Below are 72,089 nucleotides of genomic sequence, written 5' to 3' on the forward strand. Positions count from 1 at the left end.
TAAAAACAAATAAGAATTCAGCATAGAACCTTCAGTCATGCCAGTTACAGCGAATCCACTGGGAACAGAGTCCCCTGGAGCGGCAGTAGCCCTGCTTCCCGCCCCCACTCTATCAAATGGCGATTTTGAATAGGGATGAATTTGCAATTTGTTCCCCTGACCTGAGACAGATGGTTACGACGCCAAAATCTTACATTATTTATGAGGCTGTGCCATGTTGGGGAAAGGACCGGCTGGGTGGTTCCAGGTCTGTGTCACAAGGAGTGGGTCACACTGCCCCTCCCAGCCTGTGTCCTGGTTTGTATAGTGAAGGGTGGGGGTGGGGGAGGGATGGGATGTGCTTGGAACAGGCAATTTTTGGAGGTGTCTTCCAGGACAGATAACTGAGACTTCAGCATCTGCATGCCCAAAGGAAGGAGGATAGATGCATTTTGAAAATGAAACGCAAACAGCAAGGTGAGCCCGAGGACTGTGCGCCAGAGATTGAAATCTCCAGGCTGTCTTTCTCCCCCCCACCCTGAGGCTGAGAAGCCGGCAACCAGACGCAGCAGCAAGATATCCATGAAGCCTGCCTTTCAGGCTCCTGGGGGACAGCGTGACAGAAGGGCAGGGTTGCTATAGGAGAAAGAAGGCTGGAGCCAAACATCGGGCTGCCGTGTCTGTGACCCAGACTGGCCATCGCTGTGGAAGGCCAAACCGGGGAGGCCTGGCACAGGGCCAGAGCTGTCACCGTCTGGGCATCTGAGCCCAGGGAGCCCCCGAGGTCAGCTGTCTCCCCAGAGTGGAGAGTGGCCAATTTGCACTATCTCAGCTGCCAGTTGCCGCCAAGTCACAGCAAAGCATACAGGGTACCAAAGACAGCCCGCGTTGCCCACATCCGCTCCTGTGACTGAAGCTGAGGCCGGGAGGGGCCCTGGCACATGGGACTTGCCAGCAGCAGAACTTGGCAGGGTTTTTTTTTTTTTTTAACCTATCGTGGACCATGCACCCCTTTGGAGCCGGTGAGCTCCTTTTCAGAACCATGTCTTTAAATGCATAATGTAGCATTACCGAGGAAACCAATTCTATTGAAATGCAGTTCTCCAAATATTTAAAAAACAACTCTGTGAGGGAGTCATAGATGTGCTTCTTTCTCAATGCATTCAACAACAAGATTTAGGGGCCGATCTAATAACTACTCTCATTTCACCCTAGTGAGGAGGGTAAGCGATCTTTAGAGATAGTCTGCGACAGTTCTGATGTGCTGTAAAGATAGTTGTGGTTTCTGCTAGTGACAGTCACAGGGACTGCTGATGCTTCTACGGTTTGTTGCCTGTGTTCATGATGGAAGGAAGTACTCGATTTCAGTTAAAGGTTAGTACAACTGAAGATGTAATTTCTTTTCCCCCCATCCGAGTTCACAGATCCTTGAATGTCATGCACAGAACCCCTTTGGCTGGTAGGGAATGGCTGCTAGGGACAGGAGTCGGCTGGGGACACAAGGACTGTGGAGCAGTTCTTTTCTCCTCTGTCAGCAGGACAAGTAGGACTTGATCGGGGTTGGCTAATCGGTACAAAGTGCTCCCTCCCAGGCCCTATCCCCCCCACCCTGCCCCCGTGGTAAGCGTCGCTAATTGATCCTGGCTTGGCTCCCCACAGAGCCCAGAGATGGGCAGCCTGCTTCTCGGCCCAGCGCTTCAGGCAGCCATTGCTAAACGATCGGAGCTGGCATCAAAATGAAACCGATTTGCCATTCCAGGGCTGGAAGCTCTCTAAGGCCCGTTTCTGCCCTGACATGATATGATTACCCGTGATTAAAATATGGTCCCTGCCCTCAAGGAACTTCTGAACCCGTGAGCATCTTAAAGATTGGTGCGGAGTGAGGTGGGGGTGGGGGCAGCTCTACACAGTTCCTCACCAGGCATTCAGTCATTTCACAGTCAGGGCATCGATTTTACTTTTCGACTTGTAATTTCCACCTCCTGGATTCCATTATCACTCGCTCAATATCCGACGACTCGCCATTTCTCTGGCCACCGCTCTGAGATGCGTGCATTGCTGAGCATAAACAGAAGACTTTGCCTGAAATGCATTACTACCTGGAAGTAATGATTGGGTTTTACACAGCCAAGACCTTGCTGCTTCTGTACATAAGCAATCATTCCACCTTCCTCATTCCCAGTCACTTGGACTAGGCAGAAGGAACCCAGAATTAACCCCCTGTGCTCAAGCCCCAGACCCGGGACACCCCTGTCTCATCTAAGCTCCTTCCCTTCATGTGTGAAATACCCTGCAGCTGGAGGCTGAAGCTCCTGCCTTATGTTTTAGATATGATGCCATTAACAGGTTTTTTTTTTTTTTTTTTTTTTAAAAACACCCAAATCTGTCCATCCCCAGCTGCTGGAAGCATTTCTTTATTAGCCAAAATGGGCAGGTATAATGTCATGGCAAAAGTTCTAAGTTCTCCAAGTATGGACCCTCAGCATGATCTGGAAACTTGTTAGTAAAGTGAACTCTCTTTGGGATCCTGATTTCATTTCCCTTGGATGATTGTGGCGATTATTTCACAATGTATACGTTTAATAGGGCTTCCCTGGTGGCTGAGCCATAAAGAATCTGCCTGCAATGCAGGAGCTGCAGGAGCCACAGGTTCGATCCCTGGGTCAGGAAGATCCCCTGGAGAAGGAAATGGCAACCCACTCCAGTACTCTTGCCTGGAGAATCCCATGGACAGAGGAGCCTGGCGGGCTACAGTTCATGGGGTCCCAAAGACTTAGACATGACTGAGCGACTGCACACACAACACACAATACATTTAATAATGCCATTTGTAGCAATGTGGATGGACCTAGAGATTATCATCCTGAGTGAAGTAAGCCAGACAGAGAAAGCCAAATATCAAATGATAACATATGTGCAATCTAAAAATTGATATAAATGAACTTATTTACAAAACAGAAACAGACTCACAGACTTAGAGAATGAACTTATGGTTACCAGGGGGGAAGAGTAGGGGGAGGGGATAATTAAGGGCTTTGAGATGGACATGTACACACTGCCATATTTAAAATGGATAACCAACGAAGATCTACTGTATAGCACAGGGAATTCCAGTCAATATTAGGTAACAACCTAAAACAGGAAAAGAATTTGAAAAAGATGCATATGTATAATTGAATCACTTTGCTGTACGCCTGAAACTATCACAACATTGTTCATCAACTATGCTCCAATGTAAAATAAAAAGTTAAAAAAGTAAAAAGAAAAGAAAATGCTTTGCTAAAGTCGTTCAGGGAGTTTAGGGTTTTGGGGGATAAGAGCCACCCATTCTCCTTGCATGGCCCTTTGATAAACCTTTTTCTGTTCCAAAAAAGAAAAAAAAATCAAGTGTGACCCCTGAAATATGTACACTTTTTTATTTGTTAATTATACTTGGATAGAGATGAGGAGAGGAGAAAAAAGAAAGAAAGAAACAAAGCTAATTCTTTGTAAGAGGATTCCAATTTCTCAGCCCCAGGATGGACGCAGTACATCAGTAACTGTGTGTGTGGGGCCAGCTCCTGAGGCCCTCTAGGAAGTTCTGATGCACTAAAGATGGAGAACCCTTGGATTGAGACTCAATGCTGCCACACCCAGACCTATATGTTCACCTTTTGGGGCCTCAGTTGATTCCTTTGTAAAATGGGAGCAACAACATTCACCTCCCTTGCCTCGGGAGAGGAATGACTCAAACAGTGATGTAAGAACCATTTGCAAGGCCAGCTATTATTTTTGTTAGGCACTTTGTTGCAGGATTTTGAGGGGTGGTGGGGAGAGTTAGGGGAAAGTTCATTTTAAGCTGAGGAACTTGAGCTCCACTCCGGCTGGAGGAACATGGAGATCATTATTTTCCACAGCTGGGATACTTGGAGGCTCAGCCCCAGGGTTTGCCTGGCTGAGGCCGTGTCACCACTCTCCACTGACTGTCTGTCTGGGGACTTGACTTTCCCCACCTAAAAGTCATAGACATTTGAATCCCCCTCAGATCTTCCTCCAGTGACTCTGGTTCACAGAGTTTCTAATTCAGGTCAATTAAAATTCCCGGGTCTGAACTGCCTTGTGGGGAAGGAGATGACAGTGCAGCAGCTTTGGCAATGGAGACCAAGTGACCAAACAAGCTGGGCTGTTTACATCCCCAGCCACCTCCTCAGGGTGTAAAAACACAGCCAAATGACAGGCTCAGGGCAGGTAAGCTGGCAGATGGGATGAGCTTACAGCCTCAGTTTAGTGGGCCAGGTGGTCTGTCAACCTCAGATCAAACCAAACAGAAGGCAGGAGAAAGAAAAGCTGGCAGAGAAGCCCCATGAGCCCAGAGGGTTGTTTTCCCTGGCTCCTTGCTGAACCAGGCTGGGACCTGTTGGTGGCTTTCTCTTTGGGCAAGACCAAAAGGAGCACCCATCTTATTCTTCTACTTTACTTGCCACGGTGATCTGAGGCTCTGGACATCCAAAACTTTACTTAGATAAGCTTAGATATACTTCAGGATGATGCCCTGGAGGAGGAAATAGCAACCTACCTCAGTATTCTTGTCTGGAGAATCCCATGGACAGAGGAGCCTGGTGGGCTACAGTATATGTGGTTGCAAAGAGTGGGACATGACTGCATGACTAACACTTTCACTTTCAGATCTACTTAGGGTACCATTTAGTTTTCTCAACAACCCTATGAAGGGGGTACCAATTAGTATTCCCATTTTATAGATGAGGAAGTTGAAGCAGGAAGAAGTAAGTAACTGGCCCCCTTGACAGAGCTGGGATTCAAACCCAGAGCAGTCTGGCTTCAGAGCTCAAGCTCTTAACTGTGAAGCTAAACAATTCCCCCCTCCCTGGAAGGACCTTGGGGATGGGAAGAAACCAATGTTATCTAAGCTGTCAGAGGGATTTTGCAATTTCTTAGGTGCTAGAACATTTTCCTCTGAAGAATCTCATCTTGAAACCATGTTCTGCCGGGGAAGGACTTTTTAAGTTTGGCTGTGATGGAAGGAGTCAGAAAATAGAAAGTAAAAGTTAACTGCACAGATAATCAAAGATGCTTAACAGAAAGACAAAAAACTCAAACCACATTCCAACCAGCTTATGAAGAGAAAGTAGACTGAAGACAACAAATATAGTTGATACAGTTATTTTAGGAAAGAGCTCATCCAATTCGATGAGAAAATATTAAAAAATGAGCAAAATACACATATAACTTAAAAAAGGAAAAGATAATATGTAATTCTTATGTCTATATTATATTAATCTAAGATAAAAATATAAAGCAATTTTATACGCCATTACCAGAAATATTTAAAATACCATAATGATAACCAATACTTGAGAGGTCAGAAGGATAAACCTGCATACATATGTAGCTTGTAGTGGCTTAAAAGGGGGCAGCAACAAGAACTTTTATCCTCGTTGTCCAGGTGATCTGAATCCTGAGAATTTATTCAAAATAAGGAAAAAAGTAGATAAATTAGCTGGTATATGCCCCTCCTCTTCTGTCTGTGGGCTGCCAATGGAAGTCACTGCTCCTAGACACCATGTTGGCCCACATTCTAGGCCCTGGAAGTCATCCAGTGACTGTGATGTCTGACCAAGGGATGGAGATTCAGGGCTTCAGAAAGTCCACAGTCCAGTGGCCTCAGCCCACTCTTAGGTATTGGTTTAATTCCAAGGCAATTATTACTGGGAATGCTTGACATCTTAAAAAAATATATGGGTCAATGAGCACATGAAAGACACTCAACATCATTAATCATTAGAGAAATGCAAATCAAAACCATGAGGAAACATCACTTCATATCCACAGAGTGGCTATAATTTTTTTTTTAATGGAAAATAACAAGTGTTGGCAAGGATGTGGAGAAATTGGAACCCTCTTACATTGCTTCTGGGAATGTAAAAGGTATAGCCACCGTAGAAAAGAGTTTGTCAGTTCCTTAAAAAGTTAAGCACAGGGTTACCCTATGACTAGCAATTTCATTCTTAGATACACACCCAAGGGAGTTCAAAATGTATGTTCACACAAAAAAAGTGTACATGAATGTTCATAGCAACACTATTCATAATAGCCCCAAAGTGGAAACAATCCAAATGCCCATCAACTGATGAATGGATAAACAATATGTGGTCTTTCCACATAGGGAAATAGCTTTCCACCATAAAAAGGAATGAAGGTCTGACACATGCTACCACATGGATGAACTTTCGGGACATTGTGCTAAGTGAAAGAAGCCAGACACAAAAAGGCACAGAGTGTATGATTTCATTATATGAAATGTCTATAATAGGCACATCTACAGAGATAGAAAGTAGATTAGTGGTTGCCAGGGGTGGGGGTGGGGAGAATGAGGAGGGACTGCTGAATGGCTACAGAATTTCTTTTGGGGTGATAACATATTCTAGAATTAAATAGTGGTGATGGTCACACACCCTTGGAAATATTCTTAAAGTCACCGAATCGCATTCTTTAAAGTGGTGAATTTTTTTTTTTTGATGTAGACCATTTTTAAAGTCTTTATTGAATTCATTACAGTATTGTTTCTGTTTTCTGTTTTAGTTTTTTGGCCATGAGGCTGGTGGGATCTTAGTTCCCCAGCCAGGGATTGAACCCAAATCCCCTGTGTTGGAAGGTGGATTCTTAACCACTGAACGGCCAGGCAAGTCCCACAATGGTGAATTTTTATAGTATGTGAATTTTAACTCAGTAAGACAAAATATGATCCACTACCCCTTTTGTGGACCAGGTACTGTGGTAGGGAGACTACTTTGTTACTTCTAACTCTTAGACCAAGCCATTGGGGATTGAGGCAGGTTTTCATAACCTCATTTTACGAGCAGCGAGGCATCCGGCAACCTGTCCCAGGTGCAAGGTCACAGGGTGGTAAATTTGGGAATTGGATCCACTTTGGGCATCTGCTCCCAAGGTGTGGGACCTTTCTGAGAGGGTCCCCACCTACTTAGAGTGTGCAGCATCAGGGATTTTCAGGGGTGCCTCCATTCTGAAGTTGGCACAGAAGCCCAAACCCCATTCTAGTGGTACACACTGATTCATGTGTGTGCATGTGGGGTGGCCGTTTCTACCCCCACCTCCCCCCATTCCCCCCATCCCCACTCCCAGCTGTTTGACTTCCTCACAGACCAGCTGAAGGGCACTGAAGAGTCTAATCTTAGGTGCCAGGATGGACAGCCAGTGTAGGGAACCTAGTAGGACCGTGGACTCACAAAGAATTGTAGTCAACTTCTGCAACAGATGGCCCCGGTGCCTGGCCCAAATTCCCTTGGTATTCATCAGTCTAGAACATTCTCGAAGGACGTAAGACCCCCACCTGAGGCTTTTGTGGCAATGCCTCTGGGAGCATCTCCCAGGCACTGATGAATGGGAACCAGAAGATGAAGACTCCAGCTTTCCCATTCCCCAAGTGAATGGGTGATGCTGAGATGTCTTATCCAGGGTCTCTCAGAGAAATCTATTGGGTTGACCCTCCCGTGTCTCACTCCAGAGACTGGCTTGACAATACTTCCCTTACCACCTACTTCCCTTCTCTGCGCCACTCCCCTACTCCCAAATCAGTCACTTGGTGCCAAATCCTTTTCTCGGGTCTGGAAGAACCCAGCCTAAGACTTGTTCCCTTGGTCACTCTTGCTCTATGTCCTTGGGTAAGTCCCTCGATCTCTTAGAGCTCCTCAGGGGTGAGGAGGCCAACCCAGGGGATGAGCTCAATTACGTCTGGATTATTCATCTGACCAAGGAAGAGACCTAGAAGGAAGATAAACTATGACTAATTCTACTCCTGTACTTCTGAGGGGTTCAGTATAAACCAGACCACAACAGCTATGTCTCCTTTCCACCCCTCACCCAGCCCCCAAGAAACTTTCTTGGTCAGCCCAGGGGGTTGGTAAGGGGTATGAGTGAGAGCAGGTATTAAGAGTATCTGGAGGGATAAAGCCCCTCTTTTGGGGCCCCAGGTGTCCCCATGGCAAAACCACCCAAACAACAATGACTTTGGGCTAGCCTTGCTTGGACTCCTCCTGGGCTGCCCAGAATGTTCCAGAACAAGGCTGACAGGTCTGGAAGCTATAGCTGGACTTCCAGTGTGGCAGATGGTCTCACTTGACTGGGCTGGGTTAAGCTGGCCTTGGAGCCAGGATGCCTCTCACCCTCCCTCTTTCTTTATCTCTAGGCCCAGGGCAGGCTTGGCTGTAAGCGTGTTCACTTTCTGTCCTATGTGCTTGTTCCTCGTCTACACAGCTGACTAACCTCCTTTTCAGAGGGTGTGTGTGTGGTGGGGGAGGGGGAAGGTGCGTGGGGGGCGGGTGGGGGCTTGTCTGTAAAGGAGAAAGAAGCAAATGAAATACCTCAGGAGGGTGGGTCCGTGTTCCGTGCACTTAGGCCGCCAGCCTGGCACCTGCCCTAAGGACAGCAGGCAAAGCCCAGGCCCCGGGAAGAGCAGGGCTGCCTGGGCAGGGCAGAGGATGTCTCTGAGTCTGTGACCTTGGCCTCTAGGCCTTTGGGTGACTCTCCTGAGTGTCTGGCTGATTTGGACCAGCTCTGTAGCTGCCGAGGCTGCCTGGGCTGCCCCGGGCGCCTCCCGCCTCTCTGCCACATTCTTTTTTGCAGACAAACAGATTCCTTTGCTCACTGGAACAGCCGAGCTAGAGGAGCAGCTGTGAAAATAAACACATGGCAGCTGATTGGAGGGCTGCGAACTGTTTTCTGGGGTCTGCCTAGGTCCAGAACTCCCCAGCCTCAGTGGGTGCCTTGGCTTGAACCCAGGAAGGATAGGGTGGGTCTGTCCCTTTGCTGCCTGGGAGTCAGCCAGCCGGCTCTCTGGGTTTTCTTCACAGTCATCAGGAGGCTCTTGGCAGGCCTGGTCTGCTCTCCAAGCCCCCTGACTGGCCATGACTGTCTCCAGCCAAACCCAGAGAGAAAATATTTAGAGAAGGGCCTTTCCTAAGTAGAGTCAGCTCTTGGGTCATTGGGAGTAGTCCTGGACCTCTGTCCTGAGACACCCTGGGGTGCCTTGAGTGGGTGAAGCAGGTCACGTAGATGCTCCCTGAGTCTGTGGGCTGGGAGGACAGCATGTTATATCTCTAATTTTCTTCCACAGCAGGTGACGAGCCATATGCATGTTGGAAATGAGAAACCTTTCTGCAGAGGTAAGGAGACAGATGCAGACGGTGGCAGTGGCCCAGAGCCACTCAGAACATTCTCTCTTCTCCCATTCTTGGTTTGGAGTCGCCAGCCACACCATCAGGGTCCCAGCCAACAGCTCTTGGCCTTGCTATCAGTGCGCACCTTCCCTTCCTGTGCAGCCTTCCCAGAGCCTGGCTGTGGGGTAAGCGGGAGGCTGGCCTGGCCTGGAGCCCACGCTCAGCAGCTACAGATGCTCGGCCAGGAGCCTCTCAGCAGCGCCTGGGCCTCCGCATATGGAACGAAGCCTTCTAGGGCTTAGGTTTGGAATTGTCTATACATTTAATCGACCAGGGTTATTAGTCTGTTCAGGCTGCCATAACAAGAACCACAGACTGGGTGGCTTCAACCACAGAAATGTACTGCCTTCCAGTTCTGGAGTCTGGAAGTCCAAGATCAAAGTACCAGCAGGGCTGAGTTCTTCTGAGGCCTCTCTCCGTGGCTTGGAGACGGCCACCTCCTCCCTGTGTCTTCACGTGTGGGTCTGTGTCAATAAGAACTCCAGTCAGATTGGATTGGGGCCCACCCTTGTGACCTCATTTTACCTGAGTCACCTCAGTAGAGGCCTTATCTCAAATTTACTCACATTCTGAAGTCCTGAGGGGGCAGGACACCAGTGTATTTTTGTGGGGGGGGGCAGGAGGCACAATTCAGTCTTTAACAACCAGACTGCCCCTGACCTATCTGGAATTCTCTAATCAAGAATACTGGAGTGGGTTGCCATTTATCCCTCCAGGAGATCTTCCCCACCCTGGGATCGAACTCCCATCTCTTAGGTCTCCTGCATTGGCAGGCAGGTTCTTTACCACTAGCGCCACCTGGACTTCATCATCATCATCCCTGAAGGGGGCGCTCTGACACCTGCACCCCCTGACCCCCTCAGCCCTCAGACAGGAAGAAAACCCAGAGAGCTGGGCTAGCTGACTCCCAGGCAGCAAAGGGACAGGCCCACCCTACCCTTCCTGAGGGCTCCCAACCCCTTCTAGACAGGGTCTGCCTCAGCTACTGAGAGCAGCTGTGCCAAGGTGGCACCCTCTGGGGGCAGTGCACCCCCCCTGACTGATGGCTGCAGGGTATCACCTGGGGACCACTCTAATGGGCCATTGAGCCCCACAGCTCCCTATGAGCTTGGCTGAAGTGCTGTTGGTCCAGATCTCAGCTTAGCTCCTCCTTCCGTCCTCTCCCGCTCCTGCTTCCTTCCTCTCCCTTCCTCACGTGTGGATCACCAGGGCCCTCCTTAGTAAACCAACTGCAGCTAAACTCCATCTCAGGCTGTTTCTCGGAGAAGCCAACGCTCATCACCCTCAAGGCCTCAGAAATGAGAAGATGGGATGGGAGAGCAAGCCATATTTCTTCCTCGGGTCCTGCTGAGAAAGAGTGGGGCCACAAGGCTGGGCCTGGGATCAACCCCACCCCTTCTGAAACTGACCAGGATCCTGTGGGGCTCCTGGACACACAAGCATTTCCATGTCCCCCATTTTTTGTTTGTAGGGAACAGACTCCAGCCTCCATGACCTTCCCTGAGTTCCAAAGGGTGGATTTGAACAATTTCTAATCAGGGAAGGGATTGAACCTGCATCTTTTATGTCTCCTGCCTTGGCAAATGGGTTCTTTACCACCAGCGCTACCTGGGAAGCCCATCGCCTGGTGGACTCCATGTTAAAGAAAACTCAGAGAGTGGCACGTGTGGGGAGCTAAGGTGCCCTTGGTTCCCAGGGGCTGGCAGTGGTGCCCGCTGGTTCTTTCAGTGGAAGGTAGTTGTGTTGAGGGCTAGTGGGCCTAGGCCAGGGTCCAGATGGGGGACATCATGGAGCCTTCTCCATGGTACCAATGAGTGCCGAGGGGAGGTAGAGATGGCTGGAGTGCTGGGGCTGTGACTTTGCCCAGAGAGTTGGACCTGGGGTTCTCCAGGCCCAGACTTCAGTCAGGGAGGCAGGGCCCTCCACACCTGAGCAATCATCATTTTGGGAGCAGCCAAGAACAGCCACTCCATTGCAGAGATCTGGAAGCTTCCGGGAAGGGGGCTGGGGGACGTGGGAGGGCATGTCCTAGGACCTGATTCCTCCCTCTGCATAAGCCCCTGATTCCTTCCCCCTTCATAAGCTATTTGAAGTGCCATCTCAGGACCAGCAACCTCAACATCATCTGGGAGATTGATAGGACTGCCTACTCTCGGGTCTCAGCCCAGATCCTCTCATTCAACATCTGCCTTTTAACAATCTCCCCAGGGCATTTGTGTGAGAGGTGAAGAGTACAAAGCTGAAAGAGCCCAGGCATCTGCCTGAAAGGACCAGTTACACAGTCACACTGCACTCTGTCTCCTGGATCCAACTGAAATTTCATCACCCCATCCTGTCCAGTGATGTTGAGAAGGAAGGGAGAAGCTATGGGCCAATTTAAAAAAACTGGCATCTTTCTTTACTCATCTGACTGTAGTGTGAGTTGATTTGTGGGTCTGCTATGTGTAAGTGAAGGTGGTGGCTCCAAAGGGGAAGCCACACAGACAGTTAATGTTGGAGATGGCAGGAGAACCCACATGCTTTGACCTTGACTTTTCGCCTCCGACCCTCAAAGTTTTGGGCCAGTGTCCATTCACAAACTGGCGCCCGTCCACTGTAGGCTAAGTACAGAAACTTGGGGTGAGTGTTTAGAAACTTTGATAGCAGCTTGATGGAGTATGTTTATGTCTGCTAAATCGAATGATAAAAGCTGGGGCTTGTATTTTATAGCTTGTAGTTCCTTTTCATTTCATTTTTTCTAGCAAATCATTTTTATTGTACTTTCCAAAAGTATCCATCCGTGACGGATTGAAATTAATTAACAAGGAAACAAACCCAAACCAGACGGTCCTACGTTTGTAGATAGTTTGAGAAACCCTGCTTCATTGCCATGCCATTTTAAGTCAAAGGGAGAGATTCTGGAAATCAGAAAGCCATCATAACTTGCCCCTGCCTGGACAAAGCTTGTGAGCGTTGCAGGTTGAGGGGCAGGCTAACTGGGAGGGGGAGGGTCGTGGCAGCTCTATATCTCTAAGACATACCATAGGGAAGCAGGGGTGGTGGGGGGAGACAGGTATTAATGGGGGCTTCAGAGGCTTCCCAGGTGGAGCTAGTGGTAAAGAGCCCTCCTGTCAAGGCAGAAGATGTAAGAGATGCGGGTTTGATCCCTGCATGGGGAAGATCCCCTGGAGGAGGGCATGGCAACCCACTCCAGTATTCTTGCCTGGAGAATCCCATGGACAGAGGAGGCTGGCGAGCTACAGTCCACAGGGTCACAGACAGTCAGATACGACTGAAGCGATTGAGCAGGCACAGGCCAAGTCATTCCGTCTCCCGTTGCCCCAGTTTCCTCACCTGCAAAAAGACCGGCAGCTCAGTCCTCCCAAGATGTTGCTGCCGCCACCTGTCCCGAAGAAGCACACATGTTCGCCGACCTCCCCTTCTGAGTGAGAGCCGACTGGTGATACTGCCTTGGGCGGGAACGTCCCGGCAACCAGCGGTGCCCTCCCTCTCCCAGCCCAACCCGATGCGTTGTCTGGCAGAGGGACAATTGCTTTCTTTTTGTGAGCCTGCAAACCTCCAGCCTCCCAGCTGGTCGGGTGCCAGGGACCAGGCGGGACATGCAGGCCAACATCACCACCCAGCCCCATGATGCTGCTCCCAATTCTGGAACATCTGAGTCAGCCTGCCTGGGCCGTGTCCATGAAAGACTGAGCAAGAATAAAGGCACGGGCTCTCCCAGGGACCTGCCGATGACGACCTCTCACCACGTGTACACTTAGGCCTTCGTTTCCTGTGGGCTGGGAATGCCTTGAATCCAGCAAAGAGCGTTGTGGGTGTCAAATTGTGAACTGCTAAACCGGGGAAGGAGGCCCAGCAAATGTGGGATGTGTGAGCCTCCCTCGTCCTTCCTGACAGCGCTGTTTGTTTCTGCGTCTGATAAAGGAGGGTGGCAGGCTCCGGCACATTTGTCCGGAGTCAGCAGACCACCCAGCATCCTGAGAGTTCAGGGCTCAGGCACACCGTCCACCCCAAGGCCTGATCCTTCATTCTTCCGGAACCTGCCCTGTCTTGGGTCAAAAGGATCTTGACCAAGGCCGACTGGCACCCAGAGAGCCTTATTTCCCAAGGGGCTAAGACTGGCCAAGGGGGTGACAGGCAGTGTGGGATGCTCAGGGTTGCAGGCAATGAGGCAGTAGTGGTTGCAGCCAGTCTCTCCTTCCCCAGATGGGCCTCCCAGAGCCAAGTACTGGCTGCATTGCTCTGACCTCCATGGGCTTCCACTTTGATTGCCTTTCAGTGTTGGTGGTGAAGGAAAATTGCAGTAACTGTTTGGCAGGCACTGGCTGGGCCCCTTGTTAGCTGACCCCTGGGGGACCGGTGGCTTTTCCTGAGGTCCTGATTTCTGAATCTGGTCTGAAAACCGTGGTCCTTGTCTCCTCCTGCTGCTCCTGCCCCCAATGTTTATTGTCTACATAGGCGCCAGAGTGAACTTTAAAACTTTTATTTTACAAACTTGATTTTGAAATAGTTTCAGTTGTGGAAAGCTGCAAAAATGGTGCCAAAATTTCCTGCATCCTCTTCGCCTAGATCCCCTGAATATTAGCATTTTACCAGTTTTTGAGCTGTCACTCTCTCTCTCTCTCCACACACGTAACACACACATACACACAGACACACTTTTTTTCCCCCTGAAACTTTTAAGATTAATTTACAGACATGAAGCTCCTTTGCCCCTGCAAATTTCGGGGTGTATTCCCTAAAAAAAGTAAAAACAGAACAAGGACATTCTCTTAAAATAACCATAGTATCGTTTATCAAAATTAGGAGATGAACACTGATATAATACTGTTTCTTGATTGACAGATCTTATTCAGATCTCATTAGTTGTCCCACTCCTGTTCTTTATAACAAAAGAGAGAAAAATTTTTTTCTTGCCCAAGAGCCAATCTAGAATCGTGCATTGTATTCAGTTGTCACATCTCTTTAATCTCCTTTAATTTGATGTGGTCCCTTAGCCTGTCTTTGTCTTTTGAGAAATGAACACTTCTGAAGAGCACAGGCTGGTGACTTTATAGACGGTCCCTTAGTTTGGTTCTGATATTTCCTGAGTAGATTCAGGTTCTTCGCGTTTGGCAGGAACCCCCACTGAGGTGATATGTGTCCTTCACATGATGTCCATTTGATCCCTGACTGGCGATGTTCACTTTGATCATTTAGTTAAGATACTGTCTGCTGGGTTTCTCCACTTTGTTACTAGTTTTCCCTTTATAATTTATATGTATCTTGTGGGCAGTGCAACTTTTTAAGAACTAGAAATCTGATTAGTTCACCTCCGTCCTCTAACCTGGGGCTTCCCTGATCGCTCAGTTCATAAAGAATTCGCCTGCAATGCGGGAGACCTGGGTTCCATCCCTGGGTTGGGAAGATCCCCTGGAGAAGGGAAAGGCTACCCACTTCAGTATTCTGGCCTGGAGAATTCCATGGACTGTATAGTCCGTGGGGTCGCCAAGAGTCGGACAAGACTGAGTGACTTTCACTTTCACTTTTCCTCTAACCTCAGTTGAAATCCAAACTCCTTACCTTGGTGTGCCCAGCCCAAGGTCTCGGCCCTTGTTGAGGCCTGTGCTGTCATCTCCCTATCACCTTTCTGAGAATTGCAGTCACACTAGGCTTCCTGTTCTTCCTAGAACATATCAAGCTTGTTTTTACCTCAGGGCCTTCGTATTAGCTGTTCCCTCTTCCTGGAATGCTCTTCCACCCAATCACTGCATGTCTTTATCTTCTTTTCTAAAGAAGATTAACAAATTTACATATGCTCTTCATGCCTGGCTTCTTTGTGTCTTTCAGACCTCAGCTTACAGGGAGGGCGGCCTTAACCTGCCCACCCAGCTAAAGGAGCTCCCAGTGGCTCCCCTGCAGCACCTGGTTTGGGCTTTTAGCATAGGACTTACTACCATCTGCCCCTTGCTCATTTGTTTGTCTCCCCCAGAAGAAAGCAGGGACCCCATGTAACTTGCTGGGGGCACCTAGCACAGGGCCTGGGCCACGGCTGTGGGGTCAATATTGATTGAGAGTTTGCTGAATGAACTCCTGATGAAGGATTGCTTAGTAACGTGTTGCAAGCTGGGGTCCTAACCCGGAAGTCTTGGAGTTCTGCCAGATGGTCTATGCTGGCTGCAGTGCAGCTCTGCTGGGCTTGTGCGCCAATAGGGCAGATGGCAGCCTGGTGGCTTAGGGGTCCCTGCATGGTGCCCTTAAAGGGGAGCTAGAGGAAACAATGAGAAGAAATGATGAGATGGGGTCGGGGGATGGAGGGCTCTTTCAGCCCTGCAGTACAGATCCAACCTCCCTCCCTCCCTCCCTCGCTCCCTCCCTCCCTTTTTTCCTTCCTTCCTTTCCTCAAAAGTCTGGAGAATGGGGGGGGGGGTGGGTAAAGGCTGGGGAATCAGTCATAAATACACTTACATTTAAAGCACAGAGGCAACGTAGAGGGAAGACTTACAGATGTTGGCAGCTGCAGAGCCGCAGAATTGCCAGGCCAGCCGGGCCATTAGAACAGAGGTGGGTGGGCTCCTTCTGAGCAGAGGAGAGGCTGCCAGGCTATCAGCTTCAGGGAAAGATGCAGGGGAAGTCAGGCAGCTGTCTTCAGATGTCATCTCCCCTGCATTCTGGCCAGAGGGTTCACCCAGCTTCCTCTAGCTCTTGCCGCCTGGCAGACAAACATTCACGTGGGGAGGGCATGCCACCCCTCTGGGAGAGTTTGCATCTGACCATAGAACTGTGAAGACAGAGGAATGCTTAACACCAGGGGCAATTTTAGGGGACAGATGTAAGGATGAGGCTTTCCCAGCGAACGTCCCTCCAGTCATGCTGGCTGCTGGGGATCCCTGTGTGGGACTGTGCTGCCTAGTGTATGCCAGGACAAAGCCCTTCCCTGGGCCACCAGCAGCCAAGCTACAAGGGCCTAGGGTGGTGTCTCTCTCATACTCCTTTCCTCTTTGTTTCTCTGAGGGAGTGTCATAGTCAGCTGGGGCTGCCATAACAAAATACCACAGACTGGGCAACTCCACCAACAGACATTTATTTTCTCACAGTTCTGGAGACTGGATATCCCAGATCAAGTAGGGTTTGTTTCTTTTGAGACCTCACTCCTTGACTTGTAAATGGCCACCGTTTTGCTGTGTCTTCATATGGCTTTTCCCCTGTGCACAGGCAGAAAGAGCAAGCTCTCTGCTGTCTCTTATAAGGACACTAATTCTATTGGATTAAGGCCTCACCCTCATGACCTCATTTAACCTTAATTACCTCCCAGAAGGCCCTATTTCCAAATATGGTCATATGGGGGTTAGAGCTTCAGTATATGAATTTGGGGGAGACACAATTCCCCCAAATTCCCCAGATTGTCCCCTAGTGGCGACAATTCAGTCCTTTGACTCTTAGCAGAGTTGTGTAGATCCTCCCACCATATAGATGTCTCAGGAGGCATCTCATCCCTCTCTTAATGCTGCTGGGGCTCGGGGATTCATTTTGAGAAATCCTCCCAGAAATGTCAGGGTCCACCTAGGTAATGCTGCTGACCTTAATGAAATGAAACCCAGTCCCTGTCAGGTGGCCTTAGAAGAAAAAGCTTCAGATGGCAAGATGGAAGGTGAGGAGTGCTGTATGTGAGCCCTGGGACTGGGATTCTGGCCTGAGGCTTATCTTCTTCCATGTCTCTCTGTGTGTGTAAGTGTACATGTGTGTGCACACAAACATGCACAAGCTCTCAGATTAGTGCTGTCAGGCAGGGAGTGGCTACTGACTCCCTCTACCCAGCTCTCCTTCACTATGGACACTAGACACCACCAAACTGTGCTCCCTTTAGCCCTCTAGCATAGGTGTGGCTCAAGACCCCTGTTTTTTTCCTCAGGAGCCCACTAAAACAAAATTGGAACTTTCTAGAAATCTTTGTGCTTGCAAGAGACTCACATATGCTGGCATATAGGCTTGTGGGGCAGAGCAGGTGGCTGTTGCAATGATCGTTGGCTATATAACAAAGGCTCCCAAAATTTAGTGGCTCAAAATAATGACAGTTTTGCTCATGAGTACACAGTATGGGCAGGGCTCAGCAGGGACAGCTCGTCTCTGCTTCATTTGGTGTCAGCTGGGGTGGCTTGAAGCTAGCAGCTGGATTATCTGAAGGCTCGCTCACTCATGTGATTACAGGCTGAGACATCAGTTAGATGGTCGATCAGAATGCCAATACGTGACCTCTCCAAGTGGCTCTTGGCTTCCTCACAGCATGGCAGCTCTGTTCCAAGGGCCAGTGTCCCAGGAGAGAGAGCCATGTAGAAGCCATTACACCTTTTACAATCCAGCTTTGGTAGTCACCTTGTGTCACATCCAGCAGATTCTATTTATTAGAAGCCATCACTAAGGCTGGCCCGCATTCAAGGAGAAGGGATTGGATTCTACCTCTTGATGAGAGGAAGGTCAATGAACTTGCAGCCATGCTGGAAAACCACCACAGTGGTTCACAGCCTCCTTCACATTCACACAGGACTTGGGATCTTGTCCTTTTCAATGTCCGGTCTCTATCTTCACAGGATCACCCTCAGATCACCTACCACCCAGCAGTGCCCTCATGGAAGCCAGTCCAAGAGAAAGCACACTCTTTCTGATCAAGGCTATACCAAGACAACAGCTCTCTGCCTGGGGGAAGAATTTTGTGCCCTTTCATACTGGGAAAAAATGGATTTCCTAGCAGAACAGCATGGGCTTCCAGTCACAGAGAGCAGTATATTGAGGCAGAGGTGTATTCTTCTCTCACTAGTGGTCCACACCTGGCATGAAGTTCTGCTTTACAAAGCCTTTGGGAACACACGCTTGTCTATTTTGCTGCTCTGCCATGCATGGCCTCCCATGGTCAGGGCACCTCGCAGTCCAAGATGACTGTTGCAGCTGCATTGGGATCTGAAAGGATCAAGAAGAAACAGCAGAGGGTTCTCAGAATAGTCACATGATATTTTTGATTGTATCTCATTGGCCAGAACTTATCTACATGGTTACTCCTCACTGTTGAGTTGGGAAATGCAGTCTATTCGGGGTGGCTGTGTGCCCAGCTGGTATTCTTAGCACAGAGAAAGGATACTGTGGGCTGAGAAGCAGACTCTGCCAAACTTATTAATTAAAACATTTTCTGCAGACAGATTTACTCACTAATTTACCTCCCCTGGCTATAGAAAAAAAAAATTAATGGTCTAAAAATACGGCAAAAATCTCTGACACTTTTTGTAGTTCTTTAACTCACATCAGTTTCCTTTGGCAATTTCTCAAGGCAGACAATTTGGTGGCAGAAGCATATTGAAGGGTGTACAAATTATATGATAAAATGAATTATTGTTTGCGGTAAGTAAGAAAGTTACGCCACGCTTTATTTGGTTTCAGGATTTCAATGATCGCAGCTATATGGGTGTATTACAAAAATACCCAAAGAGAGGGGTTAGCGCCAGCTAGGGGTGTTTTTAAAATTTCCATATAAGGCTACTGTTTACTTTGGTAGGAACTTGTGGAAACTTGCGTCAACCGGCCTAGGTATTTCTATTTATTCCAGCAGTATTTTGGACCCTCTAATAGACTGGGGTTGTGGACAGCCGCCCAGCTGGCCTGCCCAGCTAACTTGGTGTCTGAGGATGCTAGGAGGCATTTAGCAATTTAGAGAAGACCTGGGCTGTATCTGAAATGTATGGCCTTGGCCTTATGGTCCTCAAGGTGAACTCTGCCTCTGGATATGACACAAACCCTGATATTCATCTAAGAGACTGGATAAAGTTCCTCAGGCTGGAGTAACAAATCATGACACAGTGGGTGGCTTGAACTACAGAAATGTATCCTCTCACAGTATTCTGGAGGCTAGAGGTCCAAGATCAAGGTCAGCAGGGCTGTGTTCTCTCTGAAGGGGTAGGGAAGGGTCTGTTCTGGGCTGCTCAGCTTCTGATAATTCCTTGGAGTGTGGCAGCATAACTCCAGTCTTCACATGTTGTTATGTGTCCAGATTTCCCCTTTTTATAAGGACACCAGTCATATTGGATTTTTGTTGTTGTTGTTCAGTCTCTGAGTCATGTCCGACTCTTTGCGACCCCATGGACTGCAGCACGCCAGGCCTCCCTGTCCTTCACCATCTCCTGGAGTTTGCTCAAACTCTTATCTATTGAGTTGATGATGCCATCCAACCATGTCATTTGGATTAGGGTCTACCCTATTCCAGTATGATCTTACCTTAATTGATTACATTTACAATGACTATTTCCAAATATAGTCTTGTTATGAGGTACTGGAGATTAGAAACGTCAATATATTAATTTGGGGGGATGGGGACACAAGTCAGTCCATAGCAAAGACATCCACATATGAGATGATTGTGTGTGTGTGTGTTGTCTCTGTAAACTCTGACCTAATGGGTCCTGACTTTTGGGTGGGGAGGGTGGTTTCCACCAGTGATAAAAGATGTCGGTTGGGAAAGTGGTTCACAGGGAGGCCTTTGGTTCTTTTCCTATAGAGCAAAGGCGACTGGCGTCTAGGGAGAGTCTGAAGTTGGACAACCACATAGAGCAGGGCCATTCCCATCCATTGGAATGGGCATCTCTCTGGAGGGAGTTTGAGTTTGAGCTGGTTATAATACAGTGGAACAGGATGTTTGTAGCTATATCCAATGCTTTCAGTCCTAATAACAAAAAGCTCACTCAAAATGGCCTGGGCAAGAGGGAGATGATCATCTCCCATGACCCAGAAATCTAGAGGCAGGATCATTCCTGGGGTGGTTAATTAGCTGCTCATTGGTGGCATCAAAGACCCAGGTCCCTCCACTTTTCTGCTCTGTCTTCCTCAGCATGCCACTGGTGTCCTCTCTCTTGCCTTCTGGTGGTCACAAAAGAAAGAACATCACTGGTTCCAGGTGTCACCTTCTAACACAAGTCCAAAGGCTGGATGAGAGACTGTTCCTTCTTCCTAAAGAGCCCTAGCAGACTTCCAGTCACACCCACTGGTGGAAACAGTGTCACTGGGACAGGAAATGGAGTTGCCTCGACTAGCTTTAACATAACAAGCTTTACCCTCTAGAGTTGGGAGGGGGCCAGTTGCTCTTGTCACCTACTGACAGCCCTTTCCCTGAACAAAATGTGGGGTAAGTTGGCAGGGAAGAAGGGGGGTAGTTCCAAGGGGAAGGCAACTGTCAGGATCCACCACACAGGCCCTGAATTAAGCAGAGGGGTGGGAGGCTTTTTCTGACCGAGGTGGGGGTGGGATGTGATGGCAGAGATGAGGAGAGTGAGGGAACGCCACGTAGAGTGGCCAGTCGATACCTTCTTAGAATAACAGTTCTCATCAGGCACTGGGTCTGACTTTCAGCTGACAAATGATTTTCCTTCACAATAAAAGTACAAACAGAATCCTAATTAATGAATTTGCCAATAGCTGTTGCCTATTTTATGGGCCTCAGCCCAGATTCAGTCTGTGGACAGGATGAGTGAGTGTGTGTATGTGGATGTGGCCATAAATCACCCAGGGCCTGAGACAAGGGCAGTCTGGTTGGGATCTTCCTAAGCAGCCCTTCCTGAGGGAGCTGAGACCATCATGACAACCATGAAAGCCGCAACTGCCATGTCAGCCGCCAGAGCTAGGACACCCATGGGAAGCCTGTGACAGTGCAGGCTGGCCCCAGTTCACTGCTGCTGTTGCTTCTTGTGACTGAGATGACTATCGTTTTCTTTAAGAGGTCATTGGCCCCATGTCCCGCCACCCCTGAGGGCATATTTCACCTTTGACTCTTTCCACTTAAGGAGAGGCCATGGTGCCTTCAGTAATTTACCTGCTTTTAAGGAAATTTCTGGAAGCAGTCATTCCCATTGGGTTGGAGGCATGCCTGTGTCATTCACTCAACGATCTAGTGTCTGACTATGTGCTGAGCCTGTGCAGAGGCCAGCAGGGCAAAGATACATGGAGGCCATCTTGGTCTTGTTCTGGGGCCTCTGTGTTCTTGCCTGGTCAGAGGGACCATGGGAGAGGAAGAACTCTCTGGCAGCCCTTTGTTTTTCATGAGAACCAGCAGAAAGGGGAGGTGTGATGAGGCCCACTCTCAGGACGTGGAAACAGCTGTTTTGACAAGACTGTAGGACAACAGATGTCAGATAGCAAAGTGAGCATGAGCTAGACATCCTGAGAGATTTGCTACAGCTAGAGGCAGCATGGGTCACCGGTACCTTGATTCTGATAGAATCTCCTTGCCCTCCTTACCCAGCCCCACCACCCACACTACCTCAGCGATCATCACCAAATTACCAGGAAAGAACTTATCACCTCTCACACACTTAAAGATGGTTGAGCATCTCCCCCTTTCCGGAGGCTTCTCCATCCCATTCCCTTTTGTTTGCCTGCACGAGCCTTTTTTCCAACTATTGTTAATGATTAATCATTTGTTTAGTATTAACTGAGCTTTCCAGGGTTTCTGGTCCATATCTTCCCAGCCATTTGTTCCAATTCTTCTAAACCAATTCTTTGCCTTTGCATGACCTCAATAAATTCATTTCCTTTATTTTTTGTCCTTGATGTGGCCGAGAAAGTCCAGTGTTCTGTTGACAATACCTGGCCCGTCGACATTTCCCTTGTCTTCCCAGGAGTGAGATAAACTCTGCAGGTTGGCAAATTCATATATTGAAGTTTCTAATATCTGGGACAGTCCCTAGATGAACCTCCCCTCTCTAACTAAACATACTGCTGCTGCTGCTGATGCTAAGTGGCTTCAGTCGTGTCTGACTCCATGCGACCCCATAGACAGCAGCCCACCAGGCTCCGCCATCCCTGGGATTCTCCAGGCAAGAACACTGGAGTGGATTGCCATTTCCTTCTCCAATGCATGAAAGTGAAAAGTGAAAGTGAAGTCGCTCAGTCGTGTCCGACTCTTAGAGACCCCATGGACTGCAGCCTACCAGGCTCCTCTGTCCATGGGATTTTCCAGGCAAGAGTACTGGAGTGGGTTGCCATTGCCTTCTCCGAAGTAAACATACTAGGGTGGCACTTTTCTCATCCTCATGAACAGGCACTGTTGAGTAAGTTTCTCATCTCTGTCTACATCACTGCCATTTAAGTGCCTCATTTCCTTCAGAATCTTAGAATGATAATCACTCAGTCCTACGGACTTAGAAGAGTAGGGTTACCACTGTCTTTCCTAACTTTGTCTTTTGTGACATGTTATTACCCAGGAAGTTAAACATGGCTGCTATTACTATGGCTCTCGAAAGAGTTCTTTCTCTCTGTCTTCATTTCCTCTGGCTGCTGGGTGCTCTGGGGGCTGGAAGGCTCTGAGTTCCACCAGTGCCCTACAGACACCATGGTCCCATGTCTTCATGCCTGATACCTCTGGCAAAATGAGTCTCGGTGACTCACCACTTATAGCTGTTAGTTACTAGTCTGGGACTCTGTTTCCTCATCTTTAAAAAGATTCTTGTGAGGCATTGTGAACAGTGCTGCAATGAATATTGGGGATGCATGTATCCTTTTGGATGCTGTTTTTCTCCAAGACATGGAAGCAACCTAAATGTCCATTGACAGAGGAATGGATAAAGAAGATGTGGTACATTTATACAATGGAATACTGCTCAGCCATTATAAAGAATGAAATAATGCCATTTGCAGCAACATGGCTGGTCCTAGAGATTATCATACTGAGTGAAGTAAGTCAGAGGAGGAGAAATGTCATATGACAACCTTTATATATGGACTCTAAAAAGAAAAGATACACATGAACTTACAAAACAGAAAGACACTCACAGACTTAGAGAACCAACTTAAGGTTGCCTGTAAACACTACTATATTTAAAAGAGATAACCAACAAAGACTTCCTGTATAGCTCATGGAATTCTGTTCAATGTTATGTGGCAGCCTGATTGGGAGGGGAGTTTGGGGAAGAATGGATACGTGTATATGTATGGCTGAGTCCCTTAGCTGTTCACCTGAAATAATCACAACATTGTTAATTGGCTGTACCCCAATACAAAATATAAAGTTAAAAAAATGGTTCTTGTGAGGATGGAACTGATAATACTTCTAAGTATCTAGGGGGTGCATCTGGGGCTCAAGACATCCCATCTCCATTCCATTTCCATGCAAGGTTACCTACTTCCAATGATCAAAACTTGTATCTCCTCACTTGAGGGCTTTCTTCAGACACCAGAGTGCTCTCTGTCTGTGTGCACAGCACCCAGACCTGCGAAAGAATAAGTGTTCCCCAGAACAGCCCACAAGCAAGGACGGATAGGAGTCCATGTGTAAGGACCCACCTCTCTGCCCTCAGATGGGAGCACTCTGAGGTGCATGCTTGATACTGCCCCCACAGGTCCCCCGCAAGACTGAGCTTCATTTGCCTGCAGCGCTAATGTGCTGGAGAACTCACCCTTGCTTGGTTCCTTCCTTCCCCATCTTACATCCCTGCTCTCCTCTCAGTGTTCCCAGAGACTGTCTCCCCATAAAACAGCAGCACACAAATCCTTATCTCAGAGTCTGTTTCTGGGACAACTAAGGCATTTTCCTCTAGCGATTCCCCTCCACTTCTGGTGGTACTCATTCTCAAACTACCTCTGGACCACCTGTGACTGCATCAGACTTGACCTCTATAAAATGATACTTACTCTTTTCTCCATCAAACTAGCCTGTTCTCCCATTTTCCCTGTGTCTCACAAGAATCACATCATTTCCCCCAGTCATTCAAGGCAGAGATGTGGGCTTATCCCACCATATCCAGTTGTTATCATCAACAAATATTTATTGAGCTCTTTTAGTGGGAGAACTACTCTGTGCTACTCCTCCCAGCCATGATCGTCTTTGCTTAGCGATTCCCCTTCTCTCTTCCTTCATGCCCTCCTCACCTCACACCAGTCTACCAGCCTCGCTGTTGACATCATCCAGAAGAGACTTCTATTGACTCTATCATTCCTTGTCTTTGCTCAATGCCCATCCACCACTCCCAACTGGCTGCTGGACAAAGTTGAAGCTCTACTGTTGGGTAGAGAAGGGCCCTGAACCTCCTTGTCTCAGTATGAACCCCCCGACATAGCCCACTTGCCCCACCCTTCATTGCACCCTAGAGTCATTGGAGCTTCCTGTGGCCATGTCTTTTCTTGTATTAAATCCAACCTGTACCTTAGAGTTTGGATTAAATCCCACTTCCTTTGTTGCAGCCCATCCCCACTGAGAAGGCGGCCCTTCTCTGATTCCTGTGGAATCAGCAGGATTGGAAACTCTCAGCCATGTTTATTCAATAAAGCACTATGAGCCAGGCACCTTGCTTATTACCCTTGGGGATATACTGATGAACAAAATAAGCATGGGCCCTGCCCTCATGAAGTTCACAGGACAGCAGGGGAGGAAACAGAAATAAAATAATCACAGCAATGTAAAATTATAAATCAAGTTAAGGACTAAAAGGAATTGACAAGGTGTGTCAGAAAACCAAACGAGGTGGAAGCTAATTTGAATGGGAGGTACTGGATGCTCAGATGAGATCCTCTCAACATGAAGTATGACTAGGAATTAGCTAGAAGGAGAGTAGAAAATAGTCCAGGTAGAATGAGTATTTCATAAGAAGACTTGAAACCTTTGAGGCACTAAAAAAGATCAGTGGGGCTAGAATTGGGTGAACAAAAGGTCACTATAAAGGGAGATGGGGCTGGAAGGATTGTCAAGGGCCAGATCATCCAGGGTCTTATGGACTGTACTAGTCAGGTTTCTGCTGCATAAATGCTGCATAACAAACAGCCTCCCAAATTCCCATGGCTTACAGGATCAAGTATTTTATTTCCGGCTCATAGGTCTTATGATTGCCTGTAGTTCAGTGGGGCTCTGCAGGTCCCAGTTTTGGGTTCGGCTCAGAACTGGGGGCTCAGATGGTAAAGACTCTGCCTGCAATGCAGGATACCCAGGTTCGATCCCTGAATTGGGAAGATTCCCTTGAGAAGAAATGGCAACCCACTCCAGTATTCTTGCCTGGAGAATTCCATGGACAGAGGAGCCTGGTGGGCTACAGTCCATGGGGTTGCCAAGAGTTGGACATGACTGAGTGACTAAACACTTAACACTTAACAGGACAGCTCCATGTTTCTCTCTTTCTGGGACCAAGGATAAGGAAGAAACAGGTACATGGAGTCAGCTCTTCTCATGACTGAGGGTAAACTCAAGAGGGTAATTGGAAAAATGCTTTTTTAAAAAATTTGTTTAAAAATTTTTTAAATATATTTTTTAATGACGGATAATTGCTTTACAGAATTTTGTTGTTTTCTGTCAAACCTCAACATGAATTAGCCATAGGTATACATATGTCTCCTCCCTCTTGAACTCCCCTCCAACCTTCCACCCTTTCCCACCCCTCTAGGTTTTTACAGAGCCTCGGTTTGAGTTCTGTGATTCATATAGCAAATTTCCATTGGATATCTATTTTACATATGGTAGTGTATATGCTTCCATGCTACTCTCTCCATTCATCTCACCCTCCCCTTCCTTCCAGCCAGGAAACAATGCTTTTTAAGGACAAGGTTTAGAACTGATGTACTGTGACTTCTGTCCACACTCTACTGGTCAAAGCCAGTCATAAGGCCTAAGTCAGTGGACAAGGAGACCTCCTGGATCTTGTCCACCAGAAGACATGCAGTCAGATGGCAAAGGGCATGAGTAGGTAATTCTACCTCAGGTAGAGGGAAAAATTGGGCATAAGAATCAGGTTAAGAATTGTGCTTTTATTCTAACACCAACTGGAAACCTTTGCATCTTTCTTTCTTCCTTCTCTCCCACTTTCCCTCTCTTTCTCACTTTTTTCTTTCCATTTTAAATTGCCCAACTAACAGAGTCCATTTCCATTGTAAATTATTCAAGCTGTGTGGATAGAGCCAGAGTCCCCTTTGTTATTCCTGGTGGCCCCCAATCCAAGTCTGTTTCCCAGAGACGACCACTGTTATCTTGGATGCTTTTTATCATGTACTTAGAAACCTAGGATTTTTGTAAATCCGTTTTAATATGAACAATATCATATTGAATGTATTGTTTTTAGCAAATAACTTTTGAGCTCCAAACCAGCATCTAGGAAGGTTGTTTCATAACATTTTCAATGCTCAGGGTCTCCAAAGGTCTTACTTTGACCTTGGTTAGAAGGTGTGAGCATGGTCCCAAACAACAAGCCCTGGGTAGCCACATTAGCATTTCCAGTCCTACATGCTCTTCCAGAACCTTGACATACATGCCCCTATCAAGAGACACGTCTATGTCCCTTCCCCTGAGTGGGTCTTTGTGGCTGTCTTGACTAAAAGAGAAGTGGTAATATGTGACTCCTGAGTCTGGGACATAAGAGGGTGATTAGCTTTCATTTGGCTCTCTCTCAGAATGCTTATCCTTGGGACCTGGCCACCATGCTGTGAGGAAGCCCAGGCTACCTGCAGAGGCTCAAGTGCAGCAGAATCATGGCCCCCAGTCCTCAGCTTTGCCTAAGCTCCATGCTCACTACCAGTCCTAGTTTGTCAGCTGGGAGTCAGTCATGTGGAAGGTGACTCCTCCAGTCCTCAGGTGAACTGCCCCAGATGACACCATGAGGTTCAGAGATGAGTCCTCCCCACTGAGACCTGCCCAAAGTGCAGATCCAGGAAGAAAAAGAATGATTGTCATGTTTTAAACCTCTAAGTAGAGGGGTGGCTTATCATGCAGCAAGGCACTCAGACTTATTAGAACTGGGTTTCCAGGTGGATGGTGAAGCCGTGGCAAGGCTGAGTCTCCATGCTACAAATTCCAGAGTCCTTGGTTTCCCCTGAGGAGGAGGTTGATGTTTCCCATAGACTAGGGCTGGGCTGAGCCTCAGGGTGGGCTGCAGGGACCCCAGCTGTGAACACTGGGGTCCTCAGTACAGTAAGTTTGGCTTAGTAGGGCACAAGGAGTGTGAAAGGCTGTCCCTGGAAGACTGATGGGTTTGGTTGTAAATAGGAAGAGTGTGAGAAGGTTGGGGCTGGCGTGGCCACAGCCAGTGGAAGCAGCATGAAATGAGGAGTCCAGGGTCTTGGGCCCAGATCCTTGACTTTGACAAACCACCACTGTGACTTCAAGTTCCTATGCTTCCTTGGGCCCAGCGGTAGGGGTACTGGATAAAATAGAGGCCATTCAGTAAAAATTGAATTTCAAATAAACAAGTAAATAATTTGACTGTAAATATGTTTCAAATATTATATGGGGCATCCTTATTCTCCAAGGGCTTCCCTGGTGATAAAGAATCTGTCTACAATGCAGGAGATCCAAGTTTGATTCCTGGGTCAGGAAGATCCCCTGGAGAAGGGAATGGCAACCCACTCTAGTATTCTTGCCTGGAGAATCCCATGGACAGAAGAGCCTGGCAGACTACAGTCCACGGGATCACAAAGAATCGGATGTGTCCAACACTTTCATTTTTTTAACATAGCTGCAAAATACAATAAAATCAGAACTGAAACCAGGCATTCATCCACAGAAAGCCCAAGTGCCACAATGCTAACAGGCCCATCAAGTGATCTTTTGAAGAGCAAGGAAATTAGCAATGTGGTTGGTTGCCCAGAGGATAGAGATAGTATCAGTACTTCACTTTTATCCATCCACCAGTTTATTAGCATTTGGGTTGTTTCCATCTGGGGTTTCCCAGGTGGCTCAGAAGGTAAAGAATCTGCCTGCAATGCAGGAGACCCAGGTTTGATCCCTGCATCAGCAAGGTCCCCTGGAAGAGGGAATGGCAACCCACTCCAGTCTTCTTGCCTGGAAAATCCCATGCACAGAGGAGTGTGGTGGGCTATAGTCCATGGGGTTGCAAATAGTCAGACACCACTGAGCGACTAACACTTTCACTTTATTCTCCAAAAGTATATTTGGAGAATATTTATTATTTATCTGAAATTCAGCTTTACCTGGACAGCCTGTGTTTTCATTTGCTAAATCCAGAATCCATCCTCAGGGGCCATGTTTGTAAAATGGGGGCTTAGACAGCATGGCCTCCAAGGCAGTGACGTCTTGAGGCAAAACAGCCCCTGGATCCACACCCTACCTAGGTGTGACCCCTGACAAGCGCCAAACCTCATCTATAAAATGGGAATAATAATGGCCCTTCCTTCACAGGGTGGTTGTGAGGATTCAATGAGATCGTGCGTACAGAGAACTTAAATGTTCCAGGCACAAAATCAAAGTGAGATATTATTACTCTCCAATGCTTTAGTGCTGTGGGCCGCATGCAACCATTATTAAGCAAATGATGTCTTTGCACCCTTGTGGATAAGGCTGTGTGTGTGTGTGCGTGTGTGTGGATAAGGCACCTGATGCCTGGCCAGCATTCGTGCCTGCCCACAGTCTCAGAAGTCCCACACCCACTGTGTTCAACTCCCACAGTTAATAACGTTACAAAATGAGGGCTGTAGAGGCATTCTCCCTTCCTCGGCATCTTTGCAGGCAGGTTTTTAATTTTAAGCAGGAGAAAACCCATCAGGTATTTGAGGCTCCTGGGGGGCAGCTAATGCTTCCTGTCAAATGCTCACCCTGGGGTGCTTTGTTACCCTGACACCTCCCAGAACTCCGAGTCAGCGGCAAATTGCAGGACAAAATTCTTAGGCTGCAAGTTTATTGCATATTCATAGAATTTAGGCCATTAGGCAACATTAGCTTTTTTTTTTTTTTAACTTTTTATTGAAGTATAACCTACATTCAGAGAAGTGCACATATGCTAAGTGTACTCTTGGAAATTCTTACAAGCTGAAAGTTCACAGGCAGGAGCACATGGGTCGGGACAGAGAACATCAGCAGCCCCCAAGGAAGCTGCTCTCCAGTCCTCTCCAGGTCTCTGCCTCCTCCAAGGGAGGTCGCCTGACTTTACATGGAGAGCAGTTTGCTTATCTCTGTTGTTGTTGTTCCAGTCGATCAGACTATTTCGCAACCCCATACACTGTAGCCTGCCCGGCTCCTCTGTCCATGGGATTTCTCAGGCAAGAACAGGTCTATCTTTGAGCCTTACATAAACGGAATCATACAGTGTCATCTTTTGGGTTTGATGTCTTTTACTCAACATCGTGATGCTGGGATGTCTCCACTTTATTGCGTGTAGTTTGTTCGTTTCTGTTGCCGGCTAGTGTTCTGCTGTGTGACCATTTATCCATCCGGCTGTGGACATTCTATGACACGCCTCTTGATGGGAACTTCTAAATCCCACTGTGAGAAGATAACCTAGAGGGAGAACTAAGGAGGTATGTTTGTCCAGCTTCAGTTGAAGAGGCCAAACTATCTTCTAGAATATCGGCTTTTCATTCCTAGGGCTGAACATAGTAAAGAAAGGAAAAAATTCAGCTAAAAAATTTTTTTTTGATACTTTTATATTCTAATAAATTGTGAAAGAAATTAGCAAAGTAATCAGGGCAATGAGAAAGGGAAATTCTGGTTTTCACCTGTGCGGTGACAAAAGCTTCTGTGGTGCTTTTAAAAAGTAATCTGTTCCACCTGCTCCAGGGGCTTTATCTGCCAGAAGCTTCCCCTGGTTTCTTCCCCAAGGAAACAGGTGCCTAAAAAGTGCAGACTTGCCCGTGCACACAAATCCCCTGGGATCTTGTTCAGCTGGAACTTCTGATTCAGCAGGTGCCGGGGAACCTGAGATTTGGTACAAGCTCCCACGTGATGCAGCTATTGCTGGTCTGGGGACCACATTTTGAAGAGCAGGAGCCACCCAGTCTGGGGGTCACTGTCAGACTGTCCATCCCCTCGCCTGCTCTATCTGCTTCACAGGCATGGGTGGTATCTTCATTTGCTCAATCTGGAATCTCTGGCAGGCACTGGGAATCAAGAACCTGGGATACAGCTTCTGGCACTAGCCCAGTACGGAGAGAAAGGGGTAAAAATGATGGGCTTTGGAATCTAAGAGTGACGATTGTGTCTTGGCTTAGCCTTACTAGCTGTGTGACCTTGGGAAGGATTCCTAACCTTCCGGAGCCACAGTCTCCTCATTTGTGAAATGGAGTCATAGCTCCGCCCCCCCACCCTGTATTCACCGCAGGGGTGTTGTGGGAAATACCCATGGGGGGCCTGGCACACACTGGGTCACTGATACTGGTTATCATTCTTCCTGATGTCATCACAACCAATTTTTTAGGCAAGCAAGCGGAAATAAGACAATTATGCAAGTATCTGTGCATGCAAAAAGTTAGAGTCCATATCAAGAAGCTCACAGTCCAGTAACGCAGGCCAAAGACACATTCTCCCAGTAAATATAAATTGCCACAAGTGATATCTGTGTGTGTGTGTGTGTGTGTGTGTGTGTGTGTAAGATATTGTGGGGAGACAGAGGCAAGAACCTCTCTACGGAAGGAATCAGAGGCCTCATGGAGGAAGGGAAAATGGGTTTTGAAGGGTGAGCAGAGGCTTGCCAGGCAGATAAAGCTGAGTGGAGGCAGAGGCAGAGGGGTGGGGTGGAGACTTGCCTGTGCAAAGAGGGCATGAGGATGGCCTGACTGATGATCAGCTGCCAAGTGCAGGGGGAGAGAGTAGGTGGGGGCCTCACTTGGAGGACCTTGACTGCTACACCAAGAAGAGCTGATCTGTAACACAGCAAAACTATAAAAAGGGTACAGGCCCCTGGCCATCCTTTCTGGGCCCCCTTTTTCCTCCTTCAAGGAAATCCTGCCCCTCTCTAGCTTTGGTGTACTTAACAAGCCAGTGTTCTTTCTCGCCCCTGACAAAGCATGGTTGTCAGGAAACAATCTGAGATGTACCCTGTGATTCAACCGGGGGTACCTGTCTGCTGATCAAGGACCCCAAGATTGAATTCAGAATTGGGGGCTCAGAGTCTGGGTGGGGGCCTGCTGACCCACACCACTTCCTGGAGGTCCCAGGGTGGTCTCAGGCAGGCCCCACACCTTAGCCCCACTGTCTCTCCCAACTTCCCCAGCAGGCTGGATTGCCCATTGAGACACCCCAGGCCTGAGCTCAGCAAGGGGACCCGAGACACTTTTCTGGTGTGTCCAGTCCAAACAGTGCTCCTTCTGCCCATTGGTCACATCCTCTGCCAAGGAGTGTGCTGGCACAAGCCAGGAAGCCAAGGAGACTGTTGGGCTTGGCTCCTGCAAGCGGGCCTTGGGCCAAGGCATTGTGTCCAGCCAGCCCTTGCCGGAGGATAAACTGTGGCATGCAAGGCCTGGTGGCCGCTTGGGAAGGAGGATCAGCAAGGCCTTGGAACCTTGAGCCAAGCCAGCTTCCCCCGCTTGTCCTTGGTGCTTTCAAGGCCAGGGGACACTTGGTTGGGAGAGGGGTGGCGGGGGACCCTCTACTCTGGGGCTTTCTACATTCTTGAGTTTGAAATAGCAGAATCCCTTTGCTAAACAAAATCATATTTGTCTGTAACCCCAGGCCTCAGTCGGTCCCTGGTGGGACCCCTCTGGGAGAAGCAGGGTGGGGCGCCTATACCCACCCTTGGGCTCTCTGACACAACTTTCAAAACCAGACCTCAGCCCAACTCCTCAGTCTTCAGTTAGGGAAATGGAGGCCCAGAAAGAGCAGGGGAGGTCAGAGAGTGGCAGAGACGGCACGAACCCAGATCAGTGGTCTCCTGGGGTCAGCCTCAGGGATTGCCAAGCCTCTGGTCCAGGGTTCCGTGAAGAAAGTTCCTTCAGCCTGAGAAGGCCCCCTGTCCTGAAGGAGAGGGCATCAAAAGCAGATGCTGAGCAGTGGTCCCTGGGGTGGGGGTGGGGCTTTCTTCTCCCCAAACCCAAGCTGACTCTGTGCCTCTCCTGGTTGGATGCAGAAACCCCTCCACCCCCTGGGGACTCCTGACTGAAAGGCACCTTCCTTCTAGCGTCCCCTCCTTTGGCAGCCCTCCCCTTCCCCTCCCCCTTCCTTAGCCATTAGACCGGAAGCTGCTATATTAATGTCCCTTCTTCATTCTGAGAAGGCCAGTGGTATCACTGCCAGGTTTTTTTTCCCCTCCTAATGATTTGTCCTGGCAGCAGAAATATTACAGCGATGATTTCATGTAGAATTTCATTTGCTGGTTTTTTTTTTTTTTTTAAATCCCTTGAAGAAGGGGCTGAGCGATTAATGGGTCTTTGCGAGATCAAAGCTCGGTGTGGCAAAGAGCGAATAATAATCGTAGCTAGCATTGATTGGGGACTTTGCACGTGCCAGGCACTGTCTCACAGCTGCAACAACTCTTTGAGATAGGCACCGGTATCACTCCTGTTACTGCAATAGAGAGAGGCTAGGCTGGGGCCTGAGGTCACATGGCCCCAAGTGGTGGCATGTCTCTGGTGTTCTCCATCACCTGCTATGGTGCCTCGTAAAGGTATGGGGAGAGCACTGGCTTGGGAGTCCAGAAGACTGGACAAAATTAGCTCTCAGGCCCCGCCCACCCTGCCAGCTGCAGCCAGTTGGAGGTCAGGCCGAATTCTAATCAGGGCAGCCTGAAGGGCTGGTGGGTGGAGATCATGCATGGTGGAACGATGTCCCCAGTGGTGTTTTGGGTGGCTCACGGGCCATGTGGAGGCCTGGACGCCATCACTCTTTCACTGACCAAGTAGGTCATTTTGTGCCTCAGTTTCCCCACCTCCTTTCACAAGAGGTACTAACAGCTACCATTTGTTAAGCACCTACTGTGTGTTGGGAGCTTTAAAGAAAATGTCTACTGCTCATGGCAACTCTGAAAGGTATATATCATAACCCCTTTCTGTAGATGAGGTTCAAGGCTGCACCAATCAGTGGTCGAGCAGATTCTAGCCCAAACCTGTTTAGATGACAAAGCCCAGGCTATTTTCCACTACCTCTCGCTCACTCCCCTGAAAAAAAAATCTACCATATGCCAGGTACTTCTTGGGAATAATCTTTCTCATGACATCCCTCGGAAGTCATGATTACGACCCCCTATTTTACAGATGATAAAATAGGTTCAGAGAGGTTTTGTAAGTTGCCTGAGGTCACACAGCTCAGGGGTATTGGGTCTAGTTTCAAGCCTGGGTCTGTCTGCCTCCACACCCTCCTTCTTTCCCTGATGTCATACGTGTGGAATGGCAGTTAACTATGAGTGACTGTTTCTAACAGGAGATCAGCTGGCTCTGTGTTGTCTCTGAGGGAGCAGAGAAAAGGGAGTGCTTTAAAGCTGCAGTTGGCAGAGAGTAGGCGAGACATTTGCAAAAACCTCCTAATTGTAACAGGAGCGAGGCTGGGGGCAGGGGAACTCCACTCACCCAACTGTCTATCCATCCATCTATCATCCATCCATCCATTCATCCATCCATCCCTGATCTTTGAGGAGCAATCAAGAATTCTGGGGTGTTCTGCCAGCTTATCTGCTTGGTAAGCCTGTGTCACCTGTCCTGGGAGTGACCTCAGCAAAGGGAGGTGCCTCTGAGGAAATAAGGTAAATATGCAGGGGAGCCTCTGACTCCTTAAGTGGTGCCCTCCCCACTGTGGGGCAGAAGGCAGGTCTTACAGAACGCTCTAGGGCTTAGATGTCTAGTCACTTTCATCTCAGTTCTATCAGGGAGAGACCTGAGGCTGGAGAGCATGGAATGGGGAGGGAGAGGAGTTGGAAATTTTCTGGGGTGACCCTGAGGTACCCTCATCCTTCAGAGCCTAGGATTTACATGGGAGAGAGCCTCTATGTCATTTCTCCTTCCCACACAGATGTCTGTGCAGCAGAGAGGAATTCAGGGTGTGGTGGGGGCAAGGGAGAGGAGCGGAAAGACAGCTTATTCAGGAACCCTACTTGGCATTTGTGGCTGCCAGCTTCACTTCATTGAGCAGATTTTCACCAAATCTCGAGAAGATTGACCTGAAAGGCAGCTCAAGACGTTTTGGGGACTGGTCCTGCAGAATCTACCCAAGAACCTCTGTCCCCTTATGATTCTGGTCCCGACCTACATGGCACTCTAGATCCTGCACTGTGAGCGTTTACACTGGGTTCTGCCCCTTTCCTACCCTCGCTCCATGCCACAGGCCCACATTTCCCTTTGAAAATCTTCTGCAGCCCTCACAGTTTTATCTGCCACCTTCTCCAACACAAATATTTACTGGGCCTGACCGGTGCCAGACATCACACGAGGCCCAGGAGGCAAGAGTGACTTGGGCCTGAAGCCAGACTCTCCTGTTACCGGTGGAGCAACTCTGGACCGGGGAACTTCTGCTCCTCTGGGCAGGCCGACCTGTGTATCCCTTTTGGGTGTGCTAGCTCAGGGAGCCTTTACTAGACCTCATTTAGGTCCAGTTAATGCCCATTTAACTGATGACAAAACTGAGGCCTTGAGAGTTTCCCCTTTACCCTAGTTCACCCAGCTAGTGTGGCAGAGTTGAGATTTGCACTCACACGTGGTTTTGAGTTCCAAATCTCTCTTTCTTTAACATTGCTTTGATTCCCTGAGGCTAGTCGATTTCCCAGGGCCTCAGTTTTCCCAGGTGTGAAATGGGGACAATTTTATTAGCAAGCGTAAACCAACATTGTGAGAATCAGATGGGGGCTTTGGAAAATGCTACCAGTGTTGCTTTCTGATTATATTATGAAGTGGGATCTCTAGGGGTCCTGGGAAGCTGCTCTGCTCTGTGGAATGATAACTGATCATATGACCTCACTGCCACCTCAGGAAAGCCTTTGCTGAGTAGGCATTTGTATCTTTGCAATGAGCAGTGCTGGCTGGTCCCTACTCCCCCTGCTGCTGCTGCTGCTGCTGCTGTTAAGTCGCTTCAGTTGTGTCCGACTCTGTGCGACCCCATGGACGGCAGCCCACCAGGCTCCCCAGGCCCTGGGATTCTCCAGGCAAGAATACTGGAGTGGGTTGCCACTTCCTTCTCCACTACTCCCCCTACCAGCATTTTATCATGAGCCTGGGACCCCATAATTGGACATTGCCTCTGCGTTTTGATTCCTTAGAGTTCCATGCAGGTGTCCTGGGCAGGAAGAGAGTCATCTATATCACAGAATATTCTAGGAGGTCCTTCAAGATGATCTGGTGAACTTCCAAGCCCATCAGGATACACAAGCAGAAGCTGAAGCCCAGAAAAGGGCAGCGACTTGCCCAAGGTCACACAGCTGGTTAGCAGTAGAGCTGGGGTAACCAGGCAGCTGTTAAGAGTCTCCCTATGGGGCTCAGGATTTGCTGATCAAGTTCATGTTTCATGTTGCAGCATGAAAGATTGAGGATCCAGGGAAGGATCTGGGGAAGGCCCCCGAGGAAGGTGCCTGCAGTAGGGGGAGGGGAGGAGCAGAGTTGGGAGGACTTGGTGGGGGACTCAGGCCCTGCCTTCTGAAAACCAGTGAATCCTGGAGCTGATCTAACCAGGCAGATCCCCAAACTGGCCGGGCGTCCCAGGACACCCACCTGTAGCAAGCCAGGAGACTGGCATTGGAATCTGTTTATAAATGAACTCCCCGGTTTCCGGAAGCACTTGTGGTGGCCCAACCTCTCCCTTTTACAGAGGAGTACCTTCAGGAGGCAGGACCTCCAGTTCCTAGCAATAGGGCTGGTCCCAGCCCCTTCCCCCGCCTCCAAGTCCCCAGTTGACCAGAGCCCTCTTGGCCCGCCACCGCCGTGGACCCCATAACAAACACACGGGGCCCAGGCCTGGAAGATCTATTAGTGCCACTCCTGTCACCGCCCGCAGAGCGGGAGGAGAGGCAGCCAAATGCTGTGCTAATTATTCTAGCTTCCAGCAGGGTCTCGGAGGTCCCAGCCATGGTAAATCTTAACTTTCATGCTATGGTGCACCGGGATGCAATTTACTTCAAAGACAGCATAAATCCCCACTGCGGCGTGTATCAGAGGAGTGTTACATAAAAGTGGTCCATGTGCTTCCCACCCTGGCTGCCTGCGCTCTTTCCCCTCCCCTCCCTCCCTCGCTCTCTCCTTGTAAGTTAGAAAAAGCCAGCCCGCGGTTGGCTACACATCTCGCACGCAAAAACATTTACACACACGTCTGCTCCCAGCCTTATAAATCACCAGGCTTGGCGACTTGGCAGTGGGAACACAGGCGAGCTCTATTTTTACCAGCACAGTCCTCAGACAGCCCCCGGGGCCCCTCCTTTCCTTATAGTGACACCTACTGGTGTCAGCTTGGGCCAAAGGCAGTCTTTCCACTTCGGACCCATTTCTCAGGCTTTGAAAGATGGTAACTGATCCTGGCCTGGACCTTCCCTCCATTTCTCCTTTCTCCGCCCCCTCCACCCCTGGGGGATTCCTTCAGCAACAAATCCCCACGCCACCCCCCCAAAGCCCCGCCCCACTGCCATCGCCCCCAATCAGGCCAGCCAGAGGGGCAGGCGGGCATCGCTGACATAATAATTAATAATTATCTTCCGGGCCAGCTCAGCTCATTAGGATGTCAAAGGATCATGGGAACTGGGGAGGGGGCTGCCTACTAGGTCACCCCCCATCCCCTGAAGCCAGGCTCCCTCCCTCTAATGCAACCTCCTGGGGGGTTGTCCAGTTGTGTTTCAGGCAATTATTTCCCCGTGAAAGACATCTGTTATCTTCGCTGACACACACGAGACTGGCGGCCGACGTGGTTTCTGCGAAGGGCTCTTGAATCCTGGCATTGTCATCTCTGCCGGGCTGGGAGCGCAGGGGGTGGGGTGAGACAGAGGCGAGTCTGTCTCCCGGCCCCTGGCCCCCCGCCCCGGCCTCCTCCCAGCGACCTCTCCGGAGGCAGCTGTGCCAGGTCTAATGCTTCTAATGTCATTTGTGATTCCTTGACGCTGTAATTACCGAGGCTTCGTTCCCCTTGCAGCCGCTGCCATTAGCCAGGCAGACCGCAGGCTGCGGAGACGGTGACGGTGACGTGGCCCTGGCAGCCTGGGGAGCCTCTGCGGATGGCTGGGGGTGGGCAGGAGCCGCCCAGCAGGTCCAGAGTTGCCCAGAGTCTCAGAGGGGGCTGGTGGGGGGTGGCTAAAGGCTGGCGATTAGTGGCTTTCTCCTGAGTGTAACCCCTGGTGGTCAGTCCTCTGTGGACATCCGCCTTGCCCTGCCCCAGGGTGACCAAGCTTAGCCACTGATACACTGGTGACCCTGGGCTGTGAAAAGGATGTGGGTGGGGTCCCTGGGCCAGAAGGTCCCTTCCAAGCCCTGATTGGGATCCCTCTCCTGTTACCTATCTCAACACCTGGAAGGGTCTGTAGAAACATTGAGTGCTTTTCTAGAAGCCCAGGTGGGCCACCAGGTGCACCCCTGGGGCTTCAGTGGAAAGCAAATACCCCAAAGCCCTGCCTTGCCAAGAACTCTGGTTGTCATCTCAGATACTCTATCGCTTTCTATAGTCACACTCTCCTAAGGACAGAAGCCCTGGGAGGGAGTCAGGGCTCTGCTAACCTGGTCTGCAGTCAGGCTTTGAGGGTCAGAAGAGAGGAAGGAGGGACTTCCCTGGTTGTCCAGTGGTTAAGACGCTGTGCTGTCCATGCAGGGGAGTATGGGTTCAATCCCTGGTCAGGGAACTAACATCCTGCATGTTGTACAGTGCAGGCAAAAATAATAATAAAAGAAGAAGAAAGGAAGGAAGTGAAATGGCTTTGTACCTCCAACTTGACCAGGGCCCTTCCTGTCTAGATCTCTGCTATCCCTGGCCCACCGAAAAACCTGCTTTCTCCAGACAGGCTTCCTGCCCTTCTCTCCCCCCATACTCTGTACTGTACCATGGCAGCCACATTTTCTGCATTCAAAATGTGGCTGTCACATGGCTTATCCTTTTCCATCTACTTTGGAAGAAAATGGCAAGGGGGAGGGTCTGAGGGAATTTCATATACCCTCAGAAATGAGGGGAAATAATTAGATGTTGATAAAAGAAACCAAAGTTTTGCACTTCACCCTCCTCTCCTCCATTCTCCTGCTCATCTTAAGTGTTGCCCTAATGGCATCACCGACTCAATGGACATGAGTTTGAGCAAACTCCAGGAGATAGTGAAGGACAGGGAAGCCATGGGGTCGCAAAGAGTCAGACACAACTCAGTGACTGAACAACAATGCCACTGATCCTCATGGAAAAACGTTGCCCTAGCGTTCAAGTGCCATTGAACACCTGGCTCAAGGTGAAAGTGGGCACCATACAGAAGTCAGCCTCCTAGTGGTTGTGAAACATGGCAGCAAAGCCTTTTACATTCTTCTAATCAAGTCATGGGTTCTATGACCCTTCCCGTTGAATCTGGGTGGGCTTGTGACTGCTCCAACTAAAAGAACACTACAAGAGTGATGCTGTGTGACTTAGCTGTGTGACTGGGTTATAAGAGGCCATGCAACTTCTGCCTTCTTTGCTGGAACACTCGGAACTCCAAGCTGCTATGTGAGAAGTGTGGTTATTGGCTGCCATGGTATGAGGAAGCCCGATCCACACGAAGAGGCTACATGTGGGTGGGCCCATCAACAGTTTCAGCTGAGCCCAGCTTTTGAGTCATTTTAGCCCAAGCGCCAGACACGTGAGTGAAGGAGCCTTCAGACGATTCCAGCCCGCAGTTGTTGAGTCATCCCTCAGCCATTCAAGTTTTCCCAGCTGAGGCCCCCAGACATCACAGAGCAGAGTCAAGCCACCACAGTGGTGCTCTGTCTGAATTTCTGGCCCATTGAATCAGGAGCATACTAAAATGGTTATTGTTTATACCACTAAGGTTGGGTGGTTTATTAAACAGCAAGAGATAACAGAAACAGCCCGTCAGCCCAGGGTCCTGCCTGACATCCAGCCTAATGCATGAAGACATGGACACCTGTTTTCCATAAAGGAAGGAGGAAGTTTTCTAGAAGGCTGAGAATGGCACTGGGCCAAAGATCTGCTGTGTGGCTGCACACTTAGCCCCCCCGGACTCTGGGCAGGCCTGTGGTCGCTACCTCAGGGCTAGCCAGCATCAGTGTTTAAGTGAGACGTGACAGTTGGTGGCTTTCTTGGGGCTATTCAAGTCTCATTTCATTTCCTGTGTACCCAGATGCCTTCTAGCTGAGCCTGGGAGGAGAGATGTTCTGATCCTCTTATCCTCCCCCTGTGTGTAACTTGCCCGCAAGGGAGATGGCTTTCAGGACTAGGGGGGATTGAGCAAGAACAAGAACAAGTCCTCATCTTTTTGTGGTTTATCTGTCAAAGGAGGGAAGACAGATTCCCATCCGGGCACCAAGAATGTCATCTGGCACTGTGATGTTCAAGGCCTTGGCTGCCACTTTATAGTTTCAGGAACGGGTGGGGTGTAGACACACATTTGGTTGCTTATAACCAGAATCAGCCTGCTGGTCTGTGACTCCTGCAGTTTACAAGGAAATCAGATCTGCTCTCCTGATCCTTTGGAACCATCAAAAGACTGACCGTGAGTTCAATATTTAAGTGCATTGCAGACTATCCGACAGTGCATTTAAACATTTACTGGAATTGATAATCATGGAATGAGCCCATTGTGACTCAATTTTATGTATAAAATTCAACCAATGACAAATTCCTATTCACTACGTGGACTTTGATGATGATGCTGCGTCAGAGGGCTCTGTTCTTTGATTCTGAAAGTATTTGGGAGCCTAGGTTGATTCATTGTTTCTCATAGAGTCAAGGAAAGCAACACTGATATGAAAATGCAAATCTTCTCAAGCTAGTTTTGACTTGCTGTCCAACGGAACTTAGGAATTCTCATCTTCGAAGGGACATATTTTGGCTAAGTGATAAACTTGACTGTTAAGGCTCAGTAAGCCACTAATGTTGGATTCATTGGGATAAAGATTTAGAAATGAAGCCTTGGAGAGGAGGAGAGCAAATGATTTGACTTCTCAAAAGATGGTACTGCAGGACTAGGGGAAGAAGATGGACACCATCAGAAGGCAGCAGGGATGGGGTTTGGGCTGGTAATTAACTGATGTCCTTCTGGTGTCCATTCTCCTTTTTCATGTCCTAGGAAGCAGCCACCTGTCTTCCAGCTGTCTGGGACTGTCTGTTGGAGCAAGTGACATCACAGTGACCAGAAACCACCTCCCCTTTGTCTGGAGCAGTTATGATGTCATTCCCTATGGCAGAGAACCAGGATGTCGGCAGCTGGGATTCCTTTGGGTCCTCCTGAAGTGATAATTGCCTTAGATTTTGTTATAAAGTGCAGCTGCTAATTATCTTGTTAAATCACAGCCATATACTTTTTGGATTTTTTTTTCTTTGCAATCTATTTAAACAGTCTGGGAGATTAAATAAAACCACATACCCTAAACAAAAACAAAAACACAACCCAGACGCACGCACCAAAAATTGCTGCTTCTTTCAAACACCGTAAGAATAAATTTTTAAAAAATGAAAAGGGCGCAGATATGGCATAATTAGATTGCTTCCATTAAAAAGTCATCATTTCAACATCCTCATATAAATATCTGCATCCCACTGCATATTTTAAGCAATTGCATAATAAGCCCCCGAGTAAAAAACAGAGCAAAACTCATTTCCTGACCACAAAAGGAAAAAGGCATCACTATGTGTTCTGAGTTCCAAGCAGAACTGGATTACATTCCTCCCACACAGATGGAGGGAGACCGAGTTCATTGCTCCAGGGGAGAGAATTATGACAACAGTTAACCGCTGTGACCCACGCTGCTCCCCACCTCTCCACGCCACTGAGGTCACAGGGAGGAAGTGGAGGACCTGTCCCTGTCCTTTTGGGAAACCTGCCCTGGGTTCCAGCATCAACAGGTGTGGCCCAAGCATCCCTTTCTCTTGATTGGCCATTTTCAGGCTTCTGATTTTTGCCGATCTGCTGGAAGTCTGCCAAGCAGGGGTGGACGAGGGAGCCGGGTGTGAGGGGAGTGGTGGTGACTAAGGAGACCGAGTGGTACAGCCCAGACCCAGGTCTACATCCTCGCCCAGTACTCCCAGCTAAAGATCATTGCCTCACCTGTAAAAAGGGGATCAGGCCACTCCCTACCTCATAGACCGATTGTAAGATTTAAATGGGCTCCTATTAAAAAGCACCTATGGAAGGTTGGCCCTTAATCAGCATCAAAGCCAAGCCGCTATCACGGATGTGTTGAAAGGGGGCGTGCTGATTATGAAGGCCACTCTCAGGGTGGGCCTTGTTTCCAGGAGAGGCCAAGGTCAGGACTGCGTTGGCCCTCTGCCCTCTCCACGGCTGCTCTGGGCCAGTGGACCCTTCTCTCTTTGCCCCTCCCCTGCACTGCTCCTCCCATTAGAACCTGGTCAGCCAATCCCTCTTGCCCACTTCCTCAGGGGGCGGGGCCACCACCCAGGCCTGCATCTGGTCCCGACCTGGAAGGAAGCCTCAGGTCAGAGGCAGGCCAGGATCCCCTATACGGAGATGCACCGCCTTGTTAGGTGGCATTTTCTTGTAACTTCTCCCTCAGGGGCTGGAGGCTCCTCAGAGAGCAAATGGTTCCGAGACAGCCGTCAGGAAGCTCTGTGGAGCCCAGCCAGTTACTCTTCCTTGGCCTCCCTGCAGCCCCGCCCAGCCCGGCCTGGCCTTTTGGTGGGGATGGAGGTGAAGTGGGAAGGGGATGAGGTGGGGCAACTGAGGCAGGTCTCCTCCAGGGGCAAACTGCCCCCTCTAAACCACAGAATAAACACCTAGAGTCACAGACCCTAGAACAGAAGGCATTCATTTGTGTACAAAGGGCATGCGGGGGAGCGGCAGAGACCGGTTTACAAGTTAGCTTGTATATCCATGCAGGGTCTGTGGAGAAAGGTAAGACCCCAGTACTAGTGGCTTCCACAGCAAGGTGACCCGGTGGCTAGGAGAAGGAACAGAAGGAAGCTTCACTGTGTATTCATTTGTACCTTTTGAATTGTGAGCCATGTGACTTGATGAGCTGTGTAAAATTAACTAAATAGAAGTAAATACATATACGTGGTAGTAGATATCTGTTGTTAGTGTCTACACATCACCCTGATTTTGTTTGTGGGTAACCTCTACCCCGATTCTCAGTTCCTTTAGTTTGGATGGTGTGGACATGAACACCTCCCCCACCCCCACCACATACACTTCTGAGGGTGGGTGTATGACGCAGGCCTGCCGATCAGAGTTCAGGGAAAACCCCTGGCTGCCATGATGGGTTTGGGCTCAGGCATAGAACACAGTAGAGACCATGAAAGCCTTTCCTGCAACTTGGGTTAGGGTGATGAGTAAAGAGATATGGGCTGATGCCTGGTATTGCTGACTGAGCAGACTATCAGTCTAGTTCAGCCAGCAACTATCTCTGGTGGGAGAGAGGAGAGATCCTGCCTTGGAATAAAGCCAGCACTGAGGAAAACAGAGGGAGATGAGGGAGAGGAGAGAAAGAAAAATAGAGAAACACACACATAGGCAGAGAAAACAGGCTATCTTTTGCCATTGCTAAAAACTCTGGATCCAGCCATACCTGAAGTAGGATTTATTCTGTGAACTGACCAGTTATATGAGCAGATAACCCCCACCTGGTGTTTTTTTTCCTTCAGCGCATTAGAGTGGAATTTCTGTCCTTTACAACTGAAGAAGTCCCGATGGCATACATATTTACATGAAGCTGAGTTAGGATGAAAGGAAATATCTGGAACAACCTAGAACAGCAAAAAGAGTGGCAAAGAAAACCTCCTAAGAGGGTCTCTGAATATGGGGATTGTATACACTCAAGCCTTGGTACTTTTGCTCCTTTGCTTAGCAGTGGCTACCAGCTACTGTGAGCCACCGCCCAGCTGTCTGACCTGGTCAGAGCAGGTCCACATTCACTTAACCAAGTCTAGTTGCTGACCTTCTTTCTCCCTTCATCCTTTTGGCCACCATCTTGATTATCTGACACAATGCTTGAATTTGGGCCACTGAGAACATACTGCTTCCTTGCATTATAAGAGGCAGAGAGAAGAGCCTGCACCAGAAAAGAGAAGACCTGGGACCAAGACTCTCTTCATCTGTGACCTTGGATGAGTCCTTCAATGCCTTCATTTTGACCTTCATTATTCTCCTCTTTACCCACAAATACTGTATATGAATGCATCTATATGGAATCTAGAAAGATGGTACCAATGATCCTATATGCAGGGCAGCAAAGGAGACACAGACCTAAAGAACAGACTTTTGGACTCAGTGGGAAAAGGAGAGGGTGGGATGATTTGAGAGAATAGCATTAAAACATACATTACCACTATAAAATAGATAACCAGTGGGAGATTAATCGGAGAAGGCAATGACATCCCACTCCAGTACTCTTGCCTGGAAAATCCCATGGACAGAGGAGCCTGGTAGGCTGCAGTCCATGGGGTCATGAAGAGTTGGACACGACTGAGCGACTTCACTTTCACTTTTCACTTTCATGCATTGGAGAAGGAAATGGCAACCCACTCCAGTGTTCTTGCCTGGAGAATCCCAGGGATGGCGGAGCCTGATGGGCTGCCATCTATGGGGTCGCACAGAGTCGGACACGACTGAAGTGACTTAGCAGCAGCAGCAGCAGGGCACCCAAAGCCGGTGCTCTGGGACAACCTGGAGGTGTGGGGCGGGGGGGGGAGGTGGGGGGGGGTTCAGCATGAGGGGACACGTGTATACCTATGGCCGATTCATGTTGATGTATAGCAAAAACCATCACAATATTGTAAAGTAATTATCCTGCAGGAAAATTCTGAAAGAGATGGGCATACGAGACCACCTGACCTGCCTCTTGAGAAACCTGTATGCAGGTCAGGAAGCAACAGTTAGAACTGGACATGGAACAACAGACTGGTTCCAAATAGGAAAAGGAGTACGTCAAGGCTGTGTATTGTCACCCTGCTTATTTAACTTATATGCAGAGTACATCATGAGAAATGCTGGGCTGGAGGAAGCACAAGATGGAATCAAGATTGCCGGGAGAAATATCAATAACCTCAGATATGCAGATGACACCACCCTTACGGCAGAAAGTGAAGAGGAACTAAAAAGCCTCTTGATAAAAGTGAAACAGGAGAGTGAAAACGTTGGCTTAAAGCTCAACATTCAGAAAACTAAGAGCATGGCATCCAGTTCTGTCACTTCATGGCAAATAGATGGGGAAACATTGGAACAGTGGCTTACTTTATTTTGGGGGCCTCCAAAAATGCTCACTGCAGATGGTGATTGCAGCCATGAAATTAAAAGACACTTACTCCTTGGAAGGAAAGTTATGACCAAACTAGATAGCATATTAAAAAGCAGAGACATTACTTTGCCAACAAAGGTCCATCTAGTCAAGGTTATGGTTTTTCCAGTGGTCATGTATGGATATGAGAGTTGGACTATGAAGAAAGCTGAGCGCCAAAGAATCGATGCTTTTGAACTATGGTGTTGGAGAAGACTTTTGAGAGTCCCTTGGACTGCAAGGAGATCCAACCAGTCCATCCTGAAGGAGATCAATCCTGGGTGTTCATTGGAAGGACTGATGTTGAAGCTGAAACTCCAATATTTTGGCCACCTGATGTGAAGAGCTGACTCATTGGAAAAGACCCTGATGATGGGAAAGATTGAGGGCAGGAGGAGAAAGGGACGACAGAGGATGAGATGGTTGGATGGCATCACCGACTTGATGGACATGGGTTTGGGTGGACTCCGGGAGTTGGTGATGGACAGGGAGACCTGGTGTGCTGCGGTTCATGGGGTCGCAAAGAGTTGGACACGACTAAGCAACTGAATTGAACTCAACTGAATAAAATAAATAGATATATTTAAACAAAAATTTAACAACAGAATTCAGACATAAATAAATCACAACATAAAAGAGGCTCTACCATACCTGCTCTGTACTTCTTGAGGACAATGACCCTGTTGGTTGGCTGTCCACTCTCCTTCTTTCCTTTCCTTCCTCTCTTTCTTCTCGTCTTTCTGTCCTTTGGCCTTTAGATGCAGAATGTTGAATTAATCAAACAACACAGATCATGTCACACTGCCATCCTCATTGATTCAGGCACAGGCCCCTCTTGTTTTATTTATTTTCTGGTTCCCCTCTACATCCCCCATCCCTACTCCATTCTTCTTTCCCCAGCCTACCTTCAGGTCTGGCACCTACTCTAATGTATATTCTTTGAAAGATACAAGGTATGTTTTGTGTGATGTATGTGATGTATGGCATACATGTGCTTTTAATTTATAAGAACAGTCATTTAACATAAAGCCATAGATCTTGTTCTCTTTTCACTCAACACTATATCTTAAAGATCTGTCCATGTGTTGTATGTAAATCTGGTCCATTGCTTCTGACTGCTACGAGAAATTCCATCATCTGTGTCTACCACCGTTGTATGTATCCCCTTGTGAGTGATGCCTAGGTTGTGCCCCACTCTCTGGCACTGCAAATGCCCCTTCATGGGCTGTATGAGTTTCTCTGGGATGAAGAGGGGATTGCTAGGTCATAAGGTTTGCCCTGACTTCATTTCTCCAAGCCCCACCAGATAATCCTCCAGAATGACCATGTCACTTTGAAGTCCCACCAGTAGTCCTGAGAGTTCCAATTTCCCCACATCTTTGACAGTGTTGGGTCTTACTCAATTCTGTGAGTTTTGCCAATGTCTTTGGTGTAAGCTATTTAAATTTGCATTTCTCTAATCACTTATGGGGGGTAATTATCTCTTCATCTTCTTGCTAGCCATTAAGGGTTTCCTATCTAGGAATTGCTTACCTGTATCATTTGACCTTTTCCCCACTGTTTTGCCCTGTTTTCCTTACCTACTCAGATAAGAGTGAACACAGACAAATACCTAATGAAGACCACAGACAAAGGCAACTTGTGACTATCTGTGATTTGAATATTGTTTATTATTTTCCCTTAGAAATCTGGTTCACTTCTTACTTTTTAAAATAAAAAATCAAGCAGGATGGTTCTGAAGCAAATGAGTAGCAACCCCCACCCCGCTCGCCCACCCACAAAAGAGTGTATGTTCAGTGTTTTTCAGTTCCTTGTCTAGTTCTGTCAGCTATAGAGGAAAAAAATTGAAGGATGAAAAGACAGGTTGGAAGAATGGAAAGAAAAAAAAAAAAAACCAAGAGAATCTAAAAGCGGAATTCAGAAAAGGAAAGAGACTATGATAGGGAGTGAGCCAGACAGAGAGGAGGAGGAGGAAAGTGGGGGTGGGTGGGGGAGGAGGGGGACTCCACAGAGCTCACAGCAGTACCCCTGCTGCTTCCTCAGTTAAGTTCCTTTTTTACACGAGTCCCGTGTGCATGTGTGTGCGCTCAGTCAGTCGCTGCAGCCGTGTCCGACTCTTTGTGACCCCATGGACTACAGGCTGCCATGTTCCTCTGTCCATGGGATTCTCCCGGCAAGAATACTGGAGTGGGTTGCCACGCCTTCCTCCAGGGGATCTTCCCCACCCACAGATTGAACCCACATCTCCTGTGTTTCCTGCACTACAGGCAGACTCTTTAGACTGAGCCACCCTGTCCCACAGTGTATTGCAAATATCAGATTGGCCTCGTTCACGATGATGGCTGAGACACTTAACATTACGTAATGCCACTTTTGGTGAGTCCTAATATGTTGCTCAACATTCAGAAAACTAAGATCATGGCATCTGGTCCCATCACCTCATGGGAAATAGATGGGGAGACAGTGGAAACCGTGTCAGACTTCATTTTTTTGGGCTCCAAAATCACTGCAGATGGTGATTGCAGCCATGAAATTAAAAGATGCTTACTCCTTGGAACGAAAGTTATGACCAACCTAGATAGCATATTAAAAACCAGAGACATTACTTTGCCAACAAAGGTCCGTCTGGTCAAGGCTATGGTTTTTCCAGTGGTCATGTATGGATGTGAGAGTTGGACTGTGAAGAAAGCTGAGCGCCGAAAAATTGATGCTTTTGAACTGTGGTGTTGGAGAAGACTCTTGAGAGTCCCTTGGACTGCAAGGAGATCCAACCAGTCCATCCTAAAGGAGATCAGTCCTGGGTGTTCATTGGAAGGACTGATGCTGAAGCTGAAACTCCAGTACTTTGGCCACCTCATGTGAAGAGTTGACTCATTGGAGAAGACCCTGATGCTGGGAGGGATTGGGGGCAGGAGGAGAATGGGATGACAGAGGATGAGATGACTGGATGGCATCACCGACTCGATGGGCATGAGTCTGAGTAGACTCCGGGAGTTGGTGATGGACAGGGAGGCCTGGCGTGCTGCGATTCATGGGGTCGCAAAGAGTCGGACACAACTGAGCGACTGAACTGAACTGAACTGAACTGAATATGTTGCTCTTTCCTGCTCCTTCAGAACTGAATGGAATGCAAGAGGACGTTTGGGGCTTGGTTCTCATTGTCCCATGGAGCAAAGCCAGGTTGGTAAGTCAGCGAGAGCTCAGAACGCCTGTGGTTCGCAGTGATCAGGACAGTATTCTTTACTTCTTTTTAAAAATATTTATTTTGGCTCTGCTGGGTCTTCCTTGCCATGTGGGCTTTTTCTTTAGTTGCAGGGGCTACTCTCTAGTTTCAGTGCATGGGCTTCTCATTGTGGTGGCTTCTATTGTTGTGGAGCTCAGGCTCTGGGGTGTGAGGGCTTCAGTAGTTGCAGCAGGTGGGCTCAGGAGTTGCAGCTCCAGGACACCAGAGTGCAGGCTCAGTAGTTGTGACCCACGGGCTTAGTGGCCCTGTGGCAGGTGGGATCTTCCCGGCCCAGGGATCGAACCTTTGTCCTCTGCATTGCAAGGCAGATTCGTAACCACTTCCCCTACGTGGGGAAGCTGCTATTCTTTACTTCTTAATCCAACTTTACTCGATGTCCTCATATTGAGTCCAGGAGTGTTTAATAGTTCAATTCTTCACCCCCTTTGCTCTGTGATACTAATTGGTTCAGGGACGCATGGATGGGGTAAACTGAGCCAACTGGAAGTTTCCCTGAGATTTGTTATATGAATGTTGTTGGAGACTTTCACTTTCTTGGGAATCTCAAACTGTAAAGAGCACAAAATCCTCAGGCCGACAAGTCCAACTTCCCATGACACAGAAAATTTGGACAGAAAGATGGAGAGAGAACATTATTTAAGCCTTTGGAAACAGACAAACTGGAATTCAATAAAATCCCAGCATTCCTAGTTAGGTAGGCACTCATGGTATATGGGGCCAATTATGCGTCTAGATAGCTGATGAGATCCTCAAGCGCCTGGCACAGTGCCTGGCACATCAGTTCAGTTCAGTTGCTCAGTCGTGTCAGACTCTTTGCGACCCCATGAACCGCAGCACACCAGGTCTCCCTGTCCATCACCAACTCCTGGAGTCCACCCAAACCCATGTCCATCAAGTCGGTGATGCCATCCAACCATCTCATCCTCTGTCGTCCCCTTCTCCTCCTGCCCTCAATCTTTCCCAGCATCAGGGTCTTTTCCAATGAGTCAGCTCTCCACATCAGGTGGCCAAAGTATTGGAGTTTCAGCTTCAGCATCAGTCCTTCCAATGAACACCCAGGACTGATCTCCTTTAGGATGGACTGGTTGGATCTCCTTGCAGTCCAAGGGACTCTCAAGAGTCTTCTCCAACACCATAGTTCAAAAGCATCAATTCTTCTGTGCTCAGCCTGGCACATAGTGGGTGCTTAATCAATGACTAGTTGACTAACTTGATGTATGTCTCAGCTGTTCTTTTTGCTTGTTTATGGGGCTGGGGCTGGGGTCCCCCTCTTCCACAAGGAGGGGGAACCTCCTTGCTTTACCTTCACATAAAGTCAACTTTGAAAAGAGAAGCAAAATAGCCACGAGCCCATTCAACTCTGAACCAAAAATTTGGTGCCATGTCTATATCGCTTGATTGAGTTACTTAATCCTTCTCAAATATCAGTTCCCTTATCTATAAATTAACTCTACCTCAGAGGACTTGTAGAGAGGAGTAAATAATAATAACAATGACAATAGTAGAAAACATCTTTAACTCTTACTATGTGCCAAGCACTTTATTAGTATTATCTCTTTTCACCATGGAGACAGTTCTACGAAGTAAGTATCTTGCTATGATTAGTATTATCTCCTATTAGTAGTATTATTCCCAGTTTATTGAGGAGAAAACTGAGGCACAGAGAGCCTGTAACTTGACCAAAGTTACACAGTGATCAGTAGCAGAGATGGGACTTGGACCCAGGCAGTCTGGTTCTAGTTTTTGCTCTCAAACATTTGTAAAAGTACCTCAACAGTAGTAACAGATTGATCAGAAACAAGATCCACATGCTGGCCACTAAAGGCTATTTTCAAATATCCCAATGTAATATCACAAAGGTTTAATCAAGTCATATCTGTGTGATGAAAAACATGGGTTTGAAAAATGGTGCCTGTGATGTATCCGGCTGTCGTAATGATGGAGCTGAATCTCCCACACAGCCGATCTGATTGTCTCGAGAAATCATCACTCATTAAGGCATCGGGAGAAAAATGAATCGACCCCAGAGGCCACATGGAGAGGCAGCTCCCGGGTGAGATGCTCTAGGACAGAGCAGAACTAGGCCCCAGGCAGCCAGGGAAGCCAAAGAGAATTATATTTAACATGAAACATAAACACCATCTAAAAAGGTGGATGGTGCAGAAAAATAGAAATGTGATCATTGTCTGGTAAGTCAGAAATCCAGTCACCTTAGAACCCACATCCACACAGGACTATCTCTACAGCATCTCAGATGATGAAATAGACTTCATTAAAGATCACTGCAAGGATGGTGAAATGTTCCTGGTGTTATTTCTGAGATGGGGATGAGTGGAGGACAGAGGATGATAACATCATAGCAGGGAGCCTGCGTGTTCGTTTCTGTGAACATGGCCACACGACTAGCTCTGGATCCTCAAAACACTGTCAAACACAGAACCAGTCACTCTGCTGTGGGTGGTTGCCCATCCAAGCTACAAATGATGCAGCCCCGTACTGCAGGCTGATTTCCCTTCTTCCAAGGGCTCCTGAGGGCTTCTCGGTTGGCTCAGTGGTAAAGAGTCCTCCTGCCAATGCAGGAGATACAGGTTTGATCCTTGGGTTGAGAAGATCCCCTGAAGGAGGGCATAGCAACCCACTCCAGCATTCTTGCCTGGAGAATTCCATGGACAGAGGAGCCTGGCCGGCTATAGTCCAAAGGGTTGCAAAAGTGTCAGACAGGACTGAGCGACTCAACGACGACAACGAAGGTCTCCTGAGTTTTCCAGAAACAGAATATTTCTCTGTGGATTAGGCAGGAAGTGAGCACAGCCCTCCTCGTTTTCATAGAGGCAGGAATGTCCATACTGAGAAAAGCCAAACCGTCCCCAAGGTCACGTGGCCACAGCAGGAGCAGATGGGGTGCTCGGACTTTGGCCCAAATTTCCAGGGGCAGCAGGTCCCCCCCACCCCCGCCTAGCCAACCCTAGAGGGATGCTTTTAGAAAGTGCTGGTTCTGTTCCAGCTTTCCAGTACCTCTGGGGCAGTACCTTGTAGGTGTTTTACAAAGGAGACGCCTTGGTCTCAGTCTCCTGAGGGTGACCACACACACACACACACACACACACACACAGACACACGTCGAGTGCCCTCCTCACTTTGCCTCCTGGACAATCCAGAGCCCAGCAGGGTAAACGACCCACCTCATCCCTCTCAGCCTCACATGAGAGCACCAGACTGATCTGGGAGCAGGGGACTCCCAGCTCAGCATACGCCATGTTAGTTCCCATCGTACACTGTTCCCCAGATCTCCTGGCATACATTTTTTACCACTTGTTTTCGCATCTCCTCACCCCTGCAGTGTGCTTTTCTATAGCCAGCACTGGAGGTTCTTTGTCAGAGCATCTCCCCCCAGGCGACTGGAGCTACCTTGCCTGCCTGGCATCACCTCTGCTCCCCCAGCCCCCAGGCATACGTTAGTTAACCCATGACTGGCAATGAGGGAACAGGAAAGCCCAGCTCCCTTGCCGTTGGTCAGGAAGGCTCTGAGGGCTGAGTCATACTCCAGAGCCGCCAAAGGAGCAAGCTGAGAGGTACCCTCTTCCAGGACCTTACTGGAAGTCACATTTTATTGAGCACCACCCCCTACCTACCCTGTCTTGCTTCCTTCCTTTCTCATCTCAGGATCGGCTCCTGGGGATCTCAGTTGAAAACTGTCACTGTTCTGGATGAGAAGGATGTGGCCAGGTCTCTGATGGCTGGGCAAATTTTCAATCTATACCACGGACTCCAAAGTGGGTGTGATGTCTAGGTTGGGATGTGAGATGAACAATATGTCTATTTCAAGTTGTGTTGCTCTCACCATTTAATATTTTTTATTTTTCTGCCTGTTTCATCATGAAGATAATATTAGGAGAATGTTTTTGCTTACTCGCTTAAGTTGGGTCTGACTCTTTTGTGACCCCATGGACTGTAGCCCGCCAAGCTCCTCTGTCCATGGGATTTCCCAGGCAAGAATACTGGAGTGGGTTGTCATTTCCTCCTCCAGGGGATCTTCCCAACCCAGGGATCGAACCCAGGTCTCCTGCACTGGCAGAGGAATTCTTTACTACTGAGCCACTGGGGAAGCCCAGGAGAATGATATAAGTTAAAAGTAAATAATTTTAACCATATTATGGAGTGAATGCTCAATAGGTCCTTCCTAGTAGGGAACTGAGAGCAAGAAGTTTGAACATAAAAGGTGGCCACCCTGGTGGTAGAGGGTAAGCGTGGGGCTACTTTCCAGCACAGGAATATATTGAAGACTGTCATTAAGGCCCCATTCAAGGTCTTTTTCAAACAAGCCCCACCTCTCTAGTTTTTCTTACCAGTGTTATCTTTCTGTCCCTTCATCATTTCCATGGCTTTTCTTTGGGCCTTCTCCAAATTCTACAGGCCTGGCATTAATTGTATGGCCCAATATTCCTATAATTGCAGGGTAAGTATTTTTGTGCAGATCACAAGCCTGACCTCCTTTGTTATTTAGTTTGAGCTGGATTCTCCGTGGACAGAGGGAAAGGCACGAAATGAGTAAATATTTAATTCCAGAGACGCCTGCGGCTTCAAAATGTTTTCCCATTTGCTAGGCAGCGGCCCACATCTTGAAGCTGCTTTGGTCAAGCTCTGGGTTGTGCCTAGCGATCAAGGTTCAGACCCTGCCCCAGGATCTTGAGCCATCCCTCTCAGCAGCACCTTGAAGACAGCTCTGAGTGTGTGGGCCAATCGGAGCCCAGGAAATGACTTCACAGCAAATGGAAATCAAGGAACAGAAATAAATGCCTTGACATTTGCAGATATTTTTCACAGTCACATTAGCTATGCTGTCACCACTGGGAGGTCCTGGACCAGGGAGAAGACTCGTCTGGCATGGGGCAGGTGCTGAAGTTAAGGACTGAGGTGGCAGAGGAGGGCAGGTGGCAGACAGGAGGATCGTCAGGCAGGTGTGGACATTCAGAGTCTAGAGGCAGGACCAGGTAGTGTTGAGAGAAGTGTGGGTATCAGAGAGGTAAGGAATGGATTAGAAAGAGGAAATATTCAGAGGCTACTTGGTATTTGGAAAAACTTGCTCTGTCTCTGATCTGCGATGATATAGGCAGTCACCTTCACCTCGATGTGCTCAATGCATGAATTTTCCAGCTCTCATGTCATCTTCATGACCAACAGCTCCAATCTGAGAATGAGCTGACTGAGGCTCCAGTGTACTCTGTCATCATGCAGCAGGGAAGCTGTTTTCCGAAGCCATCTGGTTCACTGCACCCTCAGCTGTAACACGCCTATACTCATAGACACCTTAGCATTTAGACTACAAAAAATAGAAATTAATGAGACTGACAAATGACATATAACGGAAGGTATGAATACCATGGCAATTTAAAGACTGCATTAACATTCCATTACACAGTAAGGTCCTAGATGTCAGAAAACTTGCTTTAAATGAGTTCTGTTAGTTAGTAGATAGTGGAGAAGCTCCAAAATGTTATTAAATGCTAGCAATGATGTTAAAGATATTTGAGCACTTATACAGAGTGATTTAAAGAACTTTAGATGAAGTCTTTATTTAATAGGATTATCTCCAAGCAAAAATATCTCTTTTCTGTATAAGGTTACACTTCCACAAATTCCAAGAAGTTAGTATTTATCTGTACATCCATCCATTCATCCATGTAACAAAGCACAGAAGATGCACAGAAGACTAAGACATTCTTCCACTCAAGGAGTTAAGGGTCTAGTGGGATGACTTTGCTTCATGCTTTCGATTCAAACCTAAGTAAATTTTGGTTGCATACAAGAATTATGTGCTTAAACCTAACACAGTGCTGAGTGCTCCGGTGGATAAAAGAAGACCTTTGAGGAGAAACAACTCTAGGCAAGAAGAGACACCTGTGTTGCCTGATTTTCTCTCCCTGAATTTCTGCTTTTTCTCCCAGCAACGTTTTTATATTCATTTCCATGACACTGCCTGGACCCCAGGAGTTCACAATTCCTCTTTTTCTCCAGGCCTATTGTGGACACAGATTTTTTTCTTTTGTTCTTGGCAAAGTCAACAGGCCACTGCAAAAGCCAAGGGGGTAAAAAAGAAATCCTAAAATATAAGCATTAAAAAAGGCATGAAACTATCTGCTTATGGAGTATGAATTCCCTATTTCAAGAATTCTAGTAAGATACTTTGAGCTTCTCAGCACACAGCATCTCTTATTCTAAGATTGTATCACTCTATGTGTTTTCCGGATGTTTACCACCTCCAGGTGAGCTGATTTGGCTTCCTTCCTTTTCCAGCTCCTGGTCATCTTGTCCTTTTAGTCTCTTGGCTTGGTCCCATGTGTCATTAGTCAGCTATTGCTGTGTAAGAAGCAAGCACACAATCTCAGTGGCACAATCATAAACATTTATTTCTCTCACATATGTGAGTTGGCTGGGATGGCCTTGTTAATGTAGATTGGATTAGCTTGGCTGGGTTCTAAGCAGCAGTTGGGGTCCAGATTGGCTTTACATGTTTCTCATGCTCTGTGGGCGAGCGGGAGAGCTGGGGGCACGTTCTTCCAAGGGCAGTGGCAGAGGCACAAGAAGGCAAGCAGAAACAAGTGAGGCCTCTTAAATCTGAGCTCAGAACAGACCATTGTTACTTCCAGCAACATTTTATGGACCAAAGCAAGTCATATGGCCAAGCCCAAAGTCAAGTTAAGAAAAGGACAATGGACTGCAAGGTTACACACAGGCAAAGGGGAGGAATTGGGCCCAATAATTCATTTCCTACAAGGGAAAATGGAAAATTTCTAAAGTGAATAGGTAGCACATAGATTTTTCTAATCTTCTCAACAACTCCAAGTACAGGTGATTATGATGTCCTCTTTTAATTTATGTTATTATTTTATTTTTCATCTTCATTGAACTATAATTGACAAATCACATTGTAAGATGTTTAAAGTATACAATGTGATGATTTGTTATATATATATATTGTAAAAAGATTCTCTTCATTGAGTTAATTAACAAATACATCAGATTTTAAGAAGTAACACTTGAGTGTAAAGTAACTAAATGACTTGGCCCAAGTCCCCCAGCCTGTCCACAGAGTTCTCGGCATGGCCCAGGAATAAGTCCCGTCCACTGAGCCTCCTTCCTGAGCAGATCCAGGCCCTACTTTCCCATTTCACATGGCCTCACCCCCATGGGCATTTCCTTTTTTCAGCCCAGGAGTGGGCTGGCTGTGATCTCATTTGCATAGCTGAGCTGATTAAGGTCTGCTGACCCCTCAGTAAGAGCTTAGCCATTCAAGTCTTGGAAGCTTTGCTCTATTCTCTCCTGTAGAATTTTGTGTGGCTCCCCCAAGAGGAAAGGTTTGCAAAGCTCCAACATTATTATCCATAATGTATAAAGCCCTCAAACATATATTGATTGACATTAATACAACATGTAGTAAAATGGAGGGTCATTCTTTCACATGGGTGGGAATGTTCTGGGTATAAATTACCTTTATAACTATCAGGCAAATGCCTGTTAACATTACGGTGGCCTTTCATCAGCCTCCAGGCTATGTAGTTTGGAGTCCTCTCTGCTACTTGAGGCCTTTTCATTTTATCTACAAGTATTTGTATAAAACATTGCCTTTCAAGTTTATTTTTACCTGTATATTAGTGAGGGAAAAACACAGTTTTTAGCATTGGCTTTGGATTGTCAATGAGAGATTTTGTTATTGCAGGAGAAGTAGTGTACTTTGCTTTCAAAACACTGGTTTCTATTTTTGTTGTACCATACACACATATATTTTAAACAGTAAAAGAGTTCTATAAGGCTTTTAAGGAGCAAACAGAAGTCTCTGGCAAACCTGTCTCCCTTACCCTTCATCTCCTTTAACTATCTCTTTGGGTATTTGCTTCTCCTACTCCAAATAATACCCTCACCCCATGATTTCATGATTTTTCCTTTAAGGTGTTACTTTTAATTACTATTGACTTCCTAGGATTGAAAATGAGTATTTAGCTCTCTTTCACCACCATCACCTAGACTCATTCTTCCCTGTTGCACTTCCTCTCAAAATACTCGTATTCTAATTTAGTTTAGATCAACAGTCAGTGTTCACATGATTATGACTATGTCAACAATATCCACAGCTGAGTCATGTACTATACTGTGGCATTTACTCACTTCTTACGGGGGTAGATTATTTGTAAACATGGCTGCAATAACTCCTCCCTGAACGCACACCCCATTGCAATAAGATCTTGCCACCTCTCCATCTCTTGGTTGGTCTCTCCACTTCTTGAATCTGGGCTTATCCATGTAACTTGAAGGAAGGAAGGTTAGGAGGAAGGATGAGAGGGAGGGAGGAAGGGAGAAAGGAAGAAAAGAAAGAGGGAAGGAAGAAACACTGTAAGATCCTAACGTGGGAAAATTTATGCCAGATAAATAAGACAAACAGTGGTCATTTGATGAATTAATTGGGCCTTGAGCAGTGCACTGATGCCTTACTTTGCAAACTCTGAGTGGCGAGCACATTAGGAGAGTCAGATTATCCCACCAAATCCCACTTTCACCTCTTCAATTTCTGATGGTTTGCTGGGAAGCAAATTTCTCCAAAGCCTAGCTTCCTATGGCTATATTAATGTGAAATGTAATAATACATAACTGTAAACTAGTTTATGTGATTCCCAAATGAATGAGTAGGGGGAAGGTAATTTATTATCAATTTGCATCAAATTTCAGTTAATGTAAAAAATGCAAAGCTTATTTTAATATCCTTATTTCTGGCAAAGGCTTTCCATTAAATAGAGAGTCAAGTGGGGGTAACAATTTGCCTGGGGAAGAGTCTTTATGGTTTTGATGTTTGGGCTCCCTGGGAGAAACCATGGGCTTTTGGAAGGTTTTGGTTAGGCCCCAGGTTCAGTGCAACAGCAGAAAGTTGTGCTTTTCCTCTTCCATGCTGGCTGGCTAAAACATCATGATGGATGATGACAACAGGTCCAGTGGTCTCTTCTTGGCTGACATGAGGACCAGGGCAAGGACTAACTGAAGGGATCAGGCTTGGGAGGAGGTAAAATGTATGGCCTTGATCTACAGCGTGTGTGTTAAGTCGCTTCAGTTGCGGCCGACTCTTTGCGACCCCATGGACAGTAGCCTGCCAGGCTCCTCCGTCCATGGTGATTCTCCAGGCAAGAATACTGGAGTGGGTTGCCATACCCTCCTCCAGGGGATCTTCCCCACCCAGGGATTGAACTTGCGTTTCTTAAGTCTCCTGCATTGCCAGGCGGGTTCTTTACCACCAGTGCCACATGGGAAGCCCTGATCTACAGCTGGGGTTAGCAAACGATGGCCTGACAGCCAGATCCTGCTCACCACCTGTTTTTACAAATTAAGTTTTATTGGAACCCAGTCACACCCATTCTTTTGCTTATTGCCTATGGCTGTTTTCATGCTAAAATGGAAAAGCTGAGTCGTCACAACAGAGACCGCATGTCTTGCAAAGCCCAAAAGATTTACTATCTGGCCCTTTACAGAAAAAATTTGGCAGTCCGCTGGTCCATAGACTATGCTCTCACCTATGTGAACGTACTTCAGCTGCAAGTGTTGGGCTTCCCAGATGGCACAGTGGTAAAGAATCTGCCTGCCAAGCAGGAGACCTGGGTTTCATCCCTGGGTTGGGAAGATCCCCTGGAGGCGGGCATGGCAACCCACGCCAGTATGCTTGCCTGGGAAATCCCATGGACAGAGGAGCCTGGCGGGGTACAGTCCATGGGGTCTCAAAGAGTCGGACACGACTGAGCGACTAACACTTTCACTTTCCTGAGGGTTTTAGAATCCAACTATCTCAGCTGGTTGAAACATCCCACAAGGCTCTGAAAGCTAAGCGGTTTAGGACAGTATTTTCTAAATCCTGGTCCACAGATACGTGCCAGAATCTCTGAAGATGCTTGTTCAGAACACAGATTCCCAGACACCACCCCCAGAGACTCTGACTCAAGAGGCCTGGGATGAAGCCACTGAGGCAGACACAGGGGTAGCCTTGGACTCCTTTAGCAAGTGCTCCCAAGTAATTCTGAGGCCCAAACAGGTTTGGAAACCACTGTTTTATGATTCGAGATGCGATTAAAGCCATCTGAAGATGATGAGAAACAGCTGGGGTAGAGTTTTTCGTTAACTGAGTAAATCCCTGCGAGGGAACTGTTTGCTAATTCTTGTGGCGTTTAGCTCCTGAATGGATGCAGGCACTGGGAATCCTCTTTAGGCTTGACATTTCCTGGGGCCCATGGTTGTCTGTCTCCCCAGAAGTGGGGACCCTCTGTAGTTTTTTTCAGGAAATCTCTTGAAGGGGTAATTGTGAGGTTACTCCATTCTCCACAGCATTCATGGAGGGGAACAGCCTGTCAATTTGGGAGCTCCCTAGGGACCTTGGTGTGTTATATTACTTGGTATGTTATATTTGGTGTATTATACTTGATGTGTTCTACAGTAACAAGTGACCGCAAAGGTAGTAACTTAACACAAATTTATAGTTCTGAAGATGGAAGTCTGAAATGGGTCTCACTGGGCTACAATCAAGGTGTTAGTAGGGCTGTGTTCCCCTCTGGAGGCTTGGGAAGAATCCATTTCCTTTTCACTTTCTAGAGGCTACCCACAATCCTTGGCTCGTGGCCCCTTTTCTCCATTTTTAAAGGCAGCAATGGTAGCCTCCTGACCTCCTCTCCTGCTGTCCTTTTCTATTTACAAGGACCCTTGGGGTTACATTGAACCCAGGGGATAATCCAAGATAATCTCCCCATCTCAAGGTCCTTAACTTAATCCCACGGGCAAAGTCCCTTTTGCCATCTAAGGGATTAGGATGTGGTCATCTTTGGGGGCCCTTATTCTGCCTACCACACCATACAGCACTGCTAAGAGTCATAAAAGAAAGGACATGAACTTTTATGATTCAAGAGCCATCCCCTTAGCTGAGTTGCCATTTCTCCCTTAAGAAGAAGGAGTTTTCTTGGAACGTTCTGCTGAGCGCACCATTGCTTTTGGGAGTCAGACCAGTTCAAGGAAGGGTTCTCATTCAAGGCAATTCCTCTTTCCTGTACTGGGGCCAAGGTGGGTTTGTTGCCCCAGGACATGGTATGAGAGCAAGAAATTCCCTAATGGAAAGTCATTTATTACATGCCTTTTCCTTTCTTAAACCTGGAGATAGTTCTTTTAAGCACAGGCCGTTTGGTTCTGTTGCTTACGAATAATAAAAAATTGATAAACGTTGCCCTCATGCTCTATGGAATTTTCTTCTCTTTTAGGTTTTGAATATCATAGCAAGCATACTGAGAATCTTTCTTTTGATTTTTGTCATTTGTATCTATTTCTTCTGCTAGTATTGTCTACTGCCTCTGTCTTCCTTGGGGCACCCCAAGGGGTCTCAGCACCCCTATGACACCCTAATCCTAGGAAAGGGAGTCACCCTGATCTGATTTAAAATGAGAAGTGCTTTAAGGGCAGAGACAGTGCTGTCTGTCCTTGTTGTCTCGAGATTTCTAGTTACCATGGCCTCCATCTATAGTTACTCAGCCTCCTGCAGAATGTAACTTGGTGCAGCCACTGTGGAAAACAGTATGGAGGTTTCTCAAAAAACTAAAAATAGAACTAGTGTATGATTCAACATTTCCATTCCTGGCTATATATCTGAAAGAATCAGAAACACTAATTTGAAAAGATACATGCACCCCAATATTCATAGCAGCATTATTTACAGTAGTTAAGATCTTGAAGCAACCTAAGTGTCCATCAACAGATGAATGGATAAAGAAGTGTGTGTGTGTGTATGCAATGGAATACTACTCAGCCATAAAAAACAATGAAAACTTTGCCATTAGCAGCAACATGGATGGGCTTGGAGGGCATTATGCTAAGTGAAATAAGTCAGACATTCAGACAGAGAAAGACAAATATTGTTTGCTATCACTTATATGTGGAATCTAAAAAAATACAACAGACTAGTGAATATAACAAACAAGAATCAGACTCACAAATATAGAGAACAAACCAATGGCTACCAGTGGAAGGGGAGAGGGGCAGCATAAGGTTGGGAGAATGAGAGGTACAAACTATTGTGTGTAAGACAGGCTATAAGGATGTATTGTACAACATGGGGAATATATCCAATATGGTATCATAACTGTAAATGGAGCACAACCTTTACAAATTTATAATAAGTAAATAAAGCTACCTAAACCTCTGCTCTTGCCTGGAAAACCCCATGGACAGAGGAGCCTGGTAGGCTGTAGTCCATGGGGTCACTAAGAGACATGACTGAGCGACTTCACTTTCACTTTTCACTTTCATGCATTGGAGAAGGAAATGGCAACCCAGTCCAGTGTTCTTGCCTGGAGAATCCCAGGGACGGGGGAGCCTGGTGGGCTGCCGTCTATGGGGTCACACAGAGTCGGACACTACTGAAGCGACTTGGCAGCAGCAGCAGCAGCAAACCTCTGCAGTATGTGATGAAGCTTCCATTTTCTCATCTGTACCATGAGGATAACAATACGTAGCAGGCACCTTGCCCACATCCCCCACACCCTTACCCTTCAAGGCATGCAGGCCTGTCTTCCAGCTGATGGCATCTGTACCTCTTGGCTTTCTCTGGCACTAGAACCCCCTCCCCACTGTGTACAGCAGGCCAGGGACCCAGCCTTCAACTAATGACCCATGAGAGTAGGTGATCCCCCAGTCTTCTTGGCGCTTGGATGGGGTAATCGAGGTGCATGTTCTACAACTGCCAGAGAAAAGACTGGAAGGGGGAAAGAATGGGAGAAGAGAGACCTTCATGAAGGCAGGCAAAGACATGGCAGGCTTGTCACATCCCATATCTCAGGTGTTATGTATTCCCAACCAGTTTGGACAAAACCCAGGGACACTCCAGGCTGGTGATTCTGTGCGTGTGAGGCAGGAATGGACATCTCCCCAAGGTCTCCAAAAGGACCCAGTCCTAGAACTCATGATGGTAACTCAATAACATACCTGTGAGTGGCCACCTTCTCTTCCCTGTGTCACCTCCCCACTTCCTTCCTGGTGCCTTCTGGAATCCCCTCCCAAATAAATGACTTGCACTCACATCCTTATCTCTCAGTGTCCTTTTGGGAGAACACATATGAAGACAGTGCTACTGAGTCAGGCATAATGAGTAGGAGATGAGACAAGAAAAGTCAGGAAAGTTTATGTGACCACCCCTAGCAATCATGGGAGCTCAGCGAGTGTTGGGGCAGTTGAGAGCTGTGCTTAAGAGCTCAGGCTTCTGGCACATGCCCTACCCTGACGTCTATAATCCTGAAAAGACTCTGGGCCAGTTCTGTAGTCTCTCTGGGCTTTGCTTTTCTCATCTGTCCAATGGAGATAATAATAGTGTCCTGTGGGTTGGTGAGGGTCAGAGAAGATAACATAGACAGAATTCTTAGCATAGTATCACACCCCATAAAAATTCGCTACTTCTGTTGGGTTCCTTTCCCACCTTTCGCTCAAGTGAGTGTCTAGCCACTTTTGCCTACAAAAAGGCTTTTGAAAAAAAAAGAAAGAAAATCTTAATTCTGGACTTCTGTCAGGAAACACAGGGAGGTGAGAATGGCAAAGAAAATTCAGTTGATTACAAATCTGGACATAACGAGAGTTTCAAAGAGTTTTTGAAGTAGAAAGAACACTAGTGGTCAGCTTTGTCTTCAATAAGCTTGAGTACTTCCAGAAAAAGCCCCCATAAAAGTGGCAGAAACATCAGGCAGGGCGGGAAATGGCCTTCTGGAACCAGACTAGGGTCTAATGGACAGATGATCATTGTGGAAAAAGGCAATCAGTAAACTCAGACTGTGTGCTATTGACAGTGCCTTCACTTGTGTCCTTCTTTCCCGGCCCCTGGTGTTAGCTAAAGGGACATGGGGACAGCAGTGAGGAAAGACTCTGAGCCGCTGATGTCTTCCCCGAGGGAAGGACTAGCACACGGAGGCTGACAGCTTCTTACTTAAATAGAACCCCATGACCCAATTGAAGTCCAGTGTGACAGATGACAGAAGAAAGATAAGAGGGAACCAGGGCAGCCAGCAGACCCAAATCAAACCTGAATTGGCATGGCTTCTGCCACACATGTTGCAATCTTCCCCATTCCTTGGCACTTGGCCTTGTTCGCTTGGTCCAGAGTGAAGGAGAACTGTTCAAGGAGACATGGAATCTGACTCAGCACCATCACTTAAAATAGATAATATAGATGCTACAGAAAATCCGACCTGAGCGATCTCCTTTGGACCTTTGTGCTCTAAAAATTGTATCACTCTTTTCTTCATTCATTCAAAGATCATTTATTGAGCACCTATTATGTGGTCCAGAAACTGAGACAAGGATTTGAATGCAAGTAGTTTATTTGGGGCGGCAGTGAGGGGTGATTTGAGGAAACACGGTAGGAGAGTAGGCAAATGAGACAGGGATGGACAGGCAGGCAATGAACAGTGTGTTGTCAAGCCCATTACCTCTGTGGACAACTAGGATTTAATACCACCAGTGAACCTTTGAAGTCAACGTTGAACACAGGTCTCTGTTTTCCCAACCAGGAGGGGTAAGAGTGCCAACTCCCTCCAGGCATCATTTGAGGGCTGTTGGGAAGGGCATAGATATCCTGGTGCTTCTGGTCTGCCACAGGAGCAGCAAAGTGGGCTCCAGAAGCCAGGGAAAAGACGCAGGCAAAGATGCAGATGCTGCCCAATGGAACTGGCAGTCTTCACTGAAGTGGTTGGGGCTCTGACAGCTGCTGAGTCTCACTGTTCAGTGCTGGGAATTCAAGCCCTGCCCTCAAGGAACTTAGAGTTTGCAGAGGTTGAGGTCAGTTGAGGGTTACAATGAAGTGTGACAAGTGTCTTGGCAGAAACAAGTCCAGGATTCTATGGGGACAGGGTTGTGATGGATGGGAATACAGAAGGCAGGGAGGGGGCATGCTTCCTGGAAGAGATGAAGCTGATGTGATGAGGAGGCAGCATAAGGGAGAGAAAGTCAAGACAACATTTTCCAAGCAGGCGGGATTGTGTGTGCAAATGTATGAAGGTACAAGAGGGCATTTTGACAAACGTCCTTTCTGCCTTGTTTTTCATAGCATGCATTCTCTTCTCCTAAGAGAAGCCTTTCTTCAGCGCCACCACACTGTCTGCCCTGCCCATTATTGGATGTCTAATGCACTCAACAAATTCTATTATTTTATGCTGGATGTATGGGGCTATCCGTTAATATCTGACAGTTATTACCCAGAAACTAAAAACCTTGGAGTGAATATTTTCTTTTCCTTAAAAAAAAAAAAAGAGAATAAAATAGAATAAGGAGAAAAAGTGAAATGTCAGAAAAAAGGAAAAAATTTTTGAAGCCATGAATCTTCACAGACACATGGCACGCTTTTAAAAAAAACATGAAAAGATGTGAATTTGAGATGGGGCTAGGATGCATTCCCAAGACCAGCGTGGATGTCTCCCAGACGCCTGCAAATGGCTTATCAAAGGCTCCAGCTGCAGGCCGGACTCATTTGTCAAAGGCCTGACATCTGATGACGTCATAGCGCCAGAAGCTCTCCTCAGCCTGGCTTAGAAAAGGTGTACTGGGAGAGCAGGGTGGGGTCACGCCCCAGCCGACCCCCAAGATTCACTTTTATCTCTACCTGCTTCTTTTCTATGTGTTGGTGGCTTGTTGGAATTGCTGGGGTTGAAGACTGGGAGAGGGGAGGAGTGGGGCGTGGGTTCTTCATTTCCTTAAGCATCCCTTAAACACTAGATTTAAAAACATACTTTAAAAAATGCTGAAAGCCTGAACTGGCCTTGGGCAAAGTTGTGAAGCAGGTAGAGCCCACGTTCCTGGGTCTGTGCTCTCCCTGTTTCTGCATTTCTTTGCTGGTGAAGGAGGTTCTACTGTCCTGGGAATCAGTGTAGAAAGGCCGACCAGAATATTTTTTCTATGGGACAAGGGAATTGTGGTTACCACAAGCCAGATGGATTTGGGTTTTAAAAGAGAACTGTGGAAGGGAGCAATGCTTAACACAAAGGAAAGCCTCCATAATGGAGAACATTTAGGCACAGTGGGAGCTGGATTTGCTGGTTCCTTTTAAATCACACCAGATAGATACCTATCTTGTTTGCCAATTGTGCAGGGGTGTTGGCTGCCACAAATAGGGCCTGATATTAATCTCAGGTGTTACAAATCGGGATAATCCTGGAGGGTGGGTAAGAACTAGAAGGTGGCAGAAACGTCTGTTTTTTGATTTGGGTGTTTGCTTTGGGAAAACTCATCCAATGTAAAGTCTAATGACACGGAAAAAGTTTACTTAAAAAAATTGGCTTTGGGGTCTGGGGAAAGAAGATTTGAAATCTGGGAGTGTCTATTCTTCCCCTTGAAAGTGTGAGTTGCTCAGTCGTATCTGATTCTTTTGTGACCCCATGGACTGTAGCCTGCCAGGCTCCTCTGTCCATGGGATTCTCCAGGCAAGAATACTGGAATGGGTAGCCATTCCCTTCTCCAGGGGAATCTTCCCGACCCAGGGATTGAACCCAGGTCTCCTGCATTGCAGGCAGATTCTTTACTGTCTGAGCCACCAGTAACTATTCTTCCCCTTGCATTGTCCCAAATGCTTTTATGTTACCACCTTTAATCCTCACACCAGTCTTCTGAGCTGGATCCAATAATGACATCTATTCTGTAGATACAGATGCCAAGTCACAGGGAGGTTTGATCACTTGCCCAAGACCACGCAGCGAGTTAGCTGCAGAGCAGGGATTCAAACCTGGGTCTTTGAGGTGGAAAGCCTGTGTTCTTTCAAACAGGTGGTGAACGCAGACGCCAACCCCAGACTTCCCTGGTGGCTCAGATGGTAAAGCGTCTGTCTACAATGAGGGAGACCCGGGTTCGATCCCTGGGTCGGGAAGATACCCTGAAGAAGGAAATGGCAACCCATTCCAGTACTATTGCCGGGAAAATCCCATGGACGGAGGAGCCTGATAGACTACAGTCCATGCGGTCGAGAAGAGTCGGACACGACTGAGCGAATTCACTTTCACTTTCAAACACCTCAGAGGGCTTCAAATTAGGGAAATCCCAGTTTGGTCAGGGGGCCCAGTGGGTTCCATGTTTGACTCAGATGAGATGACTGTAACGACGGGAAGACCTGGGCAGGGAGCAGCTGGAGCCAGGGAGCCAAGATGGCAAGAATTAGGTTGGGACATTCCAGTGTGGTGACAGTGTTCAGAGCTTGAAGAGGAACTGAGGTATATGGGCAGGGACCCAGAGGAGCCTAGTGCCCAGTGGAATGGTGAGCTGGCTCAGGGCACAATGCATGCTGGGCACAGTGGGAGCAAGCCAAAGGCCTGGCATTGAGATGACTCAGTGCTGTGGTTTGACCTGAAATGGAAGGAGTCCTCAGAACCTTGAATCTTTAAGAACCAAAGAAGTGGTGGGGTGATTTTGGCTTTACCAGACTCCTCATCAGCAAGCAAGGTTAGTAGACAAGGAAGGTGTATATGTTACAAAGATGGCCACAACTATAGCTCTCATTCTCACAATGGGACCAGCCACCCATCCATCAAGTCTGTTTCCACCCCTTTGAATCTGATGAGACCCTGTGATTCTTTAGACCAACTGAATACAATGGAAGTGAATCTATGCCGTTAGCTGACCTAGTGGCTTCCTCTTCCTGCCTTTTGAGACTCTTGCTCTTGAGACACACCCTCTCAGAACCCAGCCACTATGCAGGGGGAAGCCGGAGCCACACGGAGCTACTCCAGTTGACAGTTCCAGTTTAGCTGTTGGCTCACAGCCAGCCTCAACGATCAGCCGAGTCCAGTCAGCTCAGAGAACCAAGAAACGATAACTGTTGCTTTAAGTTACTAAGCCTTGGAGTTGTTTGTTACACAAAACAGATAACAGAAAAAGAAAGACAAGGGTCTCCAAGAAGTCAAGCGCTGTAGTGCTGACAGTGTTGACCCGGGGTGGGGTGGGGGGGCGGTGTAAGGAGGAGAAAATTAAGGGAGCCTTTACAGGCTTATGTTCATAAGAACAGCAGTAAGACCAGGAGCCTGGAAACCTGAGATGTAGGCTTGGTCCTGCCACTCACTAGCCCCAGAGTCTTCAGCAAGTTATCACCACTCTGGGCCTCAGTTTCCTCATCTGTAAAATGGATACGATTTATTCCACAAACATAGAATATTATATCTGAATCCCAACTGGGGTGGGCAATGCAAAGATCCAGACAAGCCAGCCCTTGAGATCTTGTGCCCATTCTAAGATGAAACCAGGCATTGTGAGAATGTCTGCATACAAATGCATGTAAGCACATGTTAATTGCCTAGAAAATTCCACGGACAGAGGAGCCTAGTGGGCTACAGTCCATGGGGTTGCAAAGAGTTGGACCGACTGAGTACGTACACATACATGTTAATTATATGCAAATCTCTTAGAATAGTACCTAGCACATTACTATTATGCTGTGCCTGCAACTTAACTCTCCGAATAGCCTTTGTACCCTGACTGCAGCTTTAAAAAGCTAACTGGTACAACTACTTTGGAAAACTGTTTGGTAATAAACACATACCTACCTTATGACCTAGCAGTTCCATCCCTGGGTGTATCCCCAACAGAAATAGGTCCTCATTTCCGCTCAAAGGCACATAGGAGAATGTTCACAACCACTTTATTCATGACAGCCCCAAGTTGGAGATAATCCAAATGTCCATCAACAGTCACATGGATAAATAAATTGTGGTATGTTCATTCAACGGAATAACACTCAGTAATTAAAAAGAATGAACCACTGTTTCATGCAACAGCCTGGACGAATCTGGCAGACAATGAGTGAAAAAAGCCACAGACAAAAGAGCACACGCTGCATGATTTTGTTTATAAAAACAGGCAAGACGAATCTATGGTGATGAATAGTTGGCGGATGTTGACTAAGAGGAGGCCTGAGGGAACCTTCTGGGCTGCTGGAAACGTTCTATAGCTTGACCTGGGTGGTGATTATGAAGGCAGAAAGGGTGAAAGGGAAAGTGTTAGTCGCTCAGCTGTGTCCGACTCTCTGGGACCCCACGGATTGCAAAGGCTCCTCTGTCCACGGAATTCTCTAGGCAAGAATACTGGAGTGCGGGAGCCATTCCCTTCTCCAAGGGATCTTCCCCTACCCAGGGATCGAACCCTGGTCTCTCACATTACAAGCAGATTCTTTACCGCCTGAGCCACCAGGGAAGCCCTACCAGGGAAGGCAGATCCATATGTAAAAATGAACCAAACTGTGCACTTCCACTGTATGTACGGTTGTACCTCAATAAAAACATAAATAAAAAGGGGGAAAAACTCACTGTGTGGGAGTTGCTCCTAGGTGGGCACAGTAGGAGAGTTGGGAAAAGGTGGGGGGTAGGATTCCTGGGTGAGGAGTCTTCCTAGGTGGGAAGAAAATATCTCCTTTCCTCCTGGGAGGTGGCAGTCCCCCTTTAAGTCTCATAGTGGGGAACTCTCCCTCGAGGGCTGTCCTGAGCTGCTTGTGGTTCCCTAAGGCTGCCATCCGGCCAGTGTAGGGTTCCCAGGAGGATTCCCCAATTCCCCAAGCCTGGGCCCTTCCTTCCACAAGCAGAGTCTCAGCCTCTAAGTCTGAGAAGCAATGTTTTAAAGGGCAGCCTTGAAGGATCTTGTTAACACGAAGCATCCGGTGACTTCAAGAACCCACAACGGCAGCCACGAAAGGAGTGGAGATGCAGGGGGACCCAGTGGAGATGTGTGGAAGTCGAGCGTGGAGCCTGCTGCGGAATCTGATTCCTGACAACCGGGGACTGAGCCACAGGAAGGAGCCGGCTTCTGGAGCAGGGGCCTCGGGTCAGGTGTTGGCAGCACGGCGGGCTTCCCGGAGGAGAAGGGCTGGCTGGAGAAAGGCTTTCTTTCAAAGGGCCCTGTTCCCGCGCCCTCCCCCACACCGCCCCTCAGACTTGGAGAGGGGGTTTCTGGAGCCCACAATTACATGATGCCCCCTCCCCTAGCGAGGGGCCAAGGTGTCCCTTGGTTCAGACCATCCAAGCCCTCCGTAGCCCCAGCCGCCGAGCGCGGCGGATTCAGCGTTATTAATTTAGAAATGAGGGTGGATTTTTTTTTTTCGTCACCATCTATGCGGGGAGCGGGTTTCGCTGCTGCCTGCGGGCTTCCCTAGGAGAACACTCTGGCATCGGGCCCCCGGGGCATCCCCTCCCCTCAGTGCCCCTGCCCCAAGGCCGCCGGGGTCTCCTGCAGCGCGGCGAAGCCCCAGGGAGCCCCCACCTCGGCCCTCCCGCCCGCGCGTTCCGTCCCTGGCATTTCTCCGGGGACGCGAGGGCGGCCCGGGGGCAGCCGGAGGCCTTGGCACGGCCGCAGGGTAATTGGAGCGCGCCGGGGACCGCCTGGGGGAGGGGGAGGGGAGGTCCCTCGGGACGCCAGTCCCCGCCACAGCCCGGGAGGGGGCTGCGGGGACCCGGCCGACCATCGCCGGGGGGGCGGGGAGGGCGCACAGGCACGGGAGCCCCCTCACCCGCTCCGCACCCCCGCCGCGCCCTCCCCGCGGCTCCGCCCGCTCATTAGCGGAGGCCGGGCCGGCCCGTTCGCCTCCTCCGGCCGCCAATTACCCGCCCTGCTGGCTCCGAGCGCGCCGCCGGGCCAGACAAAGGCGCGGGCGGCGGGCGTGGAAGGGAGGGGAGGGAGCCCAGGGCGCCCGCGCCTGCAGAGCCGCTGCGGCGGCGGCGGCGAGATAAGGGCGCCTGGGACGCGCCGCGCTCCACATGGAAATGAACCCGGTGAGCTGGGGAGGGAAGCGCGGCGGCTTGCCCGGCCTGGGCGCCCGAGGCGGACGCGGCTCGTCCCCTTCGGACCCATGTTTTGAACGCAACGACACACTCCTACCCCCAGCCCCGCAGATGAAGGCAATGGGGCCCGGGTCGCCCCCGGCACGCCAGTCGCTTGCCCCGCACGGCTTGGCGTTTGGAAAGAGCTGGAGCCGGAGTGCCACGTGCCTGGTGCCTTGCTCTCCGCAGCCCCTAAAGTGGCTGTAGGGTTGTGCTTGCAACGGTGCAGCTAATCCAGGCCTTGCGTGCTTTTCCCCCTCAACAGCCACCCTCCCCGCCCCCAGGCCCAGAGGGTCTCGCGCCTCCTAAGCAAAGCTGGGAGCCCGAGTCCGCGGTCTGTTACACAGACTCAGCAGCGCGCCTTGGTAGCTGATCTTCAGGCCAGCTCCTTTTGTGATCAGGCGATTTGTTTTTTTTTTAAATATTTGGAAACGTGAGACACGGGGAGATGAAATGATTTATTCACAGCTCCGCGGGTTAGTGGCTGCGTCTAGGGCATAGTTCGTGGTCTGCCAGCATTTTGAACATCCTGACTTTTTCAGGGAGAAAACTCCCCACTAAAACCTTGCACTCTGATATTTTCCAATTCTAAAGCTCCCTTGGAGACTCCTTGCCACCAGAGTCTCTCTACATGAAAGAGAGGAACAGGGTCCGGGGACCTCCCTGATCTGGCCACAAAGATTTGGAGGAGGTTTAGTTTTTATTACTTTGCATTATGAAAAACAATAGGTGACATTTCTTCATCATTCAAATCTAGGTTTATTATGCTGGATGTGAGGTCTGAACTTCCAGAAGTGGCTCTGGCTGAGGAGGATCTGGAGTTGGGGGCACCACCCTGCCCTAGGTCTGCTTTCCTGTGTTGGGGGGCTGGGAGCTTTCTGGGGGTGCTGCCTGGGGCTCCTCTGTTAACTCTTCCCTGACATCTATCACCTTGGTCCTGAGGGGCTTTCAGAGGTCACTTCCCTTTCAATCCAGCGCAAGGACGGTGGGGTAGGGGTCAGGGAGACTTGGGCCTTGGGGCACGCCTGTGGGATGAGATGTATGCTGCCTCAAATGAAGACAAATGTCCCTCAATAAAGTGCCGTTCCCAAGGCCCCCCCCCCCCCCCCACATTGCTGTCTGCTGTCAGCAGTGGCTTAGGGCTCCGAGGTCAAGGTCTTCCTTCCATCACCTCCCCCTTCCCCCCGGCCACTTAGCTTTTCACAGAGAATAGCCAGTGGGGGCCTTTCTGCTCACTAACACTGGCCTCAGAGGCCAGGCGCTGGGCCAGAGGCAGAGAGAGTGAGAGCCTGAGAGGCCTGGTGCCAATTACTGTGCCCTCCCAGCAGGGGTGGGGTAGGGGACGGGGAGACATCTCTGAGCGCCAGCCTTACAGGCCACCGCGTTTCTGCAGTGTGGATGGCAAAGAACGTCTGCTCCGGAAGGGACTCTCTTTCATGGGGGCTCCTTCCCGGTGGCCTGGGAGAAACTGCCTTATGGAGCCTCCCACACCTGTCCTGGATGGCATCTGTTCAAATCCCTCTTTGCTCCTTGGTAAATAGCCCCGACCCCCAAGTGCCCTACTCCCAAGACCTTTGCCAATCTAGCAATGAAAAGGTTAACGGCAGGTGCAGGGCGGGAGGGGGGGGGGGGGTTGGGACCCTGCTCTAGCCTGCTTCCCTTCAGTGGGGATGACAGTGGAAATGGTCAGTGAGGATGACAGCTGCCCCCAGACCCGGCTTTTACTAAAAGTATTAGGTGGCCAGTTGGTGACCTATCAGTGAACTTGAGAGACTGAATTCACCCTCAAATTTCCCTTCTGCAGAGGCTCCAAATATCTCTCCCATGATTTCATTGTTTTGCATTCAGCTTCGGCCTCCTCTGTGATCCTGTTTTCAAATGTTCTTTACATCTCCGTCTTTGCAAATCTTGTGCCTTGGGCATGGGGCAGCCAGTGGGAGGCAAGATGCAGGGGATGATGTAACTGCCTGCACAGCTAGAAGATATAGACACTGTGGTCTGGGGGTGGGGGTGGGGCTTTGGGGGCCCTGGGCCCTGAGGTTAGAGTCTCAGAGCAGGGCGGAGGGGACCCGCCTGGTTCTCAGCACCTGGGCCTTTGTGCTTAGGGAAATCCAGAGCAACTGCTAAACCCCTTTGCAGGGTTTGATCACAGCCTGCTATGGGTGACTGTGTTGGAAGTGGCAATTGGCTCTTGTCCCCTTCCCACACACACATGTTCCAGAAGGAAAGCAGAAAGCCCTTCAGCTCATCTCTGCTGAAGGTTTCCTGAAGTGGACAATACAAAGCTGGCCCCACCCGCCTTTGGAGTATTTCTCTTTGGAAAGGCTACTCAGGATCCTTCCTAGGTTTGAACTCCAGAACCCCTGCTTCCTAGCTCTGTGCTCCTGGGCCAGTTGCCGAACTCAGAGCCTCAGTTTTCTCATCTGTATAATGAAGACAATAAAGGTCCCAACCTCCTAAGGTTGTTGTGAGGATTAAATAAGGTAATGCATATATTTATATTTCACAAGATAATCACTCAGTGTCAGTTACCCCTCCCACCCTCCTTCCTTTTCAAAACTCTCACTGCACTTATGAGCTCAATGCAATACATTGAGCTGTGGGAGAAATCATAGATAATTTGAGTTAAGTTAGGTGGCAGATTAAAAAAAAATTTTTTTTTAATTAGGTGACAAAATGGCTTCCCCAATAGCTCAGCAGGTGAAGAATCCGCAAAGGAGAGGTGAGTTCGATCCCCCAGTTGGGAAGTTCCCCTGGAGGAAGAAATGGCAACCCACTCCAGTGTTCTTGCTGGAAAAATCCCACGGACGTAGAAGCCTGGTGGGTTACAGTTCATGGGGTCGCAAAGAGTCAGACACGGCTGAGCGACTAAGCACAAGCACGAGGTGGCAGAAGAGAGAGAGTAGATGGCTAGTGCAAAAAGCTACTAGGTCTTTCAGCTGCGAGAATCTAATCTAGGGCACTGGTTACACAGGTGGTAGGATTGCTGAGAAGCCCCGCAGGGAAGGCAATCAATCCAAAGACTCGAAGAAGCAGAGCAGCTACTACTCTTGGGTGGAGGGCTAAAGGGAGGACATGCTGTTATTGGAACCCAGAAACAAGTTGGTATGGCATGTGGGGTCATGAAGGAAGGGACCTTGGAGCCACAGAAAAGAACCAAGGCTGCTCCTGGGGAGGCCACAGGAAGCAGAATGAGAGGGGAAAAACACCCTGGCTTCTCCCTTCCTCCTGCCCTCTTACGTTCTGCCAGGGCAAGGGAGCCCATGAACTGTGATTCCCTGCGATACAGGGCAGGTGAGAACGGGGTCAGGAAGCAAACTGGCATTTGACCAGTGCAAGGGCCAGGCCTTCTCCAGCCCTGCTGCTGTGGTGACACCGGGTGACAGAGGTCTTTCCAAATCTCATCAAAAACTGAATTCAGCCCCAGCAAAGGGTTACAGGTTTCTGTTGATCTCGGACTCCCCAAGAGTGGCTTCCAGCCTGTAGGAGTGCTGGATGGCCGTCTCTACTCCCCTACAAATGCCACCTTTGTCCCCACTGTGGCTGCAGTTGTGGCCCCAGGCCACAGTGTACGGTGGCTTCACTAATTGTCCCTTTAAACCTCTGATTCTTGGGAACCTGGAGGAAAAGTGGAGTCTGCACAAGGGGGAAGGAAGACTTAAACCTTTCTGACGATCTACCTTGAAACATTTCAGGTGAGAGGAGTTGATTCTAAACACACGCCCAGATGGGGCTCTGCACGGTTCTTCTATACTGGCG

General features: G+C 48.4%; 1 long non-coding RNA gene across 1 annotated transcript; it reads left to right on the top strand.

The window, feature by feature from the left end:
- The first annotated feature begins 1,288 nt into the window (after positions 1-1,288).
- LOC133052142 (uncharacterized) lies at positions 1,289-40,279 on the top strand. The gene is made up of 3 exons (XR_009691997.1): positions 1,289-1,353; positions 9,110-9,158; positions 40,088-40,279. It is a non-coding gene; the product is annotated as an uncharacterized LOC133052142 (long non-coding RNA).
- Positions 40,280-72,089: the final 31,810 nt, after the last annotated feature.

The sequence above is a fragment of the Dama dama genome, chromosome X (assembly GCF_033118175.1).
Source record: "Dama dama isolate Ldn47 chromosome X, ASM3311817v1, whole genome shotgun sequence".
Taxonomy (NCBI): Eukaryota; Metazoa; Chordata; class Mammalia; order Artiodactyla; family Cervidae; genus Dama; species Dama dama.